The 72,089-nt window shown below is 42.8% G+C and overlaps 1 protein-coding gene across 2 annotated transcripts; it reads right to left on the bottom strand.

Moving 5' to 3' along the window:
• Positions 1 to 18,733: 18,733 nt before the first annotated feature.
• On the bottom strand, positions 18,734 to 55,757 carry LOC126092267 (splicing factor U2af 38 kDa subunit). Of its 2 annotated transcripts, none has more exons than XM_049907781.1 (8): positions 55,585 to 55,757; positions 55,111 to 55,198; positions 54,954 to 55,020; positions 47,637 to 47,719; positions 47,384 to 47,455; positions 33,951 to 34,084; positions 31,190 to 31,288; positions 18,734 to 19,028 (listed from the first exon to the last, which is right to left on the bottom strand). In XM_049907781.1, the coding sequence occupies exons 1-8, from the start codon at positions 55,626 to 55,628 to the stop codon at positions 18,854 to 18,856; spliced, it is 762 nt and encodes a 253-aa protein (XP_049763738.1). In that variant the 5' UTR covers positions 55,629 to 55,757; the 3' UTR covers positions 18,734 to 18,853. The 2 variants fall into 2 exon arrangements, with proteins under 2 accessions (XP_049763738.1, XP_049763739.1); XM_049907782.1 differs by having other exon boundaries at positions 54,963 to 55,020.
• Positions 55,758 to 72,089: the final 16,332 nt, after the last annotated feature.

The raw sequence follows: 72,089 nt of genomic DNA, 5'->3' as shown, positions 1-72,089 counted from the left end.
TTGGCTGACGAAGTGTTGTCTGCGTGAGTGGATGATTAATAACAGTAGTTGCATTTATATTTAAATATGTTATGTAGTATGAGACATGATCACAAATGTTTATTAAATATTTTGAATATCATTTGTCTTTTACTCATTGTACTGTATTACAACAGCCTTAATGTAATGTCTCTTGTTACAGATAAGTACAGCATTTGAAGGTGATCATCTCTGTACTATGCATTCACAAAGCCATGTTACTTCTGTCAGGATTTATGTCATAGCAGCTGATCAATCATTGAAACAAAGGCTCTTTCCTTGAACTGAGACTTTTCCATAAAATTTCAATCACCATGTTTCTCCTCCAAATGCGAAAATATTTTGTTCACACTCACCTTTATAGGACAAAATTCCCATCGTGATAAAATACGAGAAATCGCAGCTCACACAGAAAAGACGTGTTTTCGTTTTTTTTCCGTGCATTGTTTGAGAGTGGAACGGCAGAGACTTCATCTGAAGAGGGTTCGATGAACCATCTGCCAAGCACTTACATGCGAATTCCAGAATAGTCATGCAGATGCACTGACGTACATTACTAGACTGGCAATAACGTATAAAGTATCATCAGTGTTACCAAATAGCCTATAAAGGTGATACCAAAGCCAGTATTTCAGTAAGCAAATTATGGCAGCGAGCACAAAGGACGTCTAAGCAGCTGTTTATTTATTGACAAAACAGTCATAAGAAATCGGGATAAAGTGATATAACTATGTTACCTTAAGAGTTTTGACAAAATGGTTAATACATGCATCATGGTTGGTTCTAATTTCTCGTACTGTAGACAGAAGGTACAAGGAAAGGAACATGTCATGTATTTGAGTTACATGTAATCTCTCTTCATAATGAACTCTTTGCACTGGATAATCAGCTTCATGCTGAGCAACTAATTGTTGGCAGAAAAAACCAGATAGCTTAGTAAACTGCAAGAATGCACCAAGTTGTGGTTTCTAAAGAACAAAGTTGTGGTTTCTAAAGAATGCCCAAAAACATTACATAGCAGCTTACAACCATGTTGGGAAAGTCTTCCTTATCAAGTGAACCACTGAAAAAATTTAGGTTTATAGATCCCAAAGAATGAATATACAGCAGAATTCACTGAGACATATTTATTGGTTCTTAGTATGTAAATACACAGTTCATGTAATGACTACTAAAAAGGCCAAACATTTTGCCACAACTTAGAACACAAAACATAGATCAGTGAAAATGTCATGTTCAAACTGCAGCTTCCCCTGGAGTTGAGGAGTAGAAGTCCAACACACAAGCCGATGCCAACACTTGGCATCGTGCCTCGTGCCATCATGTGCTCAAAGATATGGTGATACAGTACAACACCAGCACACACAGACAAAGCAGTGGACAATTCTCATATTTTGAAGCTGAACTGGAGCAATTCATTTGCAGATTGCAGAGACCACACCCCCCTTGAGTTCAGTGTGGCTGAAGTCAGTATAACATCATTGATGCCAGGACGCAGGCCGAGGAGAGCTTGTCGGATGAAAGTTGTGCGTACTCTGCTACCTTTTCACTGTAGCTCTGGTCAAGCTGGAGGTGGTTGATGGCTATTTAAGCATCTACTATGTGGGGTTGGCAGTCTTTGATCATGACAATATGCAGCTTTTGTAGGCCTTCATGTACGCAAAGTTGGGGCTCCCAAAAGACATCTAAGCATCTTTGGGGAAGTCGGTGCACAAGGTACACTTCATGGCAGGTTTGTGACGCTGCACTTGGGATCCATGCATCTGTAAGCAAGCCTGGATCACGTTTGGAAATTCTGACAGTCCTGCAGCCCACGTAGCACCTGGTGTCCGCTATCTGCATCTGGTGTCCGCTATCAGCATCTGGTGTCCTCTATCTGCCAGCGAGTCCTTTGTGCCTTGGTGGGTGAGGCATTTACAGGGGTGCGAGAGCAGTTGACTGGTGTTGGCGATCCACTGGTGCTGCCCTGAAGATGGTAGATGCTGAGGGGCTGCCCCATGGAATGCAATGTGCAGGCATGTGGCCCCCAGCACTGCAACCTAGGGTTGCACCTTGCCAAGGCCGGGTCGTTCATGGCTGTCCCCATTTTATGCAGTGCCAGAGGGTTGGGCCCATCCTGCAGGCTGATGGTATGTTGAGTCCTCCCTGGGCCACAAAGTTGTGGAAGTAGCTCTGGGGTAACTCCACTGGGAGACAGAACGACTTGCTGATGGCTGTGTGGACCACAATGTCTGCAGGGTACTGGTGTGGGTGTGCGAAGGAGCCACTTTGATAGTGACCGTGCAAGGGGAAAGAGATTCAGCAACTTTATCACCTCACACAGTACAAAATGCAGTTTGATGGGAGTTAGGCCATCAGACCCTGGCACCAAACCCCTGGGCAGCAGGGAAGCCACCACCTCTCCAGCAGTGACCAGTCCCCACAGACTTCTGAAGTCCCCAGGCTGCGAGCGCAGCAGGAGATGGTCACTTATGGTACATGTAGCTTCTGCTTGAAACGTTCAGCCCAGAAGCCCAGCAGGACAGGGATGCTGGGTGGCAGTTCCAAGAGGGTGCCATCCAAGAGACCCTGCAAACAGCGTGCATAATACCTCCAGAAGGCCTCCTGCATGTGGGCAAACCCCATCACCACTGCTACCATCACTGCTGGGGTAACTTTGTCTTCTGCTGCTTTGATGGCAGGTGGGTCGTCAATCACCTGCTGTGTCCTCTCCTCCTTTGAGCTGATGGTGACTCAGCCAAATGGGAGCATGCCCAAGATGCCAGAGGGCTGTAACCCCGATACCATACGGATGATATGGTCCAAAACCGAGAAATTGCAGCATGGAGATGTAGCCCCACAGGACGCTCTGAGATGGCAGCATTGGTGTCACTGGTGCGTCTTCCTTTTCTTGTGCGTCTGGTGGCAGCCTCCTCGCCTCTCGGCCCAGCTAACGTCCCTCTTTGTTATTCTTCTGCAGAAGGGTCATAAACTCTTGCACCCTCTGTCTGCACACGTTTAGACTTTTGGCCCTTATTGGCTTCTCATGGCCTGTCACGAAAAAAGTTGGAACATGCCCCAGTTTACGAAGAACAATTCAGTCTCCACCTGTGTGAGTGATGGCCTCTTCCTCCTCTATCCACCCCTCATTTTATCATTCAGTGTAAGTCTTTGCATTCATTACTGCCTGGTGTTGTAAGTGGGGGTGAACTCTAAGGCCAGTCTGGATGTAAATATGTGATCACATTCACTGCAGTGGAATGCTGCATCTCTCACACAACCCCTCAAAAGGGCCAATTGACCAATCAGGTGTTGGAGTAGCTGGGGTGGCACCTTATGTAAAAAGACCATGGCCCATGTTATCTAAATTGGTGCCCCCATCTAAAAATGGTAATGTGAGGGAAGGCCAGAAAACCTCCCAGTGCAGTTTCCACGTCTCCCACTTAGCACAATCAGTGGACCCATGTGAGGAAGACTGCAGGAGAGGAGGGGCTAAGTGGGCTAGGCCTGTGTAACATGCATCACTCTCCCAGTAACTATAATGCAAAGATGGTTCCTCACAGATAGTGCAGCAATACTGGCAAGAAGTTAGCTTGAAAAAGTCGAAGTCCAGCCAATACCACGACACGATGCATCTGTTCAGCTATTCCCTGATGCATGAGAGTAACTCTGTGATAGGAAGTGGTTAACTACTATTTAGGCAGGCTGGGTAGTGCATACATGGGAGCACATGCTTGCCCTACAGGTAGAGAGAGACCCCAGTGGCTAGCCAATGTGTCCATCAGCAGCCAGGGGGATTGTGCAAAGAGCTCAAAAAAATTTAGCTAAAAGTGGGATCCCACGAGGGGGGGGGGGGGGGGGGGGGGATAGGTGTTTGCAGAGGATGTTTCCATCTCCTTACAGGGAAAACCTCATTGAAGCTAGAACTGACATACCAACACACTTGGAACTACATGTGACTATCACTCTTCACTGAAAATCCTTCTCTCTGTGAGATCTATCTCGACTATCAGAGGAGAAGGTGAGAATTTAGGGTGATGAAAAAATAGCCGGACACACTGTCTAACAACAACCAGAGAAATGGGTACATTTTGAATGCCCAATATGCGGCAAACAAAATGAAAACCTACATCCCATGAGGTTTCACGTTCCCGTGTTCCCAGGGAAATGCCAGAAGGCTATACCTGCAGTGTTGCTGTATGAATGCGATATATGCAGGCAGAAGTTACAAAGGCCTTATAACATCACAGGCACTGCCATCCTGAGCTGAAAAACAGAGTGCGAACTAAGGTGATGACTACTCCACTTATTACTATTAGAAAAGGGGCTAAATTTACTACAGAAGTTCTCCAAGAAATAGCTGAACTAGAGGTGAAGTTCCACAGCAACTACAGAATCAACGAAACAATCATAAAGCGGCCAGGCACAGAATTCACCGGCATACAAATACAAGATAAACACAGGGAACCAAAGAACACATGGAGAAGTGATGGAGAAGAACAGACTGGTGGACCAGGGGCTCCAATCACACACCAGTGCAGCAGCCAGGCTGCAGAAGGACGACACTGGAGGAGTATACAAGGCCCTTCCTTTGCCTTTGTCGTGCACACATTTACTGTGTATCCACTGGGGCACCCAGCCAGACATGACAGTGTTCAGCTGTGAGGTGCGAGACCTGTAACAAGAATCGATGGTACTTGGCTATGTTAAGCTATAGTTACTCTTGCCAGAAATGATTTAGATATTTGACTATGTGTATTGCTTCCCCATGTTGGAGTTAGATCATGTTTTGTGCTATCTGGTGTGGTTGACTGGCATCAGGGAGTTGCAGAGCTTCATCTTAGTCCATGAATGCAGGAGCCATTATAAAATGATGTTAGGGCTGTGACAGTGTTTAAAGAGACACTGATTATGTATGCCTAGTGTGCCCACTGTTCGGATGGTGTCACTTGGAATCACACTTCTGGTTCCCGCCACAATGGCAAGGACATTTGCATTGAGCTGCCCTTTGGCCTGACAGAGCAGTGGCACCGAACTGGAATACTACTACTCTTTCTGCATCTTGGTGCAGTCCCTATCATCATGGCGGATGCTGGTGTCTATCATGTGGATCCTCCCCTTGCATGTTATCAGACTGCATTGAAGCGTCCTCCATTAGAGCCTAGAAGTCTCGGTTCAATGGATGTATCTGCTACATCATTTGTTAGCAGGTTGTGGAGCTTGTCATGGCAACTGGATGTGGAAGCCCTGTGCATTGCCTCCATCTCCTGTTGGTCACATCAGCTGCTCGACCTCTATTCAGCATCGTCCAGTTCCTGGCTGTGTTGAAGGCATGAGGTTTCAGGAATTTTAACACAAAGCTGCTCGCACGGCTGGCGGTCAGGGAGTTTACCACTTTCCCTTGTGAGGGGAGGCTCAACCAATGCTGGAGCTGCTCTCTGGCAGTCCACTTTTATATGTAAGGACATTTTCACATCTAAAGGTGTGTTAAGGCGAGCTGCCTTCCCTGTTTTTTCAACAAGGTGGCTCAGGATGACAGGTTTCAGGGCTGCAGCAGCTGTGTCATTTGACTATGCTGTACTCCTGCCCTTAAACTCCTAAGTCACCTGCATCTCATGCCAAGGGACACCTAGACCACCTCCTCTGGCTTTGCAATATATTGTGCAAGCTCCTCCATTGTGAAAGGACTGAGATTTAGGATGTCGTTCACCAAATTCCTGATAGAGACCCCGGAGGTACATTATGCCTGGCGCCACCATTACGAAGGCATATTTAAAGTGTGGGTTCAGGTAGATCTTTTAGATTTCCAAGGCCAATCTTTTTAACCATTCAACAGACCCTTTCTGGTCTTTGCCAAACCACAGGTATGTCTCAAACCCTAGCTATGTCAACTTTTAAGAGTCAGATCCAGCATATGGGACTTTTAGCCCTCTAGCCAGTTGCAGTTCTGGATCCTTCACACAGCATGTCCCTGTTTGCCTCTATCTGACATGCACAACTTTTTGGTGCAGATATCACCAGTCCAATATTCCTTTAATACTGGACTGTGATGTATAGAAGACCATTAGCATGCTCCACATATTCCTCCAGTAAGAAAGTATTGTCTGCAAAGGCCAAACTGCACAGTTCTCTCCTCCCATTTTCAGTTCCGGTACATTATCTAGTTGAGAGCAAAGGCTTCATCACCACGGTAAACAAATAGGAGAGCTGAATCTCAAGCTCCACTCTCCAGCAGCTGAGCTTTGTCTTGAGTCTCAGCCTAGGCACTCCCCACCATTTCCACAAAGCCTGGTAGTAAAGCCTTGAGGCAAGTGCATGTTTTGTAGCACCATGCAGTACGGTATCGATGGCGTTAGAGACGTCCAGCTGAACCGCCACAAGACTGCCCGATGCCTTGCTCCTTTTCAGTACCTCACTGAAGATTCATGTGTTATGGCAGTGGGACTCTGCCACAAAGCCTTTCTGCCTATTGTTTATCTTTTGTCATTTTGACGCTCTCGTCTGTTAGTCCCCAGAACAGTCGGCTGACTATGCTGCTGATTGTGAGGTGCCTCTAGTTGGCGGCATTGCTCAGATCTTTACCTGCATTGGGATTCAGCATCATTGTTGGTATTCCAGATGTTTGGGGTTCTGCCCACCATCATTACAGCACTCAACGCACTGCATTTAGCCCTATTTTGTTTCAGACATGGTTTGGTGCCATCAGGGCCTCTGGACTTGTTGAAGCACTTCTTGGAAATGGAACATGGATTCAAAAGAGAATTACGGTTCATTACCCCCTCCCCCATCACTTCCTGGGCTATCCGACTTGAGTGGGTGGCTGGAAGCTCCTCACAGATGGCTCCTGCATCCACCATCGCTTCTTCCTGAGGCTTTATTGGATCCGGACCTCCAAGCATGTGAGCCACCAACATGTTTGGTTTTCAATTGTGGGTTACGTGTCCATGCATAGCAGAAATGCTTGTGAGATTTCCTTCCTTGTCCATTTCTTCCCCTACCCTTTCTCTGTGTTGGGTTGATCAGTACTTGTTGCAAGCTGCAAGAACTCCAATATCTTCTTGTAGAGACCACCTTGTACCTTGCAAACATCAAGTTCGAGTCTTCGGCGATAAGTTCGGTCCCACTTATAATAGTCCTGACGAACTCTGCCACCTGTGGTTCACGCTCCTCTATTGAGGTGCTCTCGAACTCTTGTCATTAGGTTTTGTCTGCTCTCCTGGTCGCTTGACCTTTGTGCATCTCTTAGTACAGGCAGCTGTTTACCTCCCAGGGGTGGCCCCTGCTCCACCCATCTGTTCTGCTCCTTCTCCATTTCTCTGGGCTCTCACTTCTTTCAGCAGTTTGGCACACATTGGTTCCCTGCATTTATCACTTATTTGTTTGCAGGTGAAGACAATGCCTACCCACTTGACGACAGCTTTGTCAATTCTGTAGTTGTCCTGGAACTCCACTTCTAGTTTAGCTATTTCCCAAGGAACTTCTATGCTACATTCAGTCCCTTTTCTAACTAACAAGTGTAGTAGCCATCATCTTAGTTTGCACTCTGTTTCTTAGTTCAGGATGGTGATGTCTGTGATAAGACCATCAGAAGCGCAAACTTTCGTCCGCAAATCTCATTCATGGAGAAACGCTGCAGGTATAGTCTGCTGGCATTTGCTCGGGCACATGGGGACGTGGCACCTCTTGCCGCGTGGGTTTTCTTGTTTTTCTGCTATTAGGCATTCAAAATATACCAGTTTCTCTGGATGATGTTTGATGTGTCCAACCATATCTTTTATTGCCCTAGATTCTTACTTTCTCCTCGGTGACTTGAGAGATCTCCCAGAATTAGGGATTTTCGTCGAAGAGTTATGGTTACTATCGCAAAAATGTTGCTGTTCATCTAGATGAGTGGAAGCTACGGTTTCAAAAAGATCACCCAGCTGTGGATACAAGTATTCACAATTACTTGCAGCAGCACATCTCAGAAGAAACTCTTCATCCACAGTGTTAAAAGTATCCAAATGTGTCAAAACTTTTAAGGCTTCCCTCACATTGTTCCATGGAAATATTGACAGAGTGAGAAGATATTGCATTTCGAGAAACACATTAGGAGAAGGCAAGATAGCGATGAAAAAGATTTTTAAACAGTGATTTGACTGAGGGATGACTCTGGGACAATAATGCCATTTACTTTCTGTTCCAATTGACACACTGCTCAGTTTGGACAGTACGCACACGCAAATTGTACTGTTTCTGAGAAATAAGGTGAGAGGAAAAGGAAACTAGGATCAGCTGCAAGAAAGAGGAACAAAACCAGATATCTTGAAGTGATTAAAATGAACAAACAAAATCAATTGACTATAGACCAGAAAGAAAACAAAAACATCTATTTATGGGGGGCACAGGAAGAATCTCTTCAGCTAAACTGAAGAAAGCACTCTGGAGGGAGCCAGCAAAATTAGCCTGCTAGAGCGTGTGCAAGTTATGAAAGTAGAATAGTGAAAGAAAGGAGGTGGAGCTCATTTTACTTTTTTGTTGTGATTCGGAAGGAAAAGTAATCAAAAAATATCTACTTTTTCCAGTACTGAAGTGTGGCATGTAATTAAATGTGAAATATGTAATGCAAATTTTGTTTGTGAATTACAATTATCAAAACCAAATTACCAATATACTTACATTCGCTGATAAATTTGTATGAAGGAACCAGGATTATAATAGATAAATTTATTAAAATCTTCACTGCAGATTATAAAAAATGACGGCAATTCAATCGGAGCCACATGTTTATTGAAATAATTGTCACTTTTTTCAAGTGCCATCATGGCTTCTCACTCTGCAAGAATTTCTTGATAAACTCTTTGATACTGTGAGGTGGCAGTAGGCAACTGGACATTCCTCAAGGTGGCTATAGATAATTTCATCATGACTGGAGACAGTGCTTCACTTATTAGAGAGAGTGTTACATCTTTAGCCATTACTTGTATGTTTTAATTCTGTTCATGGGGTGCTGTATACATACTGAAAGTTTGTTGTGAGGGATGAGATACCTACTTTGTACCTTTGTAAACTAATGAAAGTATCTTATCAGACACTCTACATAAATAAAAAGATTATTTAAGTTTTTTCCAAGATACTGTGACCTTTTAAAGTAATGGGCATACCACATGTCAAAGCAGTGTTTTTGAGGGACCACAAAATGGGGCAAGAAAGACACACTTAACATTCACACAATTAAGAAATTTAGGACCTCAGGAGAACATGTCCTCTTTGCTGATTAGGTGGAGTGATGCCCACCAGGTTCTGAGTTAATTGCTTCATTACTTTCCTTTGTTTTCCATGATGCAGTATCTTCCTCTTCAATTATTCTGTTATCTTCCAGCTACAAACATATCTCCCTACTGTATCAGATTGAGTTAAAGACAGTTTTAAGTTACATTTTCGGAGAGGGATTTCAATTGTTCTCTTGCAAGAATAACAGCATAAAATTTATGACCTGCTGGGAAACTAAGAAATATTGTGTGATAGTGTAGTACAAAATACGTCTGCCCAGAAGAGTAAAAACTTCTGATATGGATCAAAGTGAGGTACTCAAGGATGCAAAAACATGAAATAGACTTGTATTTCCAAAACTTTCATTTACATATATAAGTGATTCTGTACATGGGATTTTCTATTCTCTTTCCCCTCAAGTAAGTAAAGGTTGGGTTTCATATATTTTTAGATGGGAGATTAGGTACTAAAGCGAGTACTTCATATCGTTAAGTACAGAAATATTTATGACATACACAATAAATTGTGTAATCATGTATACAGACATTTCCAACATGATGTTGACTGACATTTAGAATTACAACTAAAGCTGAATGATGTAAAATGTGTTGTTGCTAAATTTCTTATTAGATATCAACAGGGGTGTGTTAAGATCAATTCTCGGGGCCTGTACGAGTGAAGTTATTGCGAGTGTTCTGTAGGTTATGTTAACACACTTCAACCACTGCCATCAGAGCAAGGTACTCATCAGGAAGAAACCTTGGTGTGAGAGGTGGGATGGGGAATCTATCTTTGGGGTCTGTCATCTTCATTTCTTCACTCTTAACACACTTATACTTTTCTTTCCTTTTACAATAGGGATACCAATTCTACCTTCCCTCTTCCCAGAACCATGCTCCTATTGCTGAAACCATTTTTTTATCCTTGCACAATGAGGTAATTAGAGTCTTTTTCACAGGCCAAGAGATGATAAGGGTGCAACACAAAAGATGTATTCAGTATTAGACTGAAACATGGCGGCCTCTTGCTGCACAGCTGTCTTAGCAGTTCTTCACATCCCTTGCTCACAATGGCCATCTGCTAAGGCAGTGAGTTTCTCCCTTTGTGAGTTACCTGAGAATATTGTCGTCTTGGTGAAATTCTGGAACGAAACTGCCACCTTGCTCAGTGTCCATGCTTTCTATTGCACTACGCCGTTCTCCAGTGCCAACCACGCACGGCAAATGACTCTTCAGAACTTACGAATTCTGAGACCATGTCATGTGTCTGCAGTTGCGTAGATGGTATTTAGATGCATTCCTTGAGTATGTGTGTACATTGTTTTTTGTGTGGCACCTACCACGTCTTGCTCTACTATTTGGTAATTGACTTATAAGTTAGGTAAGGAAACATTCCTACATGCACATGTTAGTGATGTCATGTGAACAGGGAGCAGAGATGAAATAGTAAAGGGAAGTAGTACTTGTCCCTAAAGCATAATATGGCATGGTAACGCCTATGCAAAAAGAAAATAATTATGGTGGAACTACGAACAGATCAAAATCTTATATCCAGTGACAGAAAACAGTCTTCATGACCAGTTCTTAAGTACACAGGAGAGAAGGATCAGAATTGAAATAAGGGGAATGATAAAAAATGAAGAGGAAGGAAGCTTGTTTTATATAGCCTGGTAAGGTGCTATGCAAAGAATTTCAACATTTGTAGTTGTAAATGCCAAAGGTCAGAAACTGGACATACGATAAGTTTTAAGATGGAGTGTATCCAGTTTTATGTAGATTTAGAAGGTAAAGGATAGGGAGACCCATATAAGGAACGGTCTAGTCATGTGAACCCAGACAAGGAATGATCTGAACTGATTTTGTAGGGAAAGAAAAATGAACACTTAGATCATGAATGCAATCAAATACATTCGCAATATGTCCAGAGGATGCGAAACAGAATTGAATATAAGTTAAATTAAGGAAGTATTTCCTGAAACTGTCTAAAGCATACAGACTTACCTGGTCATTATTGATTTTTTTCTTAATATGACATTTTCTGTACCTGTTGAATGATTACATATCTAAGATTTGAAAACATGGAAATTAAGATAGACTGGAATATCAGCCTATGGCTCATTTCATTTAAAATCACCCAAAACAAAGAAATCTCACTGCCATCATGTCACAGATATTTGTGAAAATTTGGTGTAAGTACATAAACAGAAAGTGATAAAATAATTTTTTCAGATTTTTAGATCAAAACTGTAGTCAGGGGGCCATTTTGAAATGTCTAGCGTTTTCTCCATCTGGTGTCAGCACGAAAGCCAGGTTGAAAGTTTTTTTATTCAATCTGGTGTCATTAGAAAGATAAAAGGACCAACTACATCACTAAACTATAAAAATGCTGCAACTGTGCACAGAAATGTGCAAATCTGTAATTAAAGTTATTTTTCAAAAATTTTTGTTACAAACTTCATTAATTTTTCATCAAAATCACAAGTTTCACCATTTTAAATTTTGCCTCTAACAATTCCTTTCGTCATACATTTCAACATACAAAAAAATCGGAAGGGTGTTTGTTCTGTTTAATCATCTAAAACAGAAAGAACATAATAATGTACACATTTCATTTTGTGGCTTACCTAGTGGTCACAAATGATTATAAGTTCTCATAAAAAACATTCATAAAATTCTAAAAAGCATTCATTCTTTCAAACAAGTTTTCAATGGACAATATTCTGTCTGATTCAAAAGTATATAAACAACCAGTACTTGTGCTTGCACTAGGAGCAGGCAAGGTCATTAAAATGTTTTCATAAGGTGTCCAGCAAACATCAGTGTGAAGTGGTCATGAATAACTTGAGGAAGGGCCACTTGGATTCATGAACTTGACTTTCGCAGCTCTGTGTTCTTCACTTATCTCTAGAATTTTTCCACGCCAGCACTGGTTATCGTAGATAGTTGCTACAAAAGTTTCTTCTTTAATTTTGTTAGAGGCAGTGTTTTGAATTCCAAGAGGAACTTGAATGAATTTAGTAGATGATGAAACACACTTTATCAGCAACTTTTTTCATTCAGTGGTTTGAAAAAATGATCCACTCGTCCCAAGAAAGGTAGAACCAGTCTAACATTGTTTTTGTAACATTTTTGTGACCTTTGTTATCTCCTCTGTTGTAACATAAAAGGTTTCTATTACTTGAACATGAGTTTTTGGCAAATGTAAACAGATCTTTTGGACTTAAAATTCTGCAGTTACTCCATGATCTTGCTTGTGATGGCACAAATTTAAAAAGTTCTTAAAGTTTTTATATTGTGCAGAACTGCCATCACTGAAATGCATAACATGCTGTATGTAATTATTCTAATACATAAGTGAGAGTTTTCTGGAAAACAGAATGTGTTTGTATCCTGCTGCAAACAGTCACTTATACAACACAATGACATTGACTTAATGCAATCATCTGTTTTAAAGCACACAACAAAAGGATGAAGGGTGACTTTAATGTTCTGCCAGCGAAAACCTTGAGCAGCATCCAAAAGCAAACACGTATAGTTCTCTGTAAAATCCACTATGATGATGCATGTAGTATCGGGGAGGGTTTCTTTGCCTGATTTGAAGTAGTGACTGAGATTTTGATACATAATGATGATGTGTTAAGTTTTGAAGTTTTTGCATGAGATACTCAACAAATTCATTGGTTGTCTTCATTAATGTCTCCAGTGTAGGTCGATCAGTTTGCATCCATTGTTTGAATACAACATTTTCACAGTCTTAACACTTTCGCTGCGGCATCGGTGCAGGCGCGCAACTCTCCAGTGCGACCCGGCAACGTGCGAGTGCGGGCCGGTAACACTCCGAAACGGCAGGTACCGCTCGTAACCGACGCTCTTAAGCACGCCTGAGCTACAAGCTGACGTCAAGACCTTGTAAGATCTGTAGGATCATGTTCTATACCGGCTTAATGATGACACCTTAGATGCATTACTTCAAATAAGCTTCGACTGTATTGTGGTCATGTTTTAAAGTCTGTTTGCTGGCTGACACCTATAGGGGTCACACAGGCGTCATTCAAATGTTCATTAGCCGCCATTGCAAACAATATACGTTCGATAACTGATCACACAAAACAAAAGTTTACACGCTATGATGCTAGCTTAGACACTGCAACTAGACTGAGTAATCCGACAGTGAGGGCGGACGCTTATAAGCGTCAGCCGCACTGGCTCATGGCTTGTTGTGACGCTTATAAGAGTCAGCCGCAGCGGAAGTGTTAAAGACTCCAGCTCCATTAAAAATTGCTCAGTTCATATTTGTCAGGACACAGAACAGCGATGCAGCATGCACTCCTCATTTTCCAGATTGCACACAAGTTTGTGTAGAAGTTCAGTGTATGGTTCTTTCACATGTGCAGCATGGATTAACGGTTTTACGTTTTGGTGATACGTGCATACACATACATCATGCATTCCATGACTGACTGCAGTAACACATTCTTTTGGCTTAAGTTCACAAAATTTAGTAAAACCAATTTTGTCTTCAGGGTATTTTTATCTGAAAGTTAAGTATACGTCTTTTTTGTCTTATACACTCTTGCCATTTTCTGAAGGGACAGACCATCTTTATTAGCAGAAATGTGACTTATATCATCTTCACAGTAAAAATTTTACACATTGTTCCACATACTTACCTATTCTGTTTTCCACTTTATAACTCCCTTTTGACAAAATACCATCATCTTTTAGCAATACCCTCAATTTCTTTACCATGTGTTGGGTAGTGTTAAAAAACATTTGGATTTTTTCTTTACTCCATGAAGCCTGTGCTAAAGTAAGTATTTGTAGTTTTTCTTTAACAGAACTTTTGCTGAATGTGTCTGTATATGTGTGGATGGATATGTGTGTGTGTGCGCGAGTGTATACCCGTCCTTTTTTCCCCTAAGGTAAGTCTTTCCGCTCCCGGGACTAGAATGACTCCTTACCCTCTCCCTTAAAACCCACATCCTTTCGTCTTTCCCTCTCCTTCCCTCTTTCCTGATGAGGCAACAGTTTGTTGCGAAAGCTTGAATTTTGTGTGTTCGTTTGTGTGTGTCGACCTGCCAGCACTTTCATTTGGTAAGTCACATCATCTTTGTTTTTAGGTATATTTTTCCTACGTGGAATGTTTCCTTCTATTATAACCATATCATTAATTTGAACCCAACAGATACTGTAGTTAGTTACACAAGTTATTTTATACGACATATTCCATCTTAGAGGGGGGACGATGCAGTGGTGCATTTAACATTGTGATGTCACTTCTCTCTACCATACCAAAGAGAGGAATACCCCACTGTCTGTGGATTTTTGGAATTTATATGCAGATATAAAGGGCGAAATATGAGCAAGGTGCATCCGTAAGCTGTGACGAGTGACTGTCTACTTGCAATGGAGAAGTAGTTTATACTTTGCAGCTGCACTTTGGGGATGCTGTGAACTCCAGAGAAGGGTTCTGATAACAATGGTCTAACCTCCAAATATATGAAACTCTACTATGTTATCTCTTACTATCAGTCATTCAGTGTCTTATGTCTTCACTGGCTAGAAGTATATTGCAAATGTGAGATCTGTTCATATAATGTTGATATGGTTTATGAGAAACAAATACACAAGAGTTCTTTAAAAACTGGCTATATGATTTCGTATCTAGTTGCTAGATAGCTCCCTCTTACAGCCCTCTTCTCACTGCAGTTGGAAATGAAGTCCCACAGTACAATTAGTTGTACTGCATGTAGTACCGATGCATCAAGAATCGGTGGAAAAGTGATCTTAAGAATATACACTCCTGGAAATTGAAATAAGAACACCGTGAATTCATTGTCCCAGGAAGGGGAAACTTTATTGACACATTCCTGGGGTCAGATACATCACATGATCACACTGACAGAACCACAGGCACATAGACACAGGCAACAGAGCATGCACAATGTCGGCACTAGTACAGTGTATATCCACCTTTTGCAGCAATGAAGGCTGCTATTCTCCCATGGAGACGATCGTAGAGATGCTGGATGTAGTCCTGTGGAACGGCTTGCCATGCCATTTCCACCTGGCGCCTCAGTTGGACCAGCGTTCGTGCTGGACATGCAGACCGCGTGAGACGACGCTTCATCCAGTCCCAAACATGCTCAATGGGGGACAGATCCGGAGATCTTGCTGGCCAGGGTAGTTGACTTACACCTTCTAGAGCATGTTGGGTGGCACGGGATACATGCGGACGTGCATTGTCCTGTTGGAACAGCAAGTTCCCTTGCCGGTCTAGGAATGGTAGAACGATGGGTTCGATGACGGTTTGGATGTACCGTGCACTATTCAGTGTCCCCTCGACGATCACCAGTGGTGTACGACCAGTGTAGGAGATCACTCCCCACACCATGATGCCGGGTGTTGGCCCTGTGTGCCTCAGTCGTATGCAGTCCTGATTGTGGCGCTCACCTGCACGGCGCCAAACACGCATACGACCATCATTGGCACCAAGGCAGAAGCGACTCTCATCGCTGAAGACGACACGTCTCCATTCGTCCCTCCATTCACGCCTGTCGCGACACCACTGGAGGCGGGCTGCACGATGTTGGGGCATGAGCGGAAGACGGCCTAACGGTGTGCGGGACCGTAGCCCAGCTTCATGGAGACGGTTGCGAATGGTCCTCGCCGATACCCCAGGAGCAACAGTGTCCCTAATTTGCTGGGAAATGGCGGTGCGGTCCCCTACGGCACTGCGTAGGATCCTACGGTCTTGGCGTGCATCCGTGCGTTGCTGCGGTCCGGTCCCAGGTCGACGGGCACATGCACCTTCCGCCAACCACTGGCGACAACAACGATGTACTGTGGAGACCTCACGCCCCACGTGTTGAGCAATTCGGCGGTACGTCCACCCGGCCTCCCGCATGCCCACTTTACGCCCTCGCTCAAAGTCCGTCAACTGCACATACGGTTCACGTCCACGCTGTCGCGGCATGCTACCAGTGTTAAAGACTGCGATGGAGCTCCGTATGCCACGGCAAACTGGCTGACACTGACGGCGGCAGTGCACAAATGCTGCGCAGCTAGCGCCATTCGACGGCCAACACCGCGGTTCCTGGTGTGTCCGCTGTGCCGTGCGTGTGATCATTGCTTGTACAGCCCTCTCGCAGTGTCCGGAACAAGTATGGTGGGTCTGACACACCGGTGTCAATGTGTTCTTTTTTCCATTTCCAGGAGTGTATTAAAGGTAAACGATATTATGAACAGCATCAGGGTGACAAATCTCTGCATGAAGTAAGTACTCCCAGTAAGGCAAATAGTAAGGCAAAACTGTAGCACTTCAGTTTACATAAAGTGCCTGCAGTAGACAACATTCCCTCATAATTGTTAAGATCACTGGGGAGACAATGTAACAAAACTTTCCCATCTGGAATTCAGGACATGAGACAGACGCAATATGTTGCAACATACTAACAAGAATTATCTATTGAACAAACACTGGTGGAAACTGACCTCAGCCATGATCGATTTGGTTTCCAGAGAATTTTAGTAACATCTGAGCCAATGCAGACTCTGATGTGTGTCTGTAGAGCTGGTGAAAAGCTCTTGACAATGTTGATTGAAGCACACTTTCAATTTACCAGCAATAAAATATAGGTAGCAGAGGCATATTTACAACATGTCCAGTAAATATACTGCAGTTTTAAGGAGTCTAAGCACATGCAAGACAGGCTGAAGTCAAGATGTAATGGGACAGGTTTTAGTTCATCCCAATGTTATTCAATCTGTACAAGACACAAAGAAAATCCAAAGGAAGTTTGGGAAATGAATTAAAATTCAGGGTGGAGAAATAAAAACTATAGTTTTCTGACGATATTTTAATTCTTTTAGCGATTGCAAGGACAAGGAGGACCAGCTGAATGAACTATATTGTGTCTATAAGAGGTTATAAGACGAAAATAACCTTAAGTAAGATAAGGGTAATACAATGTAGTAGACTTACACCAGACAATGTGAAGCAAGACAGCAAAAGTAGTATAGTTTTTCTATTTAGGCAACTAACTGCTGATGCCTGAAGTAAAGAGGGTATAAAATGCGGACTATCAATACCAAGAAATCTTTCTGAAGACAAATCTGTCGACATATCAAACTTTTGTAAAGAGTACATGCTGACATTTTTGATTATTTTACTTAAAAAACAGCTGACATTTCATTGCTATACTAGAAAAAACGGTCACTTAAAAAGGTCAAACACTAGAATGTCTAGCTGTGGAGTAGTTCTCAACAGAAATGAAACATGGATGTGACAGTATAAAGACAAGGAGAATAGCTTTTGTTTTGCTATCAAAGAAATATGAAGTTAAATGGAAACTCGTGAAGAGATACTAACTTCACTAAAAGAACAAGTAAGCCGACAGGACATCATGATGCAAAAGAACAATTAAAATTTAGTAATATATGGAAATGTGCAGGAAAAATTTTGTTAAAGGAGACCAAGAAGAAAATGCCAAAACCAGTTTCAGGACTATGTATGTTGTTGTTACTGTACAGGATTAACTCTCATCAAACCAGTCTTCTGATTAAAGATCAGAACATGATGGTCATTACAAGCTGATACTGATCATCTGGTAAGTGACTAATGCTCAACCTTCATGCTGCATATGTGGACATTAAAGTTCATTAGCTAAGCTGTCTCAGTTCCCGTCACTAATCTTTGCACAACAGTCACACATTATGTCGCAGTTACCATGTCTGTAACATTTATTTTCTTATAATAAATTATTCTGCATTTATACTTATGAGTACACTAACTTTCACTGCATTTATCACTTTCTTCCAACAAACCAAAATTTATGTGCGCTTCTGCTTCGTGTCGGTGAGATGTTAAATATGTATACCAGAATGCAAGAAGCAGACACTAGAACTGGTTGAATTACACTAACATCTGTCCAGTGTCATCTATACACGAAACTACAATATTGGGAAGGCAGCCGGTAAAGCAGCTAACAAAATATCATTGTTATTCCTGTAAATAATTAAGACAGCTATACCCAACACAAACAGAATGTCATCTTTCACTTTGAAATTCTGCGGCAAAGTAAAACTTTCAATGTGTGTTCACACTAATTTTGTTTTTGCTGATATTCATTTGCAGATTTTACGTAATTTTCACAGTATGTGGTGCCTTAATACGGATTTTCCACACAGCCATTTTTGTCCACCAAATCCAACAATTACTAACTTAAATTTGTGCCAAGCCATGGTAGAAAATCTTTTTGTGACAAAATATTACCATCGTGTGATTTATTGCGGCTGTTTAACAATCCACAATGGAAAATAATTTTAGTAGTTAAAAGCTGATGATGCTCTAAACATATGAGAATTACATTAGTGTATTTTGCTTCAAAATCAACTCTCTTTACTGCCTAAAGATCTGTCATTCATTTATAACACAATTATACATTTTAACCTAAATTATTGTTCATGCCAGGAGCTCAGATGAATCAGGTTCTCACTTATTTTATTAAAACTTACTTAACATACTCAGTGCACTAGATGAACATACACAAAGTCTTAATGAACCTAATATTCACATTGGAAATGCAAGACACTTAAGACTACACTTAGTAACGGCCAGAACGGCCCTCTCGATCCTTCTCTGACCGACCCCGGTCACCTCCCTTCTTCCTACGGTCCCTGTCACGATCTCTATCACGGCCTCGTGATCTTGACCTTGAACGTCTATATCCAGCAATCCTTTCTCCATCACGGTCACGGCTTCGGCTGTGTGAACGGGATCTGGAAAATGGGTGAAAAGTTAAATTTAGTAGATTCAAAAGGTTCATTGAAAATGTAAACCCAAAGTATATTATCAACTAGCTCAATGCCCACTGCTTTGCTCATGTTTGTGTAATAATTAAATCAAAAATTCCGGCGCGCGCGCGCGCGCGCACGCACGCACGCACACACACACACACACACACAATGGATTTTTTTCAACTGTTTTGTAAAAATAATTGACATTATATGAAACAAATTGTTTTGTAGATTATAAGTAAATTGCGAGAAGTCAAACAGGGAACACAGTGGATGACAATATTAACTGAATATCCTGTCTGGTTATTTAAGAGACCAAGTTCATAAGAATTTCCCCTCTCCCCACCTATACTAGTAGAAGTTGTTGTCTTCAGTCCAAAGACTGGTTTGACTCAGTTCTTCATGCTACTCTAGCCTGCGCAAGCCTCATCTCTGAGTAACTATTGCAACCTACACCTCTAAATTTGCTGGCTGTATTCATGTCTTTATCTCCCTCTATGATTTTTAAACCCGGCACTTCCCTCCAGTACTAAAATGGTGATCCTCGATGCCTCAGAATGTGTCCTACCAACCAATCTCTTCTTTTAGTCAAGCTGTAGCACAAAGTTCTCTGCTCCTCGATTCTATGCAGTACCACCTCATTAGTTTGTTATCTACCCATCTAATCTTCAGCATTCTTCTGTAGAATCACATTTCAAAAGCTTCTATTCTATCATTTAAATATCATTTCAAATGGTCTACAGAAGCTGTCATCCTACCTCTTAGTATTGTACCTCCATTATTTCAAAAGACTATTACAGTCACAAACTTAAGTCAAAATGTCAAGTCTGCAAACTGTGAATCTTGCGAAGATAGTTTTGCCCTGTTATAATAAGGGTTCCATTCATGGCAACTCCATTTGGTCATGAAACTACATTCAACACAATGTTCAGGAGCTATTCCCCTTTCCCAACACTATCATCCACTTCTGGTCATCAGTATTTTACTACACTGTGTAGATATTACAAAGGCCATGCCCCGACAGGTCTTCTGGATTATATCCGAGTAGACCGACACATACATAATACCTCTGATCATTTTCATTACACTTACATACATTGCACGTAATACTGCCTAACAGTGGAAGTGTTATGTAACAAAGTATCGTAGGTATAACATTAAAAACCGACACAATTCAGTATCAAGATTAGTTGGGCAGCTTTTAGAAACAGCCAAACCTACAAAATTTCAGTGAAAGGTCCAATCCTAACATGCAACAACTTAAGATGACATATGACTTCTTTCACTTTTAATAGTGTATGTTTCATGCATCATTTATGATTTATGCAATATGTACAACAATAATGTAAACTACTAGATGGAAAAGTAAGGGAAGTGCAACTAATAGCCTGTAGAGGATTGGCACATGGCACACAGAACTGAAATGTTTCATTTTGATGTAAAAGGTGGAGAGAGCCTATACCTGAAAGTGGAGCACATGCTTTATGAAATTATCGAAACAAAATCTGGTTGGTTGGTTGGTTTAAAGGCGAGAGAAGGGACCAAACTACGGGATCATTGGTCCCTTGTTCCTTATAAAACAATGCCACAAGTTTGAGAATAACACGGACGAAAGATATAACACAAAACAGAAAGGAAAAGCCACAAGAACAAAGGGAAGGCAATGAACACTTAAAAGAACAAAAGAGAACAAGGAAACAACAGACGCTAGAAAAAAAGAGTAAAACATGAAAACACATTACAGTGGCTGGCCAACCATGAGAATAAAAAGGGAAAGCCAGCCACTCTGCAACACATTAAAAACTCCACCCTAAAGGCGCTAGGGTGGACGACACAGAGGGTAAAGGACATGCGCTAAAACCTACATAGAAGTATAAAACCCACACTCTCACGGATAAAATGTAAAACTAAAGTTGCTGTGGAGGCACTGTCGCCCAACACCAAAGGCAGGGTGCTGGGAAAGTTAAAAGTCTGCCGCAGAGCGGCTGAAAGTGGGCGGCTGAAGGTGGACGACTGTCATTTGGGAGCCACAGCGACACTTGAGTTGGGTCCTGCGACGGAGTAGGTAATGATGCGTTGGCTACGTATGGCCAATGCGGAGCTGGCAGAGGACAACTGATTCCCTGCGAGAGACCTGCATGGAAGACTTCCACACATTCATAGTCTCCTTAATGACAAACAGTTTGTTGTGCGTGCTGTTATGCCATTCCGTCTCCCGAAGCCAGGAAACCCTGCGGTGTAAGATAGGCATCTCTGAAGCTGCACTGTGCTCTATCTCCAGAAGCTGTTCCTGCATTGCCTGTCTGGGCAGCCTGTCAGCAAGTTCGTTGCCAGGCATTCAAACATGTCCTGGGGTCCACACAAACACCACGGAATGGTGGGAATGTTCCAGGGCATAGATGGACTCCTGAATGGACGCTACCAGAGGGTGGCGAGGGTAGCACTGGTCGATAGCTTGTAGGCTGCTCAATGAGTCAGCACACAGGAGAAATGACTCGCCAGGGCATGAACGGATGTACTCAAGAGCACGAGTTATGGCCGCCAGCTCTGCAGTGAAAACACTGCAGCCGACTGGCGAGGAGTGCTGCTCAATATGTCCTCCATGAACATATGCGAAGCCTTCTTGACTATCAGCAATTGAGCTGTCAGTGTAAACCCCTTCAGAGCCCCGAAACACACCAAGAATCAAGAGGAAGTGCCAGCGAAGAGCAGTGGGGTTAACGAAGTCCTTAGGGTCATGCAAAAGGTCCAGACAAAGCTGCAGCCAAGGCGTACACCATGGAGGCATACGTGAATGGTCCATAAGTAGAGGTGGTAAAGGGAAGGTCTCCAGTTCAGAGAGAAGGGACCGCATGCGAACAGGAATCGTTAGCCCTTATCTGGGCCACCGATGCAGGAGATGGACTGCTGCGGGTGAGTAAAGGAGATGGTAATTCAGATGCTCAGGGGAACTATGAATGTGTGCTGTGTAACTGGCGAGCAGTTGCGCTCATCTGATCTGCAGTGCAGGGACACTAGCCCTCACCAGTACACTGGTCACCCGACTTGTCCTAAAAGCTCCTGTCGCTAATGGAACCCCACAGTGGTGCACAGGGTCGAGTAAATGCAATGCTGAAGGCACTGCCGAACCATAAACCACACTCCCATAGTCAATTCGGGATCGGACAAGGGCTCTGTAGAGCTGCAGCAGCGTACAGCAATCTACACCCCAACTGGGTGTTGCTCAGGCAATTACCGTGATTTTCACATTCACGCAGAATGGAATTTTTTCGCAACAAGTCATGGTAAAAATGTATGTGATGGTATTGGTGCTACCATTAAGAGCATGGCATCACGAGCTAGTCTGCAGCACCCTACAGAAGGTCACAGTCTAACACTTCTTCAGTTATTTACCTGGGTACTGAAAAATATCTCTGGCATACAGTCATTCTAGGTTTCGAAAGATGAGGTGAAATCAGTCAAAGAATTGCTAAAACGCAGACTAGAACACGTTAAAACTGTTGCAGGCACAAGGAGCCATCATCGCTTCTCTCCAGCGGACTCTGACAGTGTGCAGATGAGCAGACTGTCCGGTTATAACTATAGGTTCATGCACAACGTGTCTCTTCACAGTATGTCTGACTCAGGATTCAGAAGCAAAAGCAGCAACATACAACTAGGTTGCTATGTTATTGCTGTTTATGATGACAAATGGTACTGAGGATGTGTTGCAGAGTGCTATGAAGCAGAAGGTGATGTATTTGTGAACTTAACGGCTCCAGCAGGACCAGCAAGATCATTTCATTGGCCATGTTTGGCAGACAGGTGTTGGATTCCTTTTGAACATATTCTTATGATGGTTCCAGTTCCTACCACAGTGTCAGGAAGACAGTACAGTTTGCCACTCAATGTACAGAGTACAGTAGCTAAAGTGTGGGAGAACTTCTGTTCGAAGCACAATCGACTGGTTTTGAGCAGTTAAGGTGCAGTAAACATTAATGATAGGTTGTGTTAATCTGTCTATATATTATTGCTTAGTGATTAAACGGTTGTGGGAGAGGATAAGAAGAGGCAGAACAGTTTACGATATGTTTTTACAAAATTGTGTTGTGGAACAATGGCCATTTCACCAAATACATCTGTCAACTTCCATTGTACACAAATGTCCTGCAATAACATTCTGAAATTTTGAGATATATATAATTATGGTCTACTCATGCAGTGTGTGATAATCCATGTTTTTCAGGTAATTTTTCAAATTTTTGTGTTTTAGTGTGCATGTAACTCAGTTTTTTTGACTGATATGGGCATGATGAGTTCTGTGTGCATTTATGCCACATTAAGCTTACCACAAAAAATTTATACCCATTTTGAGTGAATTATATTTGGCATAGAGGGCACCTACAATATGTACCTTTTAACGTATTACATTTTTAATCACATTTTGGAATTTTTTATTTTCCTTCAGAAATATGTTGTTGGTGTTTTGATTCATGGAGTGTGTTATCTAAATGGATGTTACTGGGTTGTAAAAATTTCACTGGACTGTGTGGAATAGTTCCAAAGTTATTAAGACCTGAAGTTGGGTCTGAAGATAGATTGCCAGATGCGGGTTGCAATTTCCGGGTCACGCCACTTTCTTTCACAAGTCATACTTCTGGAACTAATTGGCAGGGGAAACTAATACTTTGTACACGAGTGTTCCACACATGGTAGAATTAGTGTACTGAATTTCAGTCAAATCTGAGACTATGAGCTGGAGCCCCTGGTTGAACTGACAAGGAATGCCCCTACATATTTTTAAAAAAAGTGGAAATGTGATAAAATATAAGCTGTTCTATCCAGTGTTATATCACAGTGATCAGTGTGTGATCAGAAGCATAAATGAGAATGGTATATCATGGCAGTAAATGCCACAAAACTTGGTAACTTCTGTTGTGTGCGAAAAACATGAGGAGATGGTGATTTTTGCACAATAACAGCAGTTTCAAACATGCACACAAACTTCTGTGGTAGAAGTAGAAACTTTTTAAAGAAGCTGTAGGTTGAGATGGGAAAGTAATTGTGAGAAAAATGAATTATCATGATAATAGTAAGTACACAGGTAAATGTGCAAAACTTCACACAGCATTTTGATAAATGCCAAAAAGTATATTGTATCCTGTACCTACAATGAAATAAATTTTCATATTGGCTGTTCATTCTTTACTGGTTTTTAGTGTTTTTAAAAATCTACTTCAGGTCCTCGCATTACAGTTATTGACAAGTCATCTTTTTACTAAGGCGGCGGCGGCTGCTGCTGCTACTACTCCTGCTGCTACTACTACTACTACTACTACTGCTCCTGCTGCTTCTCTCTCTCTCTCTCTCTCTCTCTCTCTGTCTGTCTGTCTGTCTGTGCGTATGTCTGTCTCTGTGTGTGTGTGTGTGTGTGTGTGTGTGTGTGTGTGTGTGTGTGTGTGTGTGCGCGCGCGCGCATTATATCACACATTATGACCACTGAACAGATGCAAGACACAGCCATTAGAGAATGACATGGCACAGGGTTTTATTTGTTTACTATAATTCTTTCAAACTATTGACATTGTTGAATATATGACAAGTAGAAAGTGAAGGTATGTCTAAGTGTAGTAATTGTATAAGACACATGTACCACAGAATAACTTTAATATGATGAAAAACATTTGTAAACTGACTTCTGTAGAGTGACCTGTTTCGTTATGGTCAATCCTGAATCCAGAACTGTTTGAAAGCAAGAGAGGGAGGGGAGGTTTGGAACCCTATTCAGCTCTTCACAAACAATTTTTAAATTTAGTATAATGCGGATCTCTGTGCTTGCCTAATGGTTGAACATACCTCACCATTTTCAGCAGTGCTAACGGCTCTGCCCGAAAGTCTTCTTGTATTTGTGTATTTCTTGGGCATAGCTAACCATGGTTATTTATTTCTAGTCAAGTGTTCTGTGTGACTACTTGGATAACAAGAGATCTTGTTTCCCCCCTGTGGGCCCGGGGGTTACAATTGGCCCAAGGTATTCCTGCATGTCGTATGAGGCGACTAAAAGGAGTTTCACATGTTTCGGCCTTTGTGATGGCCCCCTGTAGGGTTTGACCTCCATTTTTCAAAATTTTTCCAAAGAGCGAGCCAGTTGGGGAAGGGCGCCTTACAAGGTGCTGCATGTCCATTGTCCATTGAGGTCTTTAGCCCACTTTCTCGTTGTTGCATTGCAGTCTGCCCATTCTCCATCTCTTGGGTGGGGACACCTACCTGGCTGCATTTTCCACCATGCACTATGCAGTGGCGATTTCTGTGTCGACGATGACCATGGACTTCTTTGCACCTGATATCCAGCACGGTAGCCAGTCCGTTGTGGTGGGGCCGCCATGTACCCTGTTGGTTGTAGCCCCCTGATCCCACAGGGATCGCTCTGCTGATGCCTGCACCATTAACTCCCCACATATGCCAAGGGGTGTATGCCCATTCCTCTGGTTCATTGGGACTCCCGGCAATGGCCATACTGCCAGGTGGCCTTTGCTGCGGCTGGGCGGTGTCTGGAGAGGGCCACTGGTCGGCGTGGGTGGCATCAGGGCGAATGACACACGAAGCATAGTCCATCATCTCTTGCTGGTGGTGAAACACCAGCAGTTTCGAAGCGATCACGAGCTCAATTCAACGCACAGAAGTACAACCCCAAATCATTCCCCTCCCTGGCCACACCATGGGAGGAATGTCAGGCTAAGGATGGCAGCGGATCTTATTCGCCCCAGTACTTTGTATGTTAGAGAGCTGATGGGGAATCTTTCATGACGATGAAGTCTCAGTTTTTTGTTGAGCATCTAGAGAACAAGTTTGGGGAGGTAGAGGGCTTGTCCAAAATGAGATCTGGGCCAGTCTCGATCAAAACAGCATCCTCTGCCCAGTTGCGGGAGTCACTCGCTTGCGACAAGCTGGGGGATGTTTCTGTAACTGTCACGCCCCATAAGAGCTTAAATATTGTCCAGGGTATCATATTTCACTGAGACCTTCTTTTGCAGTCCCAACGATGAGCTGCGCACCAATTTAGAGCGGCGAGGTGTACATTTCGTTGGGCATGTCCACTGGGGTCCGAAGGATAATCAGGTTGCCACTGGTGCCTTCATCTTGTCCTTTCAGGATGATACATTGCCCGAGAAGGTCAAGGTGATGGTCTGTCGGTGTGATGTAAAGCCCTTTATCCCTCCCCCGATGCGGTGCTTTAAGTGCTTTAAGTTTGGCCATGTCTCCCCGCTGTACTTCCAGTGTCACATGCCGAGATTGCGGACACCCATCACATCCCGATACTCCATGTGCCCCCCTCCCATCTGTGTCAACTGCGGAGAGCGCAATTCGCCTTGCTCGCCTGACTGCAGGATTCTCCAGAAAGAAAGGAAAATGGAGTAAGAGACCCTGGACAGACTGACCTACATTAAGGCTAAGAGAAAGTTTGAGCGCCTGCATCCTGTGCGTATGACATCGTCTTAGGCTGCTGCTACACAGTTCTGGCACCATCAGCTCTGCCAACCTGTGTCACCTCTCAGAGCTGGAAGACTACACCTGCCCCCATGATGGAGGGGGCATGTCCCTCCCTGTTGCTCCTGCACCACCTACTTCGGGAGCAACACCCCCCCCCCCCCTTTTCCCCCAACCATTGCTAGGAAGGGGTCTCTTGCATCGCTCCCTTCCCAGGTTTCTTCTAGTGGGAAAGACAACACCCGCCAGTGGCTGAAAAGCCCAAAAGCAGCTGGTCGTAGGGATTCATGCTCATCCTCAGTCCCGGAGACTGAGCCAGTGAAGTCCTCCCAGCCAGGAAAATCCAAGGAGCAGTGAGAGAAATCCAAAAAGAAAACCCTTAAGACCAAGGAAATTGAGGTGGCACCCACACCACCGCTACTTACAAGCTCTGCGACTGAGGATGGGGTGGAGATTTTGGCATCCGCTGAGGACCTAGATCTCGCCAGACCCTCAGACAATGGATATAGACTGCTCAGGCAATAAATCGGTGGCAGCAGGTGACTGAGGTGTAAACTGCCTCATTGAATGCTCCATGCCTTCCCAGTCTCTCAGTGTCGTCCTCCAATGAAATTGCAGTGGTTTTTTCCACAGTCTGGCTGAGCTATGGCAACTTAAGCTTTACACCTGCCATCTGCATTGCCCTCCAGGAAACCTGGTCCCCAGCAATGCGGACCCCTGCCCTCTGTGGCTATAAGGGATATTACAGGATCTGTAGTGACTATAATTGAGTGTCAGGTGGAGTTTGTGTTTGTACTAAACTCCGTCTGTAGTGAACATGTGCCCCTTCAAACCCCTCTTGAAGCTGTGGCTGTCAGAATAAGGATGACACAGGAAATAAATGTCTGCAATGTATCTCTCCCTCCAGATGGTGCAGTACCCCTGAATGTATTAGCTGCACTTATTGGTCAACTCCCTAAACCTTTCCTAATCTGGGGGATTTTAATGCCCATAACCCCCTTGTGCTTACTGATCGAAGCAGAGGTGTATAAATTTTACTGTCGCAATTCGACCTCTGCCTCTTAAATACTGGGGCCGCCACACATTTCAGTGTGGCTTTATGGTAGTTACTTGGCCATTGATTTATCAATTTACAGCCCAGGACTTCTCCCACCTATCCACTGGAGAGCACATGACGACCTGTGTTGTAGTGACCACTTCCCCATCTTCCTGTCATTGCCCCAGCATCAGGCACACGGACGCCTGCCCAGATGGGGTTTAAACAAGGCGGAGTGGGGAACTTTCACCTCTGCTGTCACCGCTGATCTCCCCCACATGGTAACATCGATGTGATGGTTGAGCAGGTGACTGACACAATTGTTTCTGTGGCAGAAAACGTGTTCTCCCCGCTTTAGGGTGCCAGAGGCATAAGGCAGTCCCCTGGTGGTTGCCGGAAGTCGCTGAAGCAATTAAGGAGTGTTGGCGAGCTCTACAGCGGCATAAGCGGCACCCTTCCCTGGAGCACCTCATAGCCTTTAAATGGCTCCATGCTTGCGTTTGCTACCTTATCAAACAACGAAGGAGGAGTGTTGGGAGAGATACGTCTCCACCATTGGGTGCCATATGTCACATTCCCAAGCCTGGGCAAAGATCAGACATCTTTTTCGGTACCAGGCCCCAACAACTGTCCCCAGTGTTACCCTAAATAGCGAGTTATTTACCAACGCAAATGCAATTGATGAGCACTTGCTCGAGCCACTGCATCGGAGAATTACCCCCCAGCCTTTCACACACTCAAACGGCAGCTGGAAGGGAACGTCCTTACATTCACTACACATTGCAGTGAATCCTATAACGCCCAATTTACAGAGTGGGAGCTCCTCAGTGCTCTTGCACATTGCCCCGACACAGCTCCTGGGCCTGATCGCATCCACAGCCAGATGATTAAACAATTCTTCCAATCCATATGTGGCATACAGCAAACCAGTGCTTAACAGTATTGGTTAAAAACAGTCATGGTTGCAATTTCAGTTTCATTTTTCAACAACGCATTTCGCCATATTTATGCATCAGGTTGATCTTAATTTGATATTTCTTATAACAATCCTTTTGACAGTGTAGCCAAAGGGCATCGTCGAATACATCAGGCCAACATCGCCTTCGTTAAACTTGGTAAAAACTTTTCTAGATGGACACGAGTGTAACAGTATAAGATGGGCTCTAGCCATGGCTTTCAGGTTTCAGCTGCAAACTCTTGTGTCATGCATTTCTGGATCCACTCACTGTAGTGGAGACATATCAATTCCTAGGACTGGTTTTCGACACTCGATTGACTTGGCTCCCTCATCTTTGTCAGCTTAAGCAGAAGTGCTGGCAGCAACTCAATGTTCACAAATACATCACCTTCTGCTTCATAGCACTCTGCAACACATCCTCAGTACCATTTGTCATCATAAACAGCAATAACATAGCAACCTAGTTGTATGTTGCTGCTTTTGCTTCTGAATCCTGAGTCAGACATACTGTGAAGAGACACGTTGTGCATGAACCTATAGTTATAACCGGACAGTCTGCTCATCTGCACACTGTCAGAGTCCGCTGGAGAGAAGCGATGATGGCTCCTTGTGCCTGCAACAGTTTTAACGTGTTCTAGTCTGCTTTTTAGCAATTCTTTGACTGATTTCACCTCATCTTTCGAAACCTAGAATGACTGTATGCCAGAGATATTTTTCAGTACCCAGGTAAATAACTGAAGAAGTGTTAGACTGTGACCTTCTGTAGGGTGCTGCAGACTAGCTCGTGATGCCATGCTCTTAATGGTAGCACCAATACCATCACATACATTTTTACCATGACTTGTTGCGAAAAAATTCCATTCTGGGTGAATGTGAAAATCACGGTAATGCATGCATACATTTTTTAGATTTTTACAGTTTTTGTACTAACTGCACTATCACTGAAGTATTTCGCAAAATGTATGTGAGGCAGCTTGTTTTTCACATATGCCATGACAGTGCGAATGTGGGCATGAACTGCAATGACATCTTGAATTAAACAGTCCCTAAAAATGCACAAATTCATGACGGACATCACCTGATTCACCTCTATAGTAAATCGCAAATGGCTGGAGAGTTGCTTGACTGTTGTCCCAATGACATCCTTGGATGACATCTTGAACTATAAATACATAATTTTCAGAAAAGTCTAGTATTACTATAATTTCATCTTTTTTCAAATTATCCTTAATAAACTGGAGGTAAGCCGATTGTGTTGTTGCTGTGAAGCTGTGTGTGGGCAGTTTGTCCATTTTTTTCACAACACATTTCAACAAAATCTTCCACTGTACTTTGCTTTGTTTCAAGACTTGTGCGATCTATGTGTGTCCATTGTTTATAAGAAACACGTTCATCGTCATCCATAAGGAGTTCACCATACTGTTTGTTATTCATGTGTTCAAGATTTGCCTTACCAGGACACTTTTCACACCTGTGTATCATGCACTCTTAGGAACTAATGTCACACACTAGCAGCTTCATTGCACCTTTGTAATCCAGACCAGAATCCTTTATAGCAGCAAATATCAGCTTAGCATTTTGATGGGTCTCATACACAAACATTGTGTGTGCCCATTGGACTTACAGGCACAACCCATTTTGGCCGAAGATTGAAAAAAGATGATAAACCTACTCTGGTATTGGGATACTTTTCTTTGAATTCTACATATAGTTCTGATATTTTGCATATCAACAGTCTTTTTGTATCTGTACATGTACATTTCCCATTTTCACCGTTACATGGTCTCTTTTCCAGGCATTATTCAGCTGTAGTCATTATTTTCATAAAACTCCGACACTAGCAACTTTAATTCTGAACTCAATTGCTTACCCTGCGCCTGCTGCAGTTGTGGAAGCACCCCTTGGGTTGCTTTTATTTTCCTAGCTTGCTTTACCATATATGTAGAAACATTGCCACGTATTATATTATGGTCTACTTATGCAGTGTTTGAATTTTGGCTTGGATATCACTTGTCCCTTTTGTGCTACCACACTTAGAAAATCCATGTTTTCAGGTAATTTTTCAAATTTTTGTATTTTCGTGTGCATGTAACTCTGTGTGACTGATACGAGCAAGATGAGTTACGAGCAAAATGAGTTCTGTGTGTGTTTAGGCCACATTAAGTTTACCAAAAAAAGTATTTATACCCTTTTTCAGTGAATTATATTTGGCATAGAGGGCACCTACAATATGTACCTTTTAACGTATTACATATTTTTAATCACACTTTGGAATTTTTTATTTTTCCTCAAAAATATGTTGTTGGTGTTTTGATTCATAGAGTGTGTTCTCTAAGTGGATGTTACTGGGTTGTAAAAATTTCACTGGACTGTGTGGAATAGTACCGAAGTTATTAAGACCTGAAGTTGGGTCTGAAGATAGATTGCCATATGCGGGTTGCAATTTCCAGGCCATGCCACCTTCTTTCACAAGCCATAATTCTGAAACTAATTGGCAGGGGAACTTAAAATTTTGTACATGGGTGTTCCACACTTGGTACCATTGGTGTGCTAAATTTCAGCCAAATCTGAGACTATCAGCTGGAACATTATCTCAAATTGGTTGAATTGACATTGAATGACTCTATAAGTATAATATTGTGCAAAAACTTGTACACACAAAGAAGAAATTTAAGTTTTTACCTTCTGCCCCTCCTGCGTCTACTATACAAATAACGACGAAGCTCTCTTGATATTGGTTTCAAGTGCATGAAATTGCAGAAACCACTGCGAGTGCACTCTCTGAAACAAAGTACCCGGAGTTCTAAATCAATAACTAATTAAATGAATATAATCGAGGGAAACATTCAATGTGGGAAAAATATATCTAAAAAGAAAGATGATGAGACTTACCAAACAAAAGCGCTGGCAGGTCGATAGACACACAAACAAACACAAAATTCAAGCTTTCGCAACAAACAGTTGCTTCGTCAGGAAAGAGGGAAGGAGAGGGAAAGACGAAAGGATGTGGGTTTTAAGGGAGAGGGTAAGGAGTCATTCCAATCCCGGGAGCGGAAAGACTTACCTTAGGGGGAAAAAAGGACAGGTATACACTCGCACACACACACACACACATATCCATCCGCACATACACAGACACAAGCAGACATTTGTCAACAACAACTGCACAACAAATGTCTGTGTGTGTATGTGCGGATGGATATGTGTGCGCACGCGAATGTATACCTGTCCTTTTTCCCCCTAAGGTAAGTCTTTCCGCTCCCAGGATTGGAATGACTCCTTACCCTCTCCCTTAAAACCCACATCCTTTCGTCTTTCCCTCTCCTTCCCTCTTTCCTGCCGAAGCAACTGTTTGTTGCAAAAGCTTGAATTTTGTGTGTATGTGTTTGTTTGTGTGTATATCAATAACTAATTAGAAACTCTTAAAATTTTAGTGCCTAGATATTGGTGTGAAAATTTTTATATTGAAGAGCAAACACACACACACAACCAGCTACTGGTATCTGGTTTCGGGACAGTTGCTTAGCAATATAGATACAGGTCATTTTACATCTGTAGATGAAGCTATGGTAGTTCAGGTCAGATGCAGAATTAATTTGATGGTTTCAGACCTGTGGGATGGGCTTGGATGAATGTGCTGAGAGTGGTGATGAGTGGGCAGCACATCATCAGGAAGCCAACTGTGGGAATACCCACATACCTTGCTTTTTATGACTATCTATAACATTGAAACTGCAATTTACGTGAAGCCAAATGCAGCCTGAACTGAAGTGTCTTTACAAAAGAACAACTCAGCAGCAGTACACATTCCTTCAAAAGATACATTAATTCGAACACAATACAGCCAACAAATACATTTACAAAGAACACTCAAATCACTGCACAACAAATGAAATGCAATATTAACCAATGGCACAGAAGTGAGTAATGCTAGACATCATTGTTCATTTCCTAAATTAGCATCGAATGGTGACTTGTGCTGTAAGACCATAGTGGTCCAATTTCTGCCAATTCATTACTTTGGAGCTGCAGAGGATAAAGTACTGCTATTCAGCACGATCAGATTGTCAATGCTGCAACGACAGCAAATTTCAGCTATTGATACTGAATGAAATATCACAACTGCAACTGTTGAGAAACTTTGATCTAACAGTCTGCAGTTCACAAATGGTTCACACAGACAATACAACACAAATTTCAAGTTAACAGTGATTAATGAAGCAAAGGATAAGAACAGATTGAAAATAATCAGTTCTACACATTAAACTTTCAGGGGACCATGTCAGGGAAGGCTTCTTAAGCTGGAGCCACAGGTTGTTCAATACCAGAGAGAAATGCAGGAAGGGCTTTATTCAAAAAGCTTTAATTGTAAAACTGCATTTGTCAATGAATTCAAAGCAAGTGTGGGCTGGTGCCTGACTATCATGAAGAGGGTGGTGCTTATGTATTGATGCAGAACAACAGGTCAGCAACTTCCCACGGCATTTGACAAAAAATTACTTGTGCATCTGTGTCATACAATCAATCTAAGATAGACAGTAACTGTTTACAATATATAAACTCCTTTAGACAAATCTCAATATGCTTTACAACAGCAAAAGCATTTGTAATTTTGATGAGCCAAAATATGGAGATAAAAATCTGGAAATACCAAGGAAGAACACTGAAATGAAAACTAAAAAAAGATAGTGGAGACAGAACAACCATGAAAAATACTGTGCCTCAATTCCAATTCCTTCCAAACACCTGGAAAAAACTACTTTTGCAAAGCTTTCCACATGATCATCTGAAGTAATGTGTATGACTGCAGTAATTTCTTTATAATGTCACAATCTATTATTGCTCCCATTCTGAAGACATCTGTTCCTCAACTCAAACTTCTGACACCTTTAAATTTGTCATTAAATCTTCCTATCACTACTTTATATTGGCTCAAAGTATTAAATTTTTTCCTCAACTGTCTCTGTGCTAGTCACAGTCTCACACTTCAAGTAGAATGTACGAACAGAAAAGTTTTGCGACCACCAGTGTCCAGTCAATGCAACACAATCCCATTAAACTGTTGTCTTATCAATATACTAACATTAAAATGGTGCAACAATTATCATAGAAACAGTACAGAAAGCTATAATAGTACAACCGCTAAAATGGATACACAAATAGGAGGCAGAATGAGTCATCCAACAGATTACTGAAGTTTTCCACTAAGTGACAAAATAATATAAATGAAGTAGTTTCTTTAAGAAGCTTATTTTTAGAGTATACTATATCACAAATATTTAGGTAATTCATTAGGAATTAAGCAAATTTGAGTTACCTTAGCATGGCTTAAGAGAAACAAGTGTTCCACTGGAGACACGCAGTTTTAACAGTTGAACCTAATCACATATAAAAAAATTTGGACCTAATTTGTGTGTGTATTTCATATTAACTAAGTACTTACCCCATTTCATACTGACGACAACAAGCTTCACGGAAATCTGTTACAGGGCTCAATTCTGCATACACAGGGCGCCCTCCAAACCAACGGTTGTTCAAATCAGCAACAGCTTTCTCTGCATCTTCTTCACGCCTGAACTAAAAGTAGAGAACACTTCAAATGCCAACTGATAAGTTTCTTTGAAAGTGTACTTGCCCGATCAACAAAAATTATGTCAGTATATAAAACGTTACACGCTATCTATGGAAGAACTGAATTTAACACATCCAAAATAGCAATTTTGACTAACACATCTCAAATTTGCAACTGATGCGAAGACAAGTTCAACACAAAATAACATGCCAAACAACTATACATGTAAAGAAATAATAATTCACTGCAGGAATCACAAAGTAGCACACGCATACACACAAGAAGAAAAACAGGATGCAGGTCAGTGTTTGGCTTCTGTCAACAGTGTCACTGAAGACTGACCCCAAGCTTGAATCAGCCATATTCCTTTCAAAGAAACCAATCCTGTAATCAACTCAAGTGAATTAGGGAAACAAAACCTACATCTGTATGTCCAGATACGCATTTGAACTTCAATTCTTGTGTCTTAACTCCCACCAGCTTCATTTTGTTCAAAAAGAGGTATTCCAACTTAATTATTTTTTTTAAAAAACAGAACCTTTAAAAGAATATTCCTGGCTCACAGCCATTGTCATTATTATGCAGAGACGCAAGTTCTACAATAACAACACAGTCTTTGATACTAATAAAGACTGCCACTGTCTCCCGGACAGGGAGATGGAATATTACAATTTGACAGCTTGTTGAAGATAAAATCAAGGTACTGATTCAAATTGCACCAAGATGAAAAACTCGACCTAACCTGATTTGTTTTTATTTACATACCCGCATTTACAATCAGTCACTGCCAGTATAGCTACTGTTCACTGTATCAAGCTTTATAGGAAACAAGCGGGGCTGGTGACAGCTCATCCTGCACAAGATCTTTTGATAGGTGTTACCCAACGAAGATAAACCCTCATTCTACTGGTGAAATACAGTCTGAACACACACCAAGTTATCATACAGCACATAATCTAGTTAACAATGGAGAAAGGGTTGGTGCCTTCCTGGTGGGCGTCCATAACTTCTGTTCATATCAGTCCTATTAAAATTAAATAGTACTGAACTTCACTCTATGTAATCTTTTTCTTCAGCCTTCAGGTCTGAAAATAATGATCTGTTCTGAGGGAGATTGGGATTTAACACCTACCAACAAAGGTCATTAGGATTAGACTGGACAGGAAAATGGTGATGAATGTAATGTTTAGTGTCATTTTCAAAGGAACTATTTCAGTACTCATTTAACAAATTTAGGGTAATCAAAAAACTTGGTAACAGGTTGACCCTAAATGAATTTGAACTCTGTCCCTTCCAAATAAATATAGTTTCCTAGGCACCCCACTGCTTGTTTGATCAATACTGATAAAGACTCTGCAAGTACCAGGATGATTCCATAAGGCTGGAAGAAAGGAAAGCAAAGAACATGTTTCTTATAATTCATGTTACTTCTGAACAGTTTCCTTTGAGGGCTATACACTTGGGCAGCAATCCTCCAGCATTTTCATTTTCACCCCATTGTACAAATAGATTCTGTAAAACTGCAAAATACTTGTTCCTCATTTGATGACTATTTCTTATCAGTATGCCAAAGTTTCAAGTTAGGGAACTGGAATAAGTAATTTGAGGGATAAGTCTGCTGAATAGGATGGCTCAGGAGCCAAGTCAATGCCCAAATCATATACTTTCATGATTGTTATATCTAATGTGTGGGATGGTGCACTATACTGGTGAAAAAACACTTTTTGCCTACCAACCTTTGACTATTTCAGCTGATGCAAGTTTCGAAAAATTCAATGATGTTATGGGTCCGCCTTTCTTAATCTCACATATGATCTCTTCATTGTCAAGACTCCATGCCGGATATTATGCACTCGCTCAGGTAGGATGCCTACAGTCCCAATAAACTAACAAATTTTTACTCAGTGTCTTGCATTACCATATCATGGATTTTGTCAACTGTTTCCTATGTGTTGACCTCAGTTCAACAGCCAGAACACACTTCACCTTCAGTGCTTGTACGACTATGTTTCAATTCAGTACTCCAAAAATAAATGGTCTTTAATGACGGTGCAGAATCCGCGTGAACTTCATCCAATTCAGTACTGATTTGTGCAGCAGTTCAACCCTTCAAATGAGAATGTTTACAACAGCACACACACGCACACAGAGATGGGCGGAAGAGAGGAGGAGGGGGGAAGAGAGGAGGACGGGGGGGGGAAGAGGAGGAGGACGGGGGGAAGAGAGGAGGACGGGGGGGAAGAGAGGAGGACGGGGGGGGGGAAGAGAGGAGGACGGGGGGGGAAGAGAGGAGGACGGGGGGAAGAGAGGAGGACGGGGGGGAAGAGAGGAGGACGGGGGGGAAGAGAGGAGGACGGGGGGGAAGAGAGGAGGACGGGGGGGAAGAGAGGAGGAGGGGGGGGAAGAGAGGAGGAGGGGGGGGAAGAGAGGAGGAGGAGGGGGGGAAGAGAGGAGGAGGAGGGGGGGAAGAGAGGAGGAGGGGGGAAGAGAGGAGGAGGGGGGGGGGGAGAGAGGAGGAGGAGGGGGGGAAGAGAGGAGGAGGAGGGGGGGAAGAGAGGAGGACGGGGGGGGAAGAGAGGAGGACGGGGGGGAAGAGAGGAGGACGGGGGGGAAGAGAGGAGGACGGGGGGGAAGAGAGGAGGACGGGGGGGAAGAGAGGAGGACGGGGGGGAAGAGAGGAGGACGGGGGGGAAGAGAGGAGGAGGGGGGGAAGAGAGGAGGAGGGGGGGGAAGAGAGGAGGAGGGGGGGAAGAGAGGAGGAGGGGGGGAAGAGAGGAGGAGGGGGGGGGAAGAGAGGAGGAGGGGGGGAAGAGAGGAGGAGGGGGGGAAGAGAGGAGGAGGGGGGAAGAGAGGAGGAGGGGGGAAGAGAGGAGGAGGGGGGAAGAGAGGAGGAGGGGGGAAGAGAGGAGGAGGGGGGAAGAGAGGAGGAGGGGGGAAGAGAGGAGGAGGGGGGAAGAGAGGAGGAGGGGGGAAGAGAGGAGGAGGGGGGAAGAGAGGAGGAGGGGGGAAGAGAGGAGGAGGGGGGAAGAGAGGAGGAGGTTGGTTGGTTGGTTTGGGGGATGAAAGGGACCAGACTGCTACGGTCATCGGTCCCTTTTTCCAAAGACAAAGAACATCCACAGAGAATAAAAACGAGGAACAGAATAGACACAGACGATACAGAACAAAAAAAAACGGAGACAAGGACAAGACAAAACGAACTAAAACCACACAGAGTGTGACAGTGGTTGGCCGACCATAGAAATAAAAAAGGAAAAGCCAACCACTTAGAAACACATTAAAAGATCAGTTTAAAATCATAGGCCAAAGGCCAGAATCAACACAGAAAATAAAATAAAACAGAAACACTCAGATGAAAGAATAAAAACTCCCTGCCCTAATAAAACGTAAAACTAAGGCAGCCATAATAGGGTCATCAGATAAAACGGCAGGGAGCGTATCAGGCAGCGCAAATGTCTGCCTGACCACAGCTAAAAGGGGGCAGGCCAACAGAATGTGGGCCACCGTCAAAGCCGCCCCGCAGCGACATACAGGAGGGTCCTCCCGGCGCAGTAAATAACTGTGTGTTAGCCGGGAGTGGCCAATGCGGAGCCGACAAAGGACGACTGAGTCCCTGCGGCTGGCTCGCATGGAGGACCGCCACACAGTCGTCGTCTCCTTAATGGCACGGAGTTTATTGGGTGTAATCCGATCGCGCCATTCAGCGTCCCAAAGCGCAAAAACTTTTCGGCGGAGGACTGCCCGCAAATCAGCCTCTGGGAGGCCAACATCCAGAGATGGTTTATTCGTGGCCTCTTTCGCCAGGCGGTCAACATGTTCATTGCCCGGGATACCGACATGACCGGGGGTCCACACAAAGACCACAGAGCGGCCGCAACGCGCAAGAGTATGCAGGGACTCATGGATAGCCATCACCAGACGAGAACGAGGAAAACACTGGTCGAGAGCTCGTAAACCGCTCAGGGAATCGCTACAGATAACGAAGGACTCACCTGAGCAGGAGCGGATATACTCTAGGGCTCTAAAGATGGCGACTAGCTCAGCAGTGTAAACGCTGCAGCCAGCCGCCAAGGACCGTTGTTCGGAATGGTCCCCTAGAGTTAGCGCATACCCGACACGACCAGCAACCATCGAACCGTCGGTGTAAACAATTCCAGAGCCCTGATACGTGGCCAGGATGGAATAAAAGCGGCGGCGGAAGGCCTCTGGAGGGACCGAGTCCTTCGAGCCCTGTGCCAAGTCGAGCCGAAGGCAAGGGCGAGGAACACACCACGGGGGTGTACGCAGAGGCGCCCGGAAAGGAGGTGGAACAGGGAAAAACCCAAGCCCACAGAGAAGCTCCTTGACGCGTACGGCGATCGGACAACCCGACCGGGGCCGACGGTCTGGCAGATGGACGACTGACTGCGGGAACAGGACACGATAATTTGGATGCCCGGGCAAGCTTAGAACATGGACAGCATAAGCGGCCAGCAAACGTTGGCGCCGGAACCGCAGTGGGGGTACACCTGCCTCCACTAGCACACTGTCCACAGGGCTGGTGCGGAAAGCACCAGTGGCAAGGCGTATCCCGCTGTGGAGAATTGGGTCCAGCACCCGTAACGCAGATGGGGATGCTGAGCCATAAGCCAGGCTCCCATAATCCAGACGGGACTGGATTAACGCCTGGTAGAGCCGCAACAGGGTAGAGCGGTCGGCGCCCCAGCGGGTGTGGCTCAAGCATCTCACAGCGTTGAGATGCCGCCAACACGTCTGTTTAAGCTGCCGGATATGAGGCAGCCAAGTCAACCGGGCATCGAAAACCACCCCCAAAAACCTGTGGGTTTCCACCACAGCAAGGAGTTCGTCGCCAAGATAAAGCCGCGGCTCAGGATGGACTGTTCGGCGCCGGCAGAAATGCATAACGCGGGTCTTGGCTGCCGAAAACTGAAACCCATGCGCTACAGCCCAAGACTGCGCCGTACGGATAGCGCCCTGTAGCTGACGTTCAACAGCTGCAATGCCAGTAGAGCTGTAATAAAGGCAGAAGTCGTCAGCATACAGGGAAGCAGAGACAGAATTTCCCACAGCCGCAGCGAGCCCGTTAATGGCTATTAAAAACAGACAGACACTTAAAACAGAACCCTGTGGCACACCGTTCTCCTGGACGTGGGTGGAACTATAGGAGGCTGCGACTTGCACGCGGAAGGTACGATACGACAGGAAATTGCGGATAAAGATCGGCAGAGGGCCCCGAAGACCCCATCCATGAAGCGTAGAAAGGATGTGATGACGCCATGTCGTATCGTACGCCTTCCGCATGTCGAAAAAGACAGCGACCAGGTGCTGACGGCGGGCAAAGACAGTACGGATGGCCGACTCCAGGCTCACCAGATTGTCGGCGGCGGAGCGGCCTTTCCGGAACCCACCCTGAGACGGAGCCAGAAGGCCCCGAGACTCCAGTACCCAATTTAAGCGCCGGCTCACCATCCGTTCGAGAAGCTTACAAAGAACGTTGGTGAGGCTAATGGGGCGGTAGCTGTCCACCTCCAGAGGGTTCTTTCCAGGTTTCAAAATGGGGATGACAATACTTTCCCGCCATTGCGATGGAAACTCACCCTCGACCCAGAGACGGTTGTAAAGGTCGAGGAGGCGTCGCTTGCAGTCCACTGAAAGGTGTTTCAGCATCTGACAGTGGATGCGATCTGGCCCGGGAGCGGTATCAGGGCAAGTGGCAAGGGCACTCTGAAATTCCCACTCACTGAATGGAGCGTTGTAGGGTTCAGAAGCGTTGGTGCGAAAAGAAAGGCTCCGACGTTCCATCCGCTCTTTAATGGAGCGGAAGGCCTGGGAGTAATTCGCAGAAGCGGAACTCATAGCAAAATGCTCTGCTAAGCGGTTTGCAATGACGTCGGAGTCAGTACAAACTGCTCCATTCAGTGAGAGCGCAGGGACGCTGGCAGGGGTCCGATAGCCGAAGACCCGTCGAATCTTGGCCCAGACCTGCGATGGAGTGACATGGAGTCCAATGGTGGACACATACCGCTCCCAGCACTCCTTCTTGCCTTGGCGGATAAGGAGGCGGGCCCGCGCACGCAGCCGTTTAAAGGCGATAAGGTGGTCCATGGAGGGATGTCGCTTGTGACGCTGGAGTGCCCGCCGGCGATCCTTAATCGCTTCAGCGATCTCAGGCGACCACCAAGGCACAGCCCTCCGCCGAGGGGACCCAGAAGAACGGGGAATGGCAGACTCGGCGGCAGTGACGATGCCGGCGGTGACCGATGTAACCACCACATCAATGGCATCAGTTGAGAGAGGCTCAATAGCGGCAGTGGAGGAGAACAAGTCCCAGTCAGCCTTATTCATAGCCCATCTGCTAGGGCGCCCAGAAGAGTGACGCTGTGGTAGTGACAGAAAAATCGGAAAGTGGTCACTACCACACAGGTCGTCATGCACACTCCAGTGGACAGATGGTAAGAGGCTAGGGCTACAGATTGAAAGGTCAATGGCGGAGTAGGTGCCATGCGCCACACTGAAGTGTGTGGAGGCACCATCATTCAAAATCGAGAGATCGAGCTGCGACAATAAATGCTCAACGGTGGCGCCTCGACCTGTTGCCACTGACCCACCCCACAGAGGGTTATGGGCGTTAAAGTCGCCCAGTAATAAAAAAGGTGGCGGCAATTGGGCTATCAGCGCAGCCAGGACATGCTGCGCGACATCACCCTCCGGTGGAAGGTAAAGACTGCAGATGGTAAGAGCCTGCGGCGTCCACACCCTAACAGCGACAGCCTCTAAAGCTGTTTGTATAGGGACAGACTCGCTGTGAAGTGAGTTAAGGACATAGATGCAGACGCCACCAGACACCCTTTCATAAGCTGCTCGGTTCTTATAATAACCCCGATAGCCACGGAGGGCGGGGGTGCGCATTGCTGGAAACCAAGTTTCCTGCAGAGCAATGCAGAGGAAAGGGTGAAGGTTGATAAGTTGGCGGAGCTCAGCTAGATGGTGGAAGAAACCGCTGCAGTTCCACTGGAGGATGGTTTTGTCCATGGCTGAGAAAGGCGTGCCGGGACTGGGACGGCAGATTACGCCGCTGGGTCACCTGCTGCCTCCGATTGAGCACCCGTGCTACTGCTATTGCTATTGCTATTCACGGCGTCTGAGGGACCGGCGAGATCGAGGTCCTCAGCGGACGCCAGAATCTCCACCGCGTCCTCAGACGCAGAGCTAGAAGGTTGCGATGGGGTGGCTACCACCGCGCGTTCCTTGGGCTTAGAGCTGCTCTTCTTTGATTTCTCACGCTGCTCCTTGGGTTTAACTGGCTGGGAGGGCTTCACCGATTCAGTCTCCGGGACTGAGGAGGATCGGGAAGCCCTTCGACCTGCAGATTGTGGGCACTTACGCCACTGTCTATCGTCAGCCTTCCCGCCGGTGGAAACCTGGGAAGGGAGGGACCCAAGGGACCCCTTGCGAGCGTGAGAAGCCGAAGAAGTTGGACACTTCTCCGGCGTAGAAGCGGGGACCGACGTCCCCGATGGGGGGGATGGTGTTGCTCCTGAGGTAGGTGGCACAGGAGCAATCGGGTGGGTAGAGCCCCCCACTGGCAAGGGGGCAGGAGGAGTTGTACCACTCGTCGATCCGGCCGAAAGGCGCGAAACTGATGGGGCTAGCACAGGTGTTGTAACAGCGGCGTAGGAAGTTGTCATTCTCACTGGATGTAATCGGTCGTATTTCCGTTTGGCCTCAGTGTAAGTCAGTCGGTCCAGGGTCTTATATTCCATGATTTTGCGCTCTTTCTGGAATAGTCTGCAGTCTGGCGAGCAAGGTGAATGGTGCTCCCCGCAGTTGACGCAGATGGGAGGCGGGGCACATGGAGTATCGGGATGAGATGGGCGTCCGCAATCTCGACATGTGAGGCTGGAAGTGCAGCGGGAAGACATATGGCCGAACTTCCAGCACTTGAAGCACCGCATCGGGGGAGGGATATAGGGCTTGACGTCACATCGGTAGACCATCACCTTGACCTTTTCCGGTAACGTATCACCCTCGAAGGCCAAGATGAAGGCACCGGTAGCAACCTGATTGTCCCTCGGACCCCGATGAACGCGCCGGACGAAATGAACACCTCTACGTTCTAAGTTGGCGCGCAGCTCGTCATCAGACTGCAAAAGGAGGTCCCTATGGAAAATAACACCCTGGACCATATTTAAACTCTTATGTGGAGTAATAGTAACGTTAACATCCCCCAACTTGTCACAAGCAAGTAACCTGCGTGACTGGGCGGAGGATGCCGTTTGTATCAGTACTGAGCCAGAGCGCATTTTAGACAAGCCCTCCACCTCCCCAAACTTGTCCTCTAAATGCTCGACGAAGAACTGAGGCTTTGTGGAGAGAAAAGACTCCCCATCAGCTCTCGTGCAAACTAAGAATCGGGGCGAATAACTGTTACCTCCATCCTGGGACTTACGCTCTTCCCACGGCGTGGCCAGGGAGGGGAACGTTTTCGGATCGTACTTCTGAGCATTAAATTGAGCCCGAGAACGCTTAGAGACTGCTGGCGGCTGGCCGCCAGCGAGAGATGATGTACCACGCTTCATTGCGGGTCATCCGCCCTGATGCCACCTACTCCGACCAAGGGCCCTCCCCACGGGCGCCACCCAGCCACAGCAAAGGCCACCTGGCAGGATGGCCGTTGCCGGGAGTCCTGATACCCCAGGAGGATAGGCATCTACTCCTTGGCATACGTGGGGAGTTAATGGCGCAGGCATCAGTAGAGCGATCCCTGTGTTGTCAGGGGGCTACAACCAAGAGGGTACATGGCGGCCCCACCACAACGGACTGGCTACCGTGCTGGATCTTAGGTGCAAAACTGTCCAAGGTCGTCGCCGCAGTTAAAAGAAACACTGCAGAGGGCAGCGTGGTAATCGCACCCAGGGACGTATCCCCGCCCTAAAGATCGAAAACGAGCGGGACACCATGGCAACGACGTGAAAGCCGGCTAAAGGTCTAATTGCACGACGGATACAGTGCACCACGTAAGGCGCCCTTCCCCAATTGGCTCGCTCTTCGGAATAATTTAGAAAGATGGAGGTCAAACCCGAGAGGGGACCATCACATAAGGCCAAAACATGTGAGACTCCTTTTAGTCGCCTCTTACGACAGGCAGGAATACCGCGGGCCTATTCTAACCCCCGAACCCGCAGGGGGGAGAGGAGGAGGGGGGAAGAGAGGAGGAGGGGGGAAGAGAGGAGGAGGGGGGAAGAGAGGAGGAGGGGGGAAGAGAGGAGGAGGGGGGAAGAGAGGAGGAGGGGGGAAGAGAGGAGGAGGGGGGAAGAGAGGAGGAGGGGGGAAGAGAGGAGGAGGGGGGAAGAGAGGAGGAGGGGGGAAGAGAGGAGGAGGGGGAAGAGAGGAGGAGGGGGGAAGAGAGGAGGAGGGGGGAAGAGAGGAGGAGGGGGGAAGAGAGGAGGAGGGGGGAAGAGAGGAGGAGGGGGGAAGAGAGGAGGAGGGGGGAAGAGAGGAGGAGGGGGGAAGAGAGGAGGAGGGGGGAAGAGAGGAGGAGGGGGGAAGAGAGGAGGAGGGGGGAAGAGAGGAGGAGGGGGGAAGAGAGGAGGAGGGGGGAAGAGAGGAGGAGGGGGGAAGAGAGGAGGAGGGGGGAAGAGAGGAGGAGGGGGGAAGAGAGGAGGAGGGGGGAAGAGAGGAGGGAAGAGTGGTGAATGAAAAGGAATGGAGAGGTAAGTCTCCCTTGATCTGGGGTTCTGGGTGACTTTTCTGAACTGTACACCTTTCCTTAAACCTCTCCAGTCCTTTTCCTTCACCCCTCTTCCTTGACCTTCAACTCTTCTGCCAGAAGGAGCCACTGGCTCCAAAAGCTTATAAAAGTTAAATATGTGTGTGTGTGTGTGTGTGTGTGTGTGTGTGTGTGTGTGTGTGTGTGCGTGCGCGCACGCGTGCGTTCCTCCCACCACAGAGTAGATTTTTTTATCTATTCATTTATATTATCTATAATTGATTACTTTTGTTACGTGTGCACGGTAAGACATGCATGTTGCCTTACTTGAACTGGGCTTTTATGTCTTAGCATTGAAGATGGTCACAGTCAACAGAATCTGGATTTGCAATTAATATTTATTTTCAACTGATTGCTGTAGCCTTTACCACTCTTCTAAGCAATCCACAAACAGGCATGGGAACCTTCAGAAGATGTCCCACCCACAGCTGGGCTTGCCTGGCTATCAGGCATGGTTTCTTGGTTTTAAGCTACAAATATCTCAAGGTGGTAGTGGACCAACAAAAGTTAGCCCTCTTATATCAGCAACAACCTCTTTCTTGCAATGGACAATACTAACATTTAGACTAAAAATTTGCTGACAATTTTTTGAGATAAGTTATGTAAAGAGTATTTTACCAGTGTTTTAAAATTGCTCAGTACAGCCTAGAATTTCCCTTGTCATCAGAATACATTCTACAATATTATTAAACAGCAATATGCTCGAGTCAATTTAGTTTCACTGTTTATGAAATGTGGAATGACTATCTTTGATAATCTTACATGCAATTTTAGAGATACCAAAGTGGAGGGTTGGTTTTTCTGAGAAATTATTTTAAAAATGCCTAACAGTCAAGAAAGAATCCTTTCCAGAGTTTAATGTGTCTCCAATCACCCCAGTAACCATTCACTCTTTGAAGCTAAATTTTGCAGATCCCACACGAAAACTTATGGACTCCAAAATGCAAAGCTTTTTGTAACCATTACTAAAGAAATAATTACACCTATACTTTGCCCATTTTTCATCACAAAGAAATTTCTTGATGGCTGCGTGCAACTGTTGCAATGGATAGTATACAGAAAATCTTTAAACTTCTTAACATTTGTACCATTCAAACTCTAGCTCTAGTACCAACCACTGTGATGTAACATTTCTATGAGACTCATCACCTCAAAAATGACGAAAACTTCTGCACCCTTGTTGCAAAATTTCAACACCCTTAAGTGGCCTCTAAAGGCCAAATATTGAACACACAGCTAAAACTTCGTGATATTAACTTTAACACATACAAGCAGCTACACCAAATATCAAAATGTAAGGTGAGGATGGTTCCCAAGACCCATGTTCTGGCTATTTAACTCCCACTGGTAGAAACACTCCTCACTGAACCACCTCTCCTACATATTGCCAAAATCTAGCCTCCCACATCAAATATATCACAACCACTTCATCGATTCTCCACCTTCCCTGCTCCTTTATATCAACTCATCACTGTTGATACCGATTCCTTATGCATCGACATCCCTCAATGCCCATAGTCTTGACACTACTGAACACTGTCACTCAAACATCCTTGTGACTCCGAACCTAACACCTTAACAACCATATTCTAACACACATACTTCTCTTAAATGGACACTATACAAACAAATCTGTGGCACAATTGTGAGCATCTACATGACACCCTCCCATGCCGGCCTTTTTATGGGAAAGCTAGAGGTAACTTCCCTTCACTACCTTAACGCCTTCTCTCCCATCCACTTGTTCCTCCTCAATCCAGTGCAGCAGCTTCCTCAATGTTGATCACCTCTCGGATGGCTCCATCCACACCTCTGTCCACATTAAACCCACCAACCATGACCAGTACCTGCATTTCAACAGCTATCATTCCTTCCACACAAAAAATCCCTCCCCTACATACTGGCCACCAGGGGTGGCGTATCTGTAGTGATGGGAGCTCCCCTGCTGAAGGTCTCACAATCACCTTCACAAAGAGCCATTATCCCCAAGATCTAATCCCCAAACACACTCATGTCATATACACCTCCCATCCCCCCCCCCCAAAATTTTAGAACCAGCTACATAGGGGCACCCCCTTTGGCATACAGTACCACCGCATTTTGGAACAGCTGAACATCCTTTGCCAGGGCTTTTTGATTATCCATCATAATGCCCTGTAATGAGCGACGTCCTACTGACGATCATTCCCAACCCTCCCAAACTGGTGTTCCATGACCCACCCAACCTCCGGAATCAGCTCTGCTGTAATTATTGCTCTGCTTTTTATATTGGTATGACCACCAATCAGCTAGCTCTCTACCGGAATGAATGGCCACCACCAAAATTTGACTTTACCAAGAGTAAAGTGGACCACCCTGTGCCACAACATGCAGCTGTACATAACTTGCTGAATTTCAATGGCTGCTTCACAAATTGAGTCATCTGGATCCTTCCCTCCACCAACAGCTTTTCACTAGTGCAGATGTGAGTTATCCCTACAACACATCCTCCATTCCCAAAATTATCCCAGCTTCAACCTATCCATACACACTCCACCCAACTGTTTCCACACTATCTGTCCTGTCACCTCCCCTCACCACCACCATTGTGCTCTACTCTCTGCCAGTGCATCCACCAGTCTTTTTCCCCTTTTCTACTCTTTTCCTTATCAAGCTCCCTTTCAACACATATCAGTTGCATTCTGGCAGGAATGTGTGTGTGTGTGGGGGGGGGGGGGGGGACTCTTGTGAAAATTTTTTTCTCCTTTTCCTTTCTGAAGAAGTCTTTGGTCGAAAGTTTACATGGAACATTCTTTTCATCGTGTGTCTGCAACCCAATGAGTCAACTTTACAGTACATAGCAATACATCTTTTTCATAATATTGCAGACTTTTATAACTTACCGTTACGCTGTCTTCAGAGCTTAGTTCCAACACAGTTGCAGTGTCCATTACTGCACAGTTTGGATCAAAGACTCATAGTACCTGATATTTGTATGGGTCAGTAAGGACAAAATACAGAATCATACTTCTTTCTTTTTTCAACTGAGCATGAGCTTTTCATACACTGATCTTACTGGTCTTCACAATTATTTGATTACTAGTAGAATGTTTAAATATTCTGCTGCAATTATAATTACATTAGCATGTTACTGAGGTGAAATTGTGTGAAAACTTCTGTGGAAAGCAAATTTTAACATGGCAATAAAAGGAAAAGTGTACAGGACAAAATAAATTGCTCCCTCCATTAAAATTTCTGCTTAATCCTGTACCCATTGCATTTTTAATAATAAACAGCTGCTAGAGTAATTTGTCATACTGACATAACCTGTTAATTTGATCATTTGCAACTACCTTAAAAGTTCTGTGAGACACATTTGGGTGTTGGCTTAAGCTCTAGAGCTACACCTCCCCTACACCACTGCCCCATCTGCAAGGGATGCCACCCCTACTGTTGTCTCCTCCACAGCACTATCTGCACAGCTAGTAGCTACATAACATAGCACACAGTATGTGAAAATATTCAGGTGATAACTTAACCCATTTGCTGATCTTACCTTAATGTACACGTTTCCAACAAGATGGTCTCCCAAGTTGTCACATACATTCATTTCTTCTATTTCACCATACTGCAAGGAAAAATTAACACTTTTAAGAAAAAAAATGTTTGCAGGGAGGAATGAAAACATCAAGGAGTGGAAAACAAATTCAACAAAACTAACAGTTCTGAACAGTATTACTTTACATCTACTTCCTAGAGAGGTGGAGGAAGGAACCATTACTTCCAGTCAAGGCATGGAGTTTCCTTACCTTATCTTCACATTCCACAAAAACATCTTCAAAGAAATTGTCATAATGTTCCTGCATTTCTTCATCTGATACATTTGCCACAACTGAAACAAATACATTTGTCAGTCAACTATTTCACATAACACAATCTCTTAGCAATACTGATACTATGGAGGAAAGTAATCAATATCAACAACACACAGTGCAACAGACAGTCGTTGTACTTACAAATATTAGAATGAAAGTTGCAAGTTTAGAAATTATAAGCAGGTACTTCTTGTACAACGCAATACTATCTGCATTCATTAAACTCTTCGGCATCACAACATTCACAGGGAGTCACCTCAAATTCAAATAAATATGTTCAGTAACACGAAACCACGAAGTGCTGCAAGTTGAATAAATGATTACCTAAAAGGATGAAAGGGAGGTTTAATGTCCTGTCAATGGCGATGTCAAAGATGGAGCATGAGTTATGAAATTACGAAGGACAGATTAGGAATCACCCATGCCATTCTCAGCAATACATTCATATTTGCAATCATGTGGATTGTTTTAGCAATCATGTGGATTGTTTTAAGGTAAACACAGAATACTTAACTCTGTAGAGCCAGACTGGGTACAAGCCCTGCTCCTCACAAATTCCAATCCATTTTGCTAACTTGAATCTATGGATCACTTTGACATGTTCTAGAATTCTATAATGTAAATACCATTTATCATAGTGATCATTCCTTTTATAGAAATACGCTAACTAATGAACTTAAAACCACAGCACAAGCAAAAACAATACATAAAAGAAAATGGATCATGACTATGCTACTGAGAACTGACAGCTAAGACATACTGGTAGAGAGATTTTACAACTGAACAGAATGGAAGATAGACTAAGCAGATTTTCTGATTGGTTGTTGCTATGGCTGCTGACAACTTTGTTTTTCTAATCTAGAAATAGATCTAAAAATAGTAAACATTTTAACAGTTGCAACCACATTTCCAGAGAATATGCCAAGATATTATGAAGATCACAGAGAAACAACACAAAACCTGTTGTGAAAGGCAACACAATGGCCAGCATAAATTTTGGGGATCATGACAATCTGACTGTAGCCTTTGACAAGTCATACCTTAGACCTCCTGTGAATAATGACACAGTGAGACCTCTGCATGACTACGATAGTTAATGCAAAACAAACTAGTTACAGAATGAAATTTGCAAACTGTACGCACCTATTTGATTATACTATCAAAAATATTTCAAAAAAGCACCATAATGTTACATCCATACACCTCAGCAGAAATCTGAAGCCATCACACAAAATGTGTGAATTTCTTGAAGGCCATCACATCAATATTTAGAAAAAGAAACACTACTGTATTGATCAATGAAATCTATATTGTTAAGTATGATTGATCATCAGCTGTATAATCCAAGCTTTGTACTGGCACATAAACCACATTAGGGCAGGTACAACAGATATTACATTGTAAAGGTATGTCCATATGTTCAACTTTGAATAGGAACATAATTTTTCAACAGTACAACTAAACATGCCTATTTGTGCATGCATAATTTCCTGGAAATTACAGTCATACATACAGTGCATTGCTTCCCGGCTTCACTGGGAGTGAGTATCTACAATCTTTAGCAGATGACAGCAGCTGGTGTCATGTGTTATATTGTGTAGTGTGTTGAGGTTACATTGTGAAGTGAATTTTGTGCAAAATGTCTTGACTCCAAAAGGAAGTATGTTTAAACTTATACATAATTACAAAGTTGTATGGAATGTCACTTCCGAAGATTATTTGAATTAAAATTTAACACATATTAGATAATAAGTCTGACCATACTGCTGTGTGAAGTAAGATACCATGAGCTTTGAAGTAGTAAACCAGAAGAACATGCTAGAAGTTCATGAAGGGTGGATGAATATTCATGCTATTGTGATTTAATAACTGAAGCCCAACATTCAAACACAAGAAATGCTGAGGTATTTGTAGCTCCTAAAAAGGTACTAAAAATAGAAATTAAGGAAGATGAAAAAAAATCTGATCTAGTGGATTCTGGTGTCTATGAAACTCCCCAATTTGCCGACTGAGGATGTTAATCTACATATAATATTTAATGATTAAATTGTTTAAACCACTTTTCTTCTAAAACACAAATGGTGCGAAATGCTTTATTTTGAAATATGAAATAAATAATTCAAACAAGTATAAGTTGCCAGTTACTAGCCAACAATATTGTATTGCCAGCCTTAATGCTGCAGTCTCAAGCAGAAAACCTAAAATCTCACTGTGACTCCCTCTTTAAATTTGCATACAAAATACTTTGTACTTCTCATACCACTATTTAAATATTTCTTTACCTATAGTCACTTTTGCATTTCCATTTTCTGTTGCCTTTTCATTACAGCAAATACAGCACTCGCCGGAAGGAAGGGACTCCACAGCAAACTGCTTTTACAATGAGGTAACATGTGGACCCAAGAATGCCAATGCGTACATGCGTCCTTTCCACAAATTTATGTGCATGCTCTTATTCCCATGCATCTGCACACTAGGAAAGAGACATTGTGTGGAGGTTCCTTAACAGTTATAGAGGGGAACAAAAGTGTGGAAGAATCAATGACCCCATTAAATTCCCCATATTAGTTGCTCCGAGTTGTATGTCAATATTACTTATTCTCTTTACGACCATTTCATTTCATAGAATGACTAAGTGGCCCTAAATCAATATTAAATTTGCAACACAAATTTGGAAGCAATTTATTTCCCCCTTTCAAGTAACTCTTGCATTTACAGCAAAATAACAACCCATCAGGTCAGATTTCAGAAGACCATAAAATGCGAACTGAATTCAATAGCAAGGCAAGTCATAGTTCTCAAAGAGAACGTACGTAAAAACATATAAAAGAGCCACTGGTGTGCTTCTGTGCTTCATGCAGGAATGTTGTCAAAATTTGCTGTTATATATATGGGAACAAAAGGTCTGTTACACAGCCAGTGTGGCAGCAAGAGGCAGACAAAGTGTTTCAAAGTAATCCTTTCAGAAGAATGATCTATGTTTTAACCTTGTTTGTAACTGATAAAAATGGCTTTGTGTACTATAGTATTCTTTATATTTTACTTCACCATACTGACACTGTCATTTATAGGAAATTTTACTAAAGGCGTGTCAGTACATCTTGCCATTATTTTGGTTCCTTGGCTTACATACAGATCAAGGCCAGTGACAGTCACAGCAGTGCTTATCTACTGCTTAAGGGTTGGCAATGCATGTGTTCTGTGTAGAAAGTGGTATGATTCATTGATATATCATAACCAATGAGGCGCAAAATGGAGACAATATTTCTTGCACAAAGGCCATTGTCTTTTAGCTTCTTCAGGGTGTATACAGGGACAAGGAAAAAAAATTCCCGGATTATTCCCGGATTTCTCCCGGATATCCCGTTTAAAAAATATAGTTTTTCCCGGGCGACCTACTGTCACTTAGCACAGAAAAAGTTCCCTCGGAACTGTAAAACTTATCAATCCTTTGAATGGTTAACGTTTTATATAATCGCGTAGAACTTCCCGGAAAAAAAGAAAAGCCGGAGCAGAGAAGTTTTGGAAAGACCTTTGATTTGCAACATATACACTGCATATTTTCGTATTACGAAAGTATAAATTCGAATTGCACCAAACACAGCTTGTTAGTTTCCGGAATGTTGCAACCGAGGTTGTGATGTCCTTTTGTAAGCGAGTCATATCTCAAGCCACAAGATCTCGCCAGCCGATGACAGCAGCTATTCAGAGCATAGGACACGTGTTATAGTCAGCCACTAGCAAGATTACTGGTTACATAGCGCGAACACACAAGAGGAAAAGTTAACGGTTTACATTAATGTACACAGTACCGTATATCTACAAGAAAAGCTAAGTTTTCACGTGTAATATTGGTCTTTTTTTGGTGTGATATACTTTAAGATACATCACACAACTGTGCCAGTAAATTTAAAATTGTGACATAAATGCCTCGGCTCGAAATTCTTGAAGTGGCTGGTCCTCAAACTGTTCAGTTTCAAACACTCTGTGATTTAGATATCCATCCCACTTTCACACACGTAACATAATTCATCTTGCGTAAAAAGAAATTTACTTTGAAAGTAACGCTTTTCTAACCACCGTTCGCAATACTGTTAGTTATAGGTTCGATTTACCAGTTGCCAGAGAGCGTCAAAAACGAATTATTGTGCGTGTGCAACTGCAGTGGTGTAGGAAGCCCGCATGTTCGTGTGTATAAAGCACTAAGAGAGCTTACACTACACCATAAAAGAAACAGGGCATCAGAGGATACTCCAAAAGGCATCAAAATTTCGTGAATCATACTAAAATGCATAATTCGGCTTGAAGTGCACATTGGTTTTTTCCAGATTCACAATGAAGTAGGTCCCATCTGATATTAAGCTTTTCAGTGTGGTTTTTGGGATGTAAATTTTCTTGGAGTACCAGTACTCTACGATCTCATGTTTGGTTCTTTATTATGGCATAATGCTATACATGGCAGAAGATGATAACGTGCACTTGAAATTCACCGAAGAGTTGGAAGTACCCAAAATTGTTAAATGAAACACTTTGTTTCAAATAAAATGATTGCCTCAGTGGAATTTCTTTAGCAAACTTGCAAAAATAACTTCATTCTTCTGCAAGGCGATTAATGCTTGACTGCTACTAACTTGGAAAGAAAATAAAATCAGAAACTGAAATTAATAATATATTTTTGCCCTCTGTGATTATGTGAATGTATTTTAATTCACTTGATAGCTCCCAGCCACAGAAATCCGTTTTGTTTTCATTTGACGTGGGAGCTGTACACGAAGAGAAGCAGCGAAATCACTTAACGTAAACACGGGTCACGTGGAGACTAACCCCCTCTCCACTACAACTCTGTGCAAGCGCGAATCTGGCAGCTAGGGCGCGCGAGAAAAATTTTTCTCGTTTGCATCTGGCTGCTTGCTGCTACTACCGATGCAGCTAACAGCCAAACTTCAAGAAGCGGGAAGCGAGAGAAGGTACTGCTTATACGCGAGTCAAATGCGCATGCGCAACAGACCGCTGGCAACTGGTCAAACGAACCTAATGTGAACAGTTGTGACGTCATGCTCATAGCAAGCAGTTTATTGTTACGAAGAATTACAGTCTGTGCCCTACGGCCTTTAACATATTTTTGCTATCTGTAGACGCTTGTGCGTGCACGGTGTTTTGTTGTCGTAAAATGCACATTTCCTTTGCCACTACAGTTTTATTTTTTTCCCTCTCGTTTATATTTTATTGCTGCAGTATCATTCTCCAGTAGCAGGATACAATAACATTCTTTGCTAGAGAATCAATTCTGCAGTCAAAACCACAAAAATGTAACTGAAAGCTAAAACAATGAAAAATTACCGGAATTCCGAAAAATTCCCGGGTTTATCCCGGTTTTCTCCCGGATGAAAAAATTCCCGGGTTTTTCCCGGAATTCCCGGTTGTCCCGGGTCGTATACACCCTGTTCTTTATGGTGTGTGAGTGAGTTCCAAGAGAAATATTTTGTGATTAAGGCAGCGATAGCTATAAAGCGAACCAATTTACATGATTTAGTGCTGCACAGTGACATCGTCCATTCATGCATGTCTGGTGGATTAATTGCAGAGACACAAAAATGTATCAAATGTGATAGTGAAAATACTCAAAGGGTCAAAGGGTCCTGCAAATGGAATCATCTTGTGTTCTTTATCTCAATCATTGGAGAAGGTAGGGGGATCAATGTTATCAAACTATAGTCGCACATTTGATATATTAATAAACATCCACATACCTTCTCCCATGATTTAATTATGAAACACTGATCCATTTATTCAGTAGGCTCGTGAAGATCGACTGCTTAGCAACACAAGAGCATACAAATATCTCATTGCTTTTTCAAGTATGATTATTCACAGCACTGTCCTTGATTTGCAGATACCAGCACAGTTTGAGGAACTGTAACTCAAACAAGGAACAATTAAATTTATTCACCCTTTCTCCCAAATGTATTACTTCAAAACAAACTGCCTGCTGGCCATGTAACACAAACAGCTTATATCTTGTTCCCATCATATCTCACAGCAAGCACTGACAACACTGCTGCACAAAATGCCCAAGTACATCACTGACCCTATTCTACACCTTTACCTGCAAATGAAACTAAGATATACTTCCTCAAAGTTTTACATCACTTTTTTTTTAAGTTCAAACTTCAGCTTGCTATTTCCTAATTGCCAGGGGAAGTCAATGATCACTTATATATCAGTATTTCCTGGTCACAAGACCACCACAGTAAACACATATCTGAAATGAAGACTTACAAAAATATTCTGTTGCATGTACATACACAAATATCCTAAACAAAATATCAATTTGCATCATTATACAGTATTAAATACTGACCAAAATAAAATTAAATGTACACACAGTGTAAGCAGCTCAAAACCGATGAACACTTCAAAGTACTTCCCACATATCCAAATGTTGCTGCAAAATTAGTGGATGTAGGAGCTGCAATGAACATAAATACTGGAACAAACACCGAATATGTAGTGAGCTGCTTTTCCATAAATGCCTTCTGTCCTATTTAGCATCTTATATTTCTTTATATTTTCGAATCTAAGTGATCTAATACTCCTTCACCATATAAATTCCATATTTGCTTCCATCTAAATACTATATGTTGCAAGTTATTGCTCTGCAAATTTCTTTTATCTTGAAATATATTGTAAATTAATAAAAATTGTAAATTTCTGTTCAAAACTGAGGGAAAATTAACTTCCTTCACCAAACTAAATACAAGCTACAACCAACCATACATCGCGTACCTCAGAGCATCACCTTCTACAGAGTGCATGGATTGTCACATTGACAATTTTCCAAGAAAGCTGGAGAAACTATTTCTTACTTCAAGAAATTTTAATATCAAAATGCATTCATACCACCAAAATTAGTAATACAACTATCTGTAATTATTATTTAAAAAGTTAAATTACTGTTTTTAATCCTGCAATTTAACTTTTCCACAAAAATTGATATATACACCATTTCAAGCTGTCACATTTGGACAGATACTTCATTAGGATCACACCCTTCATTAAATTGCAGGATCATATGCTGTATGTATAATGTTAATTCCCTATCTGATACTATCTATTCTGTTTACCCAAAACTCATTAGTACATCAACGAGCAATAAATAACCTGAGAATCTAATTTCCCTCAAACGCAAAATAGCATTTATTAACTCCCACACATACAGCAGAGACTTAAAACTTAGAAAACCAAACTTACGATGCGAACCATCGGCAGATTTAGCAGAGTTCTGAGGATTGACGTATAGGTTCTGCAGCAGCACGGTCTGAAAATAAAACAATCAACCAATAATACCAAAAACAAATTGCCTTTAGTTCAAAAGCAGGTAGGCATTCACTTTTAACACGAAACTCACCTGGCTGAATGTTGGTTTGTTGTGTATTCTGGAACACCGATCGCCATGGCGACATGCCCCTATCTTGAAGTAGAATGAACAATTAACTCTGAAAAGGGACACAATACAAAAGAACTTCAGTGAGCAAAGGCACCTAGTTAATGCACACAAATATAACTCTAAATTCCTATCGCACTGAACTTCCTGTAGCTGTGTGATGGAAACCGATAGTTCAAACAAGTTTGATAGTCGTAATACACCGCTCTACTACTATTATTTATGTAAAGAGATGACGTTATTTGTCAAAATATCGTGTACAATATCAACCGGAGTAATGCATAACAAACTAATCAATGGCAGAAGAAACCAACAGGCCCAAACGTAACTGAACAATTACGCGTATTTACACAAAAATTTACGGGGCAAAGTTGTTTGAAAATTCTAAGCGCCACTCCACATTGGTTTCACTGTAAAACACGCAGCTCAACAACTTACTTGTCCTTTTCTGTACCAAAAATTGACGCAAGGTATTCTGCCATTCTTAAATGTTTTTATATCACGCCGACCAAATAATTCGGAAAAGAAATCAGCTATATACTGACAACACTACCATCACATCACCGCCATCACAAATGGCGTTCCTTCTTCACAAGGCGAAACTCACAGAATCAACAACCCAACATGAAAAATACATCTCTGGTGCCCAGAGGCGAAAATTAAGGCCTACTCCCATAGAGAATTGTTACTGGCACCAACCACAACAACGTAGTCACAAACAGTGACCACGTTTCTTCTGGCGAAGTTTCCAATGTTGTATGAAATGTCATTTGTGATAACCTGTAATTGTCAGCAGGAGAACAATAACTGATGCTGAAAGATGTAATATTCTTATTAGAGAAGTTATTTGCCCGGAGCGCAATAAATGTATATACAGAAAAATAGTTTCAGCAATAAAAGTTGCTATCTTCAGATCATAAAAAGTATGGCTATTATTTTACAGTCCAGTAATCGTCATTCGTCATAAAGAAGACCTTTTAATACACGTGTCACATATCATCTACATAAATTGACCATTGTGTCACTGTGGTCCACGTATGTAGATGGTATTATTAGAATTTCTTATTTATAAAGAATAACGATAATCAGACTGTAAAATTATTTGAATTTAGCATGCCAAGACTAGTTGTCTACATATATATTTATTGCGATCTGGATAAATAAACTACTCTAGTAAGAAGATTAATTTACTCAAATTTCATATGTCTAGCGGACGACCGGATCTGAAGAACATATAAGCAGAACAAGGAAAAAGTACATTATAATGTACACCATGATATACATACTCCTAAAAGTCGTTAGGCGCATGATCTACGATGTTTTGCAGGTACTTGCAATTTCGATTTAGCATATGTGGCTGGAGTTAGCCCACTGAAATACTGCGTCTTTCATGCGGTGTCCAGTGTCGACGTAAAGCGTCGGTCTCTTTCTCATTACAAATAAATTGAATTTTTAAAGTTGAATTTTACATAGTCATCCTATATAGCGCTCCCAAATTAGTCTAGAACGATATCTGTTTTATCAACATGTGTTAGCAGGGACTGTAAAACACGAAGAACAACCAACAAGCCTACTCCAGTATTGACTGAATAGCTAGTTTTTTTGTCTGTATAAGTCTGTGTTGAAAATATCGGATGAACTGATCTTTTCTAAGTCTTTTTTGTCCTGGTGGATACAGGATACGATTCTGAGTTGTCCTATGTATATCGCAATTTTGTGAGTGCATCTTATTGTTGGCAGTATGTAGATATTCCATGAAATTTCAGTCTTCTTTTCTGATGCCTGCTGTGAGATTTCATGGTTTTCCAGTTGTTTTTCAGGATTATAGTCTATCACCATCTTATATTCTTATGGAGCCGAGTATCTTTCTTAGAACTTCGGGTTCTTCTTTTAGGACCGAGCGAGGTGGCGCAGTGGTTAGCACACTGGGTTTGCATTCGGGAGTACTACGGTTCAGTCCCGCGTCCGGCCATCCTGATTTAGGTTTCCCGTGATTTCCGTAAATCGCTTCAGGCAAATGCTAGAATGGTTCTTTGAAAGGGCATGGCCGACTTCCTTCCCCATCCTTCCCTAATCCAATGAGACCGATGACCTTGCTGTTTGGTCTCTTCCACCAAATAAACCCAACCCAACCCTTCTTTTAGGATATCTTTAGCGTAAAAGTGTTTTGCTAACGTTCAAGACTTCAGGCTTGATAACTGTATTTTGGTGCCTGATTTTCTATGTATGGGCCCACTTTTTTATGTAGATGTTATAAATTTTACCATAAGCTCTCCTAAGCATCATTAGCTAGATTTTCTGTGCCATTTCTCTCTCCTTGTAGGGTCAAGGACTCTGCTGCATAAATAATGAACAATGGAACTCTCTCGATTTGCCCATATGTTGTAATCAGTTTTTGAATAGGTTGTTTTGAGCAGATGTACTTGGTTCTTTGGAAGGATATTTCTTGAGAGATCCTATCTGTTTAGCAACTGTCGTCTCGTTGTCTGCTTGTCAGGTTATCTGCAGGAATGAGGCAAGACGTTTAGAGGCCAATTTTAGGTATTATAAGTCGTAAGGACATACAAGGTTTTGGCTTTTAAGTTCCTTTTTCCCACTCTCGGACAATTCTGCTCAAAGTCAGCTAAACGACGATAGGGGACTACCAAAACTAGTTTGATCGAAACGGTTATGACAATTCACCTACGAATGCTCTATTGGAAATTCTGTTGGTGAGTGTTTGTTTGACGAGATTTAGGGTTTTTGGATCACGTCCTTGTTATTAGAAGATGACGAAAAGAGATTGCCAATTGACTGATCCATACGCCTTCTTGAAGTCCGAAAAGGAGAATATGAACAGGCTGTTCCCAAGCACTTTGTATTTCAATGCTGTTTTCAACCTGAATATTTATTTTATACCGGTTCAGTCAACGTGTAAGACAGCTTAGTAGTCAGCAATTTCGTGACTGAGTAGCTTCTGTACCCTTTGGAGGAGGCATGATAATAGAATTTTGTATGTATCTTGCAGAAGGGAGATTCCTCGACAGTTGTAGGAATCTTTTGTGTTGCCTTTTTTGTGCAGTATGCTGCGAAAGAATGAAAGCGCATTTCCTATCTTTGGGAAATTCCTCTTTCTGGCAAATCTCTGTCGTGCTTTCTGTGAGTTCTTTCAGGGAATTTGGTACAAGATTTTCATCAGTTCTGCAGTGAACCATTTTTTTTTCGAAGCTCTGTTATTTTTGAGTTTGGGGATATGCCAGTGAATCTCTTCTTGTGAGGGAGGTGAGGATTTGGCGTGGGCAAAGTGAAGATTCCCTTAGGGACTCTTTAGGGCGGTTCAGGGCAGTTGAGGAGTTCAGAAAAATATCACGCCAGTTCCCATCAATTTTTCTGATTCGTCAATGTGAAGCTTCCATCTGATTTTTTGAAACAAAAATTTTGTGGGAAATATCCTCTGATAATTCCTGCAAAAGTCCTAAAAAATCTTTTCTGCTGTTGTTGCACAAATTTTCTTGGATAGAATCCAGTTGTTCTTCAGGTATTTCCTTTTGTTTTGTCTGATGGTTTTCATCACTTGTTTTCCGATTTTATAGAAGACTCGTTTATTTTCTTGTGTTTATCTCTAGAAATAAAAGTAAATGAATTAAAAATGTTAATGTTTGAGTATTTATAATTCATCTTGCCCACTCAAGCACCACATTAGAAAATAAGATAATAAGCTGTTAGAGGTTGTAGCTATTAGAACCTGTGCTATATAGGTAAAATAACAATATCAATATTACAATGGTCCTGCCTGCTGTTTACAAAGAGTGTTTAGTAAAATTTTGTGAATTATGTATGATATTCATGTTGTGTATGTTGTAATATGTATTAACTTATTCAATGTAATATGTATTTTTGTATTGACTTATCCCCATACCAATTATACAAGCTATTGTACTGATTTGATCCGCAGAACAAATAATAAATAAATACTTTTATGTTTAAGGAAAGTTTGTTCACATGCTTTTTTGATTATATAAACCCACCAAGCTGTCTGAAATTCCTTTCCTGTGGGTTTCATTCTTTAGTCTTTTGTGTCACTTTAGTGCGAAATTTTTCACAGTTGAAGGTTGATTTTTCTGATTTTGCTTGTGACGAATTTTTGTAGGTATGCTTTTTTCTTTTGAATTTTCTTCAGGCTAACTTTCACTTTGATTCTAATTAAATAATGGTCCAAGTCTATGTTCGCCCCTCCATGGACTTGAAAGTTCAAGAAGAGTAATCATAGAGCACATGGGATACCATGATATGGTGGTCCAAATAGTCACTGAACCCCCACCTAGTTCCAAACTCGGCCAGAAGTTAAAAGCAGAGCGAAACAAGATTCAACAGACCAAATTACATTCTTCTACTGCTTCATAGTCCAGGTTGTATGTGTTTACTACCACGTTTTCCTGTTACAGGCACTTGGATTACTGGTGTGGGGGGTGGGGGGAGGGGTGGGGGGGTGGTGGTACTCGAGTTCCAGATCACCCATCAATTCCCAGCTTCTGGAGCACCATTCGTGTTGTTTTATTGCTGACAGGTTTGTGAGTGCAACATCTAGATCTGGAGAGATTTCACAGCTGTCTTCCTTTTATTTGTCGTCCCAATCTTCTTCAATGATCATCTATCATGACCACCAACACACAGTTTCGCCCACGTTGTGACTTGATGGATGATGCTTCTCCACTTTCCTTCCATGAGGAATAAATCTTTAATGTGGAGCCTCTTGAAACACCAAAAACTTGAGCTACCTTGGTTACAGAAGCGCCCATCGTGTGAGCAACAACGTATTTTCCGCATTAGAATCACTTAGCTCTGGCATAACGCACTCTTAACTACACAGAATACTGTTCCAACCATAACTGGCATTTACAATGCATTGACGACATTGCATAGGTGCCGTTTGTGGTCAATTGCAACTGCACCATTCGCAGGCTTGATTGGCATCTAGCATCTGCATTTATGTTCAAGCATGCATATCCTGCAATGCTTCCATATTTTTGTCCAACAATTATACCTCTGTGTGAGTGTGTGTATGTGTGTGTGTGTGTGTGTGTGTGTGTGTGTGTGTGTATGTGTGTGTGTGTGTGTATGAATGTGTGTGTGTGTGTGTTTGTGTGTGTGAAATCACCTAAAACATGCACCACAAATATTGCTGAAATGTGAAGTGCTACTGATGTGTGGTTTTCATAGAATGGATTGGTAGTCAGTGGCTTGTGTCAGATTGTAAAAATACACTTCTTAAATGGAACAATGCCTATTGACGTTAACGCACTGAATGAAGGGTAAATTAGAATGTCAGTGGTGTTGTTGCCGTTGTTTACAAGATAATGTATTTCGAAAAGTTTCCACACTGACATCTGTTCAATACTTACGGTATCACACACTAAAGAACACAAGTGCATACACTGCTCATGCGGATCTGACCAGTAACAAGACAATTGACCATCACAGGTAGTGTTCAAAAGACCACCGGCATTGGCAACACACGTTTCCAGTCTGGTGTGTAACAACAGCTGCACATGTGCTATCATTTCAGCGGAGATGTTCAAGCAGGTTTAACTAATACATCATTGCACATCATTGGGTATGGTTGGAATGTCCTTATAGATAGTGTATTTCACCTTTCCCCACAGTAAAAAGGCTACAGGTGTCAAATCTGGGGAACAGGCCAGCCAAAGTACACGCCTTCTGCCTCCAGTCTAATGATTTGGAAACAATTCATGAAGATATGCTGTAGTACTTCGTGAACTATGGACTGGAAAGCCATAATGTTGGAATCTCAGGTGTCTCCTAGTCTGCAGAGGGACGTCTTCTAGCATCCATGAAAGGTAGTCTTAAGAGGCTGTGATACTTGGGGGTGTTCATTGTTCCATCTGTGACGAACAGGCCTATGAAATGATGGTTCATTATCCAACACCACATTCCATGGACGCTGACAGTCCACCTGATGAAGCCAATTGGGATTGTCAACAGACCAATTGTACATGTTGTGGCTGTTTACCTGGCCATGAAGGGTAAATGTGGCTTCATCAATAAACCAGGTACATGATAAATCTGGAGTATCCTGTCTTAATGCCCATGTACATAAGTTATCACGATTCTCATAATAATTTCCATGCAACTCTTGATGGGGATAGATGTGATATGGACGGAACCTATGTCGATGGAGAACGCATAAGATACTTGTCTGAATATTTCCACTTTGTCATGTGATTAAATAGAAGCTAATGTGCGGATCAGCTGCATCGGCAATAAGAAAATTAATTTTATCCTCTTCTGTCGTCACTTGTTTCCATCTGTTATGTTGTCTAGGTGTCACACAACCACTTTCACGTAACTGGTTGAAGAGCTTGACAAATAATCAAATGGTTCAAATGGCTCTGAGCACTATGGGACTTAACAGCTGTGGTCATCAGTCCCCTAGAACTTAGAACTACTTAAACCTAACTAACCTAAGGACATCACACACATCCATGCCCGAGGCAGGATTCGAACCTGCGACCGTAGCAGTCGCACGGTTCCGGACTGCGCGCCTAGAACCGCGAGACCACCGCGGCCGGCGACAAATAATCACTGAGATGGTTAACGCCTATTGGGAATCTTGCCACATACACTATACTAGAACAAACTGCATTCTTCCTACACTCTCACTGCATATTGGCTTTTTTCTGCACTGATAAATTCCATCGTCCACTGGTTGGACTGTCACACACTAATGGACTAGCAAGTCGCAAAGCACTCAATGAAAACACAAATACGCTGTAAGCAAACATAACAACATTATACCTAACAACTACAGAGATTGAAAGGCACAAACATAAGGCAGTATGGAAACTTTTCAAAATACGATATTTCGTAAACTACTCGCACTAGCATCGTGGAAAAAACACCAGTGACATTCTAATTTGCCCTAATTTCAGTTTGTTAGCGTCAGTAGGCATTGTTACATTTAAAAAGTATATGTTTGCACAAAAATATTAAAATCTGTTGATTGGCTAAGAATACAAGCACCTGGCTAACAATCCATTCTGTGAAAACCACACATCAACAGCACTATCAATTTACACAATATCTGCAGTGCAAAATTTAGGTGATTCACCCTGTATATAAGAGTTCCCCTTTCAGAGTATTTTAGTGTACTATAAGCTACTTATTGTCTTTTGTGGCTTGTTACCGAGTAATTACATTCGACGAATGTTTTATTTAGTTGAAACGTGAGACAGTTAAATAACTACACATTACTGCATTGTAGTGCTCATTCTGTTTTTAAACTAACCGAAAACTAATTTTAAAAGTTTAAGAAGTAAGATTAGAGTTTTAAATCGCTTCCACAGTCAGATCAGTACAAATGGAACACAAGTTCGGATTTTGAAAGAATGGGGATGGAAATAAGCCATGTCCTTTTGAAAAGAACCATCCTAGTATTTGCCCTGGAGCGATTTAGGAAATCTAGAGAAATTTAAATCTGCATGGCCAGACAGACATCTATACTGTCATATCCCCAACTGTGAGTCCAGAGTGGGAACCACTGTGCCACCTCGCAGTTGAAGAGTTTCTGTGAAGATAATCTTCTGTGGAGTACAAGTAGTTGTCAATAGGAAGTTCAATAAATTAGTCTTAAACATCATCACATATTTTACATGACATTACATGTTCTCTGGTAGGTTGTTGAATATATGTGTTCCTGTGTATCTGACTGTTTTCTGTAGGAAGGAATGTTAGCACAGCACGTTAGAGGTTGCTTTTGGTCCTAGAGTTAAGTTAATGAGTTCCATTATATTTTTAGAGGAGAATATATATATATATATATATATATATATATATATATATATATATATATATATATATATATATATATATATATATCAAAACATCTGTATGTGTGTAAATATGTAGGTACATCTGGGATCTCCTACCAACCCCTTGATCAGTTCCAACCAAATATGATGCACCAACTGTAGGCTTCACAAGTATCACTAGGTGTTTATAAGGTCCTGGCTCCCATAGGAGTGGAGATATGGACAAAAATGAGCCTTTCCTGCCCCTGTCATATGGTCTACCCTGTACAACAGGCATATTGTATGGAAAATGAACAGTCTGTACATAATGATAGAAGTCGATTTTCAAGTCCTTGATGCTTAGACTGAACTGCATGATAGGCGTGTTGTGAGAGTAGTATCATCCCGCTTTGTCGACCCCTTTTGCAGGGTCAGCACAACTGGGAGGGTATGGGTGGGGTGAAGTAAGGATGGATGGAGGAGATGGGCAGAGAGAGTAAGCAGTAAGGGACAGATAGGCAGAGAGGGATGGCAGGAGGGGGAGGGGATGGACAGTGAGAGCAGGGTGAAGAGATGGACAGAGAGTAGATGGTGGAGGATGTGAACAGAGAGGGAGGAGGAGGAGGAGATGTACAGAGAGAGAGGGAATGAGAAGAAGGTCAGGGAGAGAAGGGGACTGAAATGCATAGGGAGAGAGGGGAAGGAGCAAGTGAGCAGAAAGAGAGGGGCAGATGGAGATGGATAGAAAAAGGAGGTAGAAGGAGATGGTCATATAGAGGGATGGAAGAGCAGATCGTCTGAGAGGGAGGAGGAAGAAATGGACAGAGACTGGGACAGGAGGAGATAAGCAGAGAGAGGCAGGACAAATGGACAAGAGAGGGTAGGAAGATGTATGTGTATTATATGGCAGCACACACATGTGGGCAAAGCCATGGGGAATAGGGTAGTATATCCAGAGTGATTCAGCTGCCCCAACCAAAGTCTTATTTGCAACCCACAATGTTATATCTCACTTTCAAAAACCACACACAATATTTTCATGTTCTATAGCTCGCTATGCGCTAGCTATTAGTCTTAAAGAAAAAAGTAATGGGTCTTTTTTGTAGGAAATTTAATGTAGTTTAACTTTGTACTGGCATATGTTTTCGTTGGAGGCCATGATTTTTGAGTTATTCATTAAAAACGTACAAAAGTGACTTTCAAAAGCACCTGCATCCCCACATTCATCCCTCACCGTCACAATTTATAGTATGTTGTCTGTGGCACTCCTACTACTGTACAAAAAGTTCAAACTACACGAACTATTCTCAATATTCAACCTTTCTTGGCATCTATTGATTGGGCTATTATGCCACCAGCATAGTCAGCTATTCTGTTAATGTTATTAATTTAAACATGCCCATGAGAGTAATGAAAGAAAACAATTTTTGTAAGCGTTACGCTAAAGCTAATTTAGTTGACAATTTGATCTAAACTTAACCCTTAAAAGCACAATCGTAGTCAGAAGGCCTGACGAATAGAATGATGTAATTGTTTATTTTATGGTGTCAAATTTCACAAAACTGTTACGTAAATTTACACAAACTTCAGTTTTTCAGTTTCTAGGTGTTCGACTACGCAGGTGGTGTAATAAGGCCAGTCAATGAAGACCAAGGGGATTGAAAGCGGGAAATAATACATAGAGTTGTAAATTTTTGTAGAGTGATAGGAGGAAGTGCCATGAACAATATACTAGAAATCCTGACTGATTGGGGTTGAGTGGGAGAGTGGAGTGGATTTGAAGATAATTTTTGAACGTTTTCTTGAATAACTCGAAAACTACAGCCTCTAGCGAAAATGTATCCCAGTACATAATATTTTCACAAATAGATCCCGTTCGCTTTTTCTATAGAACTAATAGTTCATGCATAGCGAACGAGAGGATATGAAAATCTCGCCCATGGTTTTTCAAGGCCAAATATAAAATGACAGGTTGCATAAAACGACATCCATTGTGGTAGCTGTTGTTGTAGTTGTTGGGGTGTTTAAGGGGGACTAAGCAGCTAAGGTCATCAGTCCCAAGTGGTAGCTGAATCACACTGTATAAAGTAGACTGTTTTTATGTATGTGTATATGTATGATGTATGTATGTCCAGGATCTCTTGCCAACCCACTGGATCAATTTACACTAAATTTGGCACAGAAAGAGTGAAGTTCATGAGTGTCAGCAGCATGGAATTTATAACCTCCTAGGTCCTATAGGAGCAACAATAGAGGCAGAAAAGTGTTTTTCAGACACTGTCATATAAGCTGCCCTGCATGACAGGCTTGTATTGATATAGTATTGGCCTACCTTACTGACCTGCTTTGTGAGGCAGCTTACATGATAGGGACAAGAAGTGGATTTCAACCCCCAAGCATGTTGAGTATTATTGGCCTGTCTTATTAACTTACTTTGTAGTGCAGCCTACACAATAGGTACAAAAATGGTTTTCAAGCCCATGATATGTAGGCTCCCCTGTATGATAGACATGTTGTGGATATAATATCAGCATGCCTCATCGACCTGTTGGATAGGAGCTACACATATGGCTGTGCATATGTGGGGGAAAATTGATGTGTATAGGGTAGGGGATGGACAGTGAGATGGTAGGAGGGGATGGAGGAGATGTATGAGGAGAGGAGGAATGCACAGGGAGGGGTCAAAGAGTGGAGGGACAGAGACAGCAGAGAATAAGATAGATAAAGAGAGTAGTGAGGAGAAGATGGATGGGGAGAGAAGGCAGAAGAAAAGAGAGATATAGGCAGGAGGATATGGACAAAGGGAGAAGGGGAAGGAGGAAATGTTCACAGAGAAAGGAGGGGAAGTGATGGAATGGGTGCAGGGGGAACAGAAACTCCATGGGGGTGGGGAGAAGGAGATGCATAGAGGAAGAGAGGGAGAATGGGATGAGGAAACTGTCAGAGAGAGGGGGTGGAGAAGATTGGCAGATAGAGGTAGGAGGATGAAGAGAGAGGGGAAGACTGAGATGGACCAAGAGAGAGGGAGCAGGAGAATTGTGAAATATATGTGGCAAAAGAATATGTAAGTAAAGTGTGTGTGTGTGTGTGTGCGTGTGTGTATGATAATCACATAAGATGTAACACCCATTTTATTTCGTGAGCAGTTACACATACTGAATCCCGGCTTTTGGCAAATGTTAGAGTATTTTGGGGCATGTATTTTGTTTTCTGGTTAATATTTTTAGCGCTGGTATAAATGGAGATATTGTAGCAATTACGTTTTTAAAATGGAACAGTATGCTTTTTATTATTGCATTCGGTAGCCTTTGGGGAGACAATTACAGTGATATTCGGTTTGTTAATGTTGATGGCTAGAGGACAAATGTAAGGATGTAGAGGCTTACCTCACCAGGGGCAAGATAGATACTGCCTACAGGAAAATTAAAGAGACCTTTGGAGAAAAGACAGCCACTTGTATGAATATCAAGGGCTCAGATGGAAATCCAGTTTTAAGCAAAGAAGGGAAAGCAGAAAGGTGGAAGGAGTATATAGAGGGTCCATACAAGGGCGATGTACTTGAGGACAATATTATAGAAATGGAAGAGGATGTAGATGAAGATGAAATGGGACATATGATACTGCGTAAAGAGTTCGACAGAGCACTGAAAGACCTAAGTCGAAACAAGGCCCTGGGAGTAGACAACATTCCATTAGAACTACTGACGGCCTTGGGAGAGCCAGTCCTGACAAAACTCTACCATCTGGTGAGCAAGATGTATGAGACAGGCGAAATACCCTCAGACTTCAAGAAGAATATAATAATTCCAATCCCAAAGAAAGCAGGTGTTGACAGATGCGAAAATTACCGAACTGTCAGTTTAATAAGTCACAGTTGCAAAATACTAACGCGAATTCTTTACAGACGAATGGAAAAACTGGTAGAAGCCGACCTCAGGGAAGATCAGTTTGGATTCCGCAGAAATGTTGGAACACGGGAGGCAATGCTGACCCTACGACGTATCTTAGAAAATAGATTAAGGAAAGGCAAACTTACGTTTCTAGCATTTGTGGACTTAGAGAAAGCTTTTGACAATGTTGACAGGAATACTCTCTTTCAAATTCTAAAGGTGGCAGGGGTAAAATACAGGGAGCGAAAGGCTATTTACAATTTGTACAGAAACCAGATGGCATTTATAAGAGTCGAGGCATACGAAAGGGAAGCAGTGGTTGGGAAGGGAGTGAGACAGGGTTGTAGCCTCTCCCTTATGTTATTCAATCTGTATATTGAGCAAGCAGTAAAGGAAACAAAAGAAAAGTTCGGAGTAGGCATTAAAATACATGGAGAAGAAATAAAAACTTTGAGGTTTGCCGATGACATTGTAATTCTGTCAGAGACAGCAAAGGACTTGGAAGAGCAGTTGAACGGAATGGACAGTGTCTTGAAAGGAGGATATAAGATGAACATCAACAAAAGCAAAACGAGGATAATGGAATGTAGTCGAATTAAGTCGGGTGATGCTGAGGGAATTAGATTAGGAATGAGACACTTAAGTAGTAAAGGAGTTTTGCTATTTGGGGAGCAAAATAACTGATGATGGTCGAAGTAGAGAGGATATAAAATATAGACTGGCAATGGCAAGGAAAGCGTTTCTGAAGAAGAGAAATTTGTTAACACCGAGTATAGATGTAAGTGTCAGGAAGTCGTTTCTGAAAGTACTTGTATGGAGTGTAGCCATGTATGGAAGTGAAACATGGACGATAAATAGTTTGGACAAGAAGAGAATAGAAGCTTTTGAAATGTGGTGCTACAGAAGAATGCTGAAGATTAGATGGGTATATCACATAACTAATGAGGAGGTATTGAATAGAATTGGGGAGAAGAGGAGTCTGTGGCATAACTTCACAAGAAGAAGGGACTGGTTGGTAGGACATGTTCTGAGGCACCAAGGGATCCCAAATTTAGCATTGGAGGTCAGCGTGGAGGGTAAAAATCGTAGAGGGAGACCAAGAGATGAGTACACTAAGCAGATTCAGAAGGATGTAGGTTGCAGTAAGTACTGGGAGATGAAGAAGCTTGCACAGGATAGAGTAGCATGGAGAGCTGCATCAAACCAGTCTCAGGACTGAAGGCAACAACAACAACAAGATGGTAATAACATTAACTGAAGCGTATGAATGTGTCAGATAATCTGCTTCTATTAATTCCATAGCACATGCGAATTCATGTTAAACTGGAAAGAAAAGCTGAGTGTTAAGGAAGTTCTACATTGCACGTAGAGTTTCACAATAAATGTTCGAAAATATCTCCACCGAGTTCAGTGCACTTAGCTGCACTTGTATGAACAGATTTTTGTTGCTCATTTCAATTTCACAGGGTTGTTCTTAAGTTCGTCTATTGCATCCATAATGCGAGCAAATAATGCCATACATATATTGATGTTGTCCTCATAAACTGTCCTTCATCCATCCCCATATACAAATATCTGTAGTTGTTAAATTGGGCGATCTGGGTGGCCACAGACGTATAGCACCACGACCAATCCATTTTTGGGGAAAATGTTCATTTAAATGTGTAGTGAAGGAGTTGGTGGAATGTGGAGGCGCACCATCATGTTGAAAATACATTTACAATTGTGTAGCAAGTGGAACATCTTCGAGCAAGTGGGGCATTTCTTCTTGAAGGCTTGTGTAAGTATGTTGCGCCAGTTAGACATCCTGGGAAAATGAATGGTCCAATAAAGTGCATGTTGATTACACCACATCACACATTTGTACTAAATCGCTGCTGGAAATTGCGTTGCACTATTGCATGTGGGTTTGCTTCAGACCATACATGCTCGTTGTGTAAACTTTTTATACCATCTCGAGTAAACTGTGCCCCATCAGTAACTAAAATGTATTTGTGTAACTGCCAATTAGTATTTAACCATTTGCACAACTCCAAGCGAAAGGTAGGATCTCCCAGATGTAAATGATGCACTTTTTGTTTATGGTAAGGATACAGATTATTGTACTTTAGTGTACACCATATCTTAGACTGTGAAACGCCTAGCCACGTGGGATTAGCCGAGTGGTCTAAGGCATGGACTGTGTGGCTGATCCCGGCGGACGTTCGAGTCCTCCCTCGGGCATGGGTATGTGTGTTTGTCCTTAGGATAATTTAGGTTAAGTAGTGTGTAAGCTTAGGGACTGATGACCTTAGCATTTAAGTCCCATAAGATTTCACACACATTTGAACATTTTTTTGAAACGCCTAATCGTTGAGAGATATGCCATGTACTGGTACCTGGGCTACGTTGAACAGCATCCATAATATTCTCATCATCGTCTTCTCGTATCATGCGCTCATACTGATTATGAATTCTAGGTAGAGAAACTGTCTCCTGTAACATTAGAAATACTCCACTAATGGTTAGTGCATTCGGAATCCTCTGAGTTGAATAACGTATGCGATGTTTGTTAACTACAGCCATAGCAGTACCACCACATTTCCCATAAATAAACACCATATCGGCGTATTCGTATGTCGTAAATTTGAAAGACATCCCTATTTCATAAATAATCTAAAACTACAACGGTTACTACGTGGTTTCAGTAAAATACACTGTTGTTATTGCGTTATATCACTGAACAATACTGAAAACTAACTCGTTTCAAGGTTAGGAAACGACTGAATCAGCTCACTAGCGGTTGTCAACAATGACACAAACGTTTCTATATTCTTGATGAAAAATAACCAAATTTACTTATATAATAATCTTTGCTTGTTTGGATATTGTGAAAAACTAACATAAATAAGCGTCTGGGACACGTTTTATTAGATTCACCAGACCAATAACCAGAAAACAAGTGGAAATCGTGCCTTACTTTAACCTTGTACTGTTTTGTGATGGCTTCATATTAGCAAAGGTGCTAAATTTCAGGAAAAATCTTTTATTAGCTGTAACTCTGTAAGTAAACATTTGTAGACCTATGTTTATACGAAATCCTTCTTTAGTTTTACTTGTAGAACAGCATATTAAAATATTTGCATATCTTTATGAATCACCCTGTGAATATAAAGAAGAATGTATGTGGGTATGTGTGTGTGTTCAGAATCTGCTCCCAAAGCCAGAGATCGATTACAGCCAAATATGGCACAGAAACAGAAGGCATCATAATTATCAGCACTGTAGGGTATATAAACTCTTAGTTACAATAGCAGTGAAGATATGGGCAAAAACGTGTTTTTTAGACCCTGGCATATAGGCTGTCCTGCATGACAGGGGTGTTTTGTGGAAACAGTATCGACTTGCCAAATCAACATGCTCTGCAGGGCGAATGACAGGCATGTTGTGTCAGAGTAGTATCAGCCTACTTTATCAAGATATTGCATGGCAACCTATATGTCAGGTTAAAAAAAAACTATTTTCAAGTTCCTGACATGCAGCGTGCATTGTACAATGGGCTTGCTTTGGGAGTAGTATCTTTCTGCTTTACCTGTCTGTGTTGTAGGGGCTACACATGTGCATGAGTATGGGTGGGGGAATGTTGAGATGGATAGAGGAGCAGGTGGACAGAGAGTAGTGGCATGAGAGTTTGGAAAGGGAGAGAGGAGGCAGCAGGTGTTGGACAGAGTGAGGGGGGCAGGAGGGGATGAACAGTGAGTGGGTAAGAAAAGGAACTACAGAAGGAGATGGATAAAGAGAGAGGGAGGAGGATATGGGAAGGGAGGGGGCTGGTAAATGTGGATATGGAGAGAGGGCAGAAGGAGATGGTTAGGGAGTGGTGGGGAGGTGAAAATGGATAGGGAGAGGGGAAAGCAGGGGATGGATAGAGATGTGACAGCAGGAGTAGACAGAAGGGGAGATTGTGCGAAAGGAGGTGGTATAAAAGGAGGGGAGCAGGAGATGGACAGTGAGCAGGAGGAGATGGAGAGGATAAAGCGGTGTAAGGATATGCGTAGTGAGAGGGAGAGGTGGAGGACATACAAGAGGTGAGAGGAAGGTGGAATGGGGTAGTAGGTAGATGGAGATACAAGAGAGGGGAGGAAGAGGAGGAGGAGGAAGATACAGACAGTGTAAGGTGGGAAACATATGGCGGACAGAAGAGGCAGAGGAGATGAACAAGGAGAGAGGGGGAGGAACCTGACAGGTGGTGGGAGGATGAGGTGGTCAGAGGGATGGGACAAGGAAAAGGTGGTCACAGAAAGAAGGAAGGAGGCAATATATGTCTCAAACATGAACATGAGCAAGGCTACAGGGAAAAGACATGTGACTGTACATCCAGGATTTCCTCCAAAGCCCTTGGATCGATTCCAGCCAAATTTGTCGCAGAAATAGCAGATTTTATGAGTATTGATATCATGGGGTTTACAACCTTCTAGCTCCAATGGGAGCAGAGATGTGGGCAAAAATGTTCCTTTCCTACCCCTGACATATGGCCTCTGCCAATAGATTGCCCTACCTGACATGTGTTACGTAGGAATTGTACTGGTCTGCGTTATCAAAATGCTTTGCAGGACAGCCTACATATCAGGGGAAAGAAATAGAGTTTGTGGCCCCTGGCTTGTAGGCTGTCCTACATGACAGGGAAGTTTAAGAGTGTATATTTATAAAGTATGATAGGAGCTGAGAAGTTTGTGGGACAAATGTTGCATGGGACAACGGGGGTTATAATATGAAGTTCGTTGTTTGTTGCTTGTTTGTTGTTTGTTGCTAGGTGGGATATGAAGGCCAACTCAAGGTCCTCATAATACTTCATTACGTCTAGCAATAGTTGCTTAAATGGCACTAGTTCACATTGAGACATCGGAAATAGTTTGGCGGCCAAGCAATAAACAGTCATTCCTGCCATGGCCAAAAAACAAGAATGCTTGTGAGCACCTTTTATGTGATATACTGCAATGTGCACGTTGAACTGTGCGAGGTATTCTTCCCAGTCTTTCTTCAACTCACCATCTCACGAAATGGCGGCATGTTCGCAGGCGGTGTAGTCAGTGGTGCTGCTGTTGGGTCTGATGTTGTGTGTGAAGTCATCTGCGCCATCATGAAATATTTATCACTTCAAGCTATTGCGTTATTTGTTGAGTGAAACTGAATTAACTGAGTTAGATCAACTGCAGGAGGCACAGGCGATTGCGTTACAATAGCCATTATGAATTAAGCAAGGCGCAAAAGAACAAGACAATAAAGC

This window comes from Schistocerca cancellata, chromosome 7 (assembly GCF_023864275.1).
Source record: "Schistocerca cancellata isolate TAMUIC-IGC-003103 chromosome 7, iqSchCanc2.1, whole genome shotgun sequence".
Taxonomy (NCBI): Eukaryota; Metazoa; Arthropoda; class Insecta; order Orthoptera; family Acrididae; genus Schistocerca; species Schistocerca cancellata.
This window is presented reverse-complemented; position numbering and strand designations above follow the sequence as displayed.

Excerpts from the sequence above, each read along its gene's own strand:
- LOC126092267 (XM_049907781.1), bottom strand. The coding sequence starts at position 55,628 with ATGGCAGAATACCTTGCGTCAATTTTTGGTACAGAAAAGGACAA. Across the intron at positions 55,021-55,110 it reads ACAAACCAACATTCAGCCAG|ACCGTGCTGCTGCAGAACCT; the intron begins GTGAGTTTCGTG and ends TTTTATTTTCAG. Across the intron at positions 47,456-47,636 it reads TTGTGGAATGTGAAGATAAG|TATGGTGAAATAGAAGAAAT; the intron begins GTAAGGAAACTC and ends TTTTCCTTGCAG.